Below are 72,089 nucleotides of genomic sequence, written 5' to 3'. Positions count from 1 at the left end.
TCTGTCGGCGGATGAATTGCATTGTGGGTAATGTAGGCAGCAGGTTTTGGCAAGTAAGAGAAACGTAAAAAGAAGTCGACATCGTTGCTCCTGCTGAATCAAATTTGATCCTTTCTTTACTCTACATCGTGAGTACGTTATACGAGTGGAAGTCGTTTAAACGTAATTTAACCACCTGGCCAAAGAAAGACAGCAATTTGGTAGTATTTCCTACTCCTGTAATGTATTTAGTTTTTTAGTATTTCTATGGTTTATTGAACTCCAGTTCCAGTCTAGAACATCATGAATTATGTGTGTTTTTCTGTTATTTCGTCACATATTTCTTTGATAGATTTGGAGATGCCTGGTTTTCATTTGACATATGGATACGAGTGTGAATGTTTTACCTGGAAGATAATTTGGTCCAATGTGAATCACACCAGGGGGTTATGTTTTGTGTTTTGTTCCTTTGTTCTTCCTCTGATTAATCTTAAAAATAAATAATAGATCTGCAGTTGCAGACTGGTGTTTGAATGCTCACAACAAAAGCGTAACCTCTGATAGCTGTCTCATGTAAATGGGTCAAACTCTCATTTAGCAGAGCTGCTGTTTCAAAAGGGTTCTCAGAGAGCCCGAGCACACGAAGTCCATCAAGACGCGGAAGACGATGTCGGGCTGTAAAACAATAAACCTGACTTGACAATGTTGTTCTCCTGAACACAAACTGGGTAATCAATTATTGAAATATCTAATCAATCAGACCGCATCGGCTCCAGATAAAGATGTCACCGAAAGGTCTGACTCGTATCAGCAAACCAATAACCCGCCTGACCTCCGCAGAGAGAGAGATGTTGTTTCTGACGTCGCTTGTTCCTGTCACGGAGATTGCCCACCTTAGTTTGGTATCAGCTCCCTGTGCAGTGGCTCAAGATGCCTTGAACCCTGAAGTTTCCATCTATTTTCTCTAGTTTCAATCTAGTTTGGCGTATTTGCTCGTCCGCCTGTTTGTCTCCGTCTGTTTGCATTGTGCCGTTCTTACTCTCTGTTTATTGACCTTTTTTGCTTTCCGTCTGTCTGCTCATCTGTCTTCCATGTTGTCCTCCTATCCCCCCCCCCCCCCCTGTCTGACTTTCTATATCCGTGCCATCCAATCACACACCTTCACGATCACACATGCCTTCCTTAAACCTACACCTATTCTCCGCTGGGGACGAACCCACACGCAGGTCAGTGGTGTGTCGGTGTGTGTGTGCGCGGGTGTGTATGTGTGCATCCACTGTTAATTAACCCCCGTCACCCCAGCCAACCCCCCAGGAGTGGCTGTGTGTTGAGCTCGCTCCCTGAGCCCCAGCCTGCTAATCCGCACCTGAGTCTTCCACATACACACACACACACACACACACATGTATATATACAATCACACACACACACACAGATCACATAGTAGGTGTGAAAGATATGTAGCTCGTATAAATCTGTCCTTCTGTGGGAACACAAATGCATATCAGCTCTGCAACACCTGTGAAACAGTGGTTGCTGTGTGTATCTGTGTGTGATATCACACAGATTGAGCTGGAACACATTATACACACCTGGGGTGGTTTCAGACTCATTATGCCACATTGCTACACACCCAGTCACATAAAAAAGTACACACACAACACAACTATGCAGGCACACACACACACACACACACACACACACACAGTTCTGGGCAGGCGCACCTCTCCAGGCCTGGGCGCTAGTTGTCTGGTTGTCTGTGTGTCCTGCCAGAGAACGATGCTGAAGCGTGCCGTTACGCAACCCGCTCAGGACGACAATGACGACGACTCTGTCTCTCCATGACACGCACTACTACATGCACACACACACACACACACCACGGGCTGGGTCTGGATTACAGCTCTCTGCCTCTTTGTATGGATACCAGACATGGGTGCCATGCTGCCAATGCAAATGCCAACCCAGATGCCAACCCGCAAGTTTGTGTGTGTGTGTGTGTGTACGTGTGTTTTGGGCAGGAGAAGAGTGACGGCTACAATGCACACACGAGTGGCGTGTTTGATTGGTGAGCAAACAAGTAGACTGGCATGCGTACATACAGCCGGCTGCAATGCACGCACGCTTTGGCACGTGCATGCACACTTGTACAAACAGTCACATAAACGTGCATGAGCGCACGCGCACGCACACACACACACATACTCCATTGTGACTTCATCTGCAAGAGCTAATTGTCTCTCTGGTGCTTTTTGTTTTGCCATTATGTGCCTTCTCCCTCTACTCCCCTGTTTAAATGGAGATACTGTACAGCACTGTGTGTGCATGTGTGCCTGTGTACATTAGTGTGTGTGTGTGTGTGTGTGCCATTTCAATCCCCTCACTTGGACGCCCACTAACAAACGCTTGTCCTGAAAGAGTCCTGCTGTTGATGTGATTGTTTTATGGCTGTTTCCATATTTGGGCAGATTCAATATTCTATTCCACTGTCTCACTTGCCAGCAGCTATTTGCCTTTCCCCGTCATTCAGGAATGCTCGGGCCCATTCGAACCTAAACACAGCTTGTGTTTATACCACCAGCCTCGTGAAACGCCGGGCCCGTTTAATACACTTGAGAATTATCCTAAAACAAATAACTTTCAACTGTCAAGGTCAGGGGACTATGAAAATATGTGGTCCCTGCGTTCCTCGGCCCTCCCGGCGGCGATGTTGAACGTTATGAGCTGAGCTGTCAGTGGAGCATTTTATGGAGCCCACATTGGGGTCGGAGGGTGATCAGGATGTTATTGAATGTGTGTCTGGCCGGCTGAGTCCGTCGACTGGGTGACGGAGCCAACGCACAGTCACAGGGAGATCTTGCTGAGCCATAGCTCTTTCTACACTCAATTTCCCTTCATATAGAGCTGCGCCAGCACAAGTGAAAAAAGTCATCGTCAAGTGGGAATGAAGGAGTATATTACTGTCGCCAATCACAGGCCAGGGAGGTGTCCAATACTGCTTGCTCCATGAGCACCGTCTCTGGGAAACTATCCTCTGTTGAACCTGCACTGACCAGGCACAGGTGCCCAGCATGTAATGAAGAGGCTTTGCAATCATAAACCAGAATAGAAGAGCTCCAGCATTTGTCAGTAAGCAAAGACGACTTAAAAACTCCCAGCATTCAACAGAAAACAGACCACCAGCTGCTCTCTACGGCGATTCTTCAATTGCTGTTTTTCCTTTTTAAGCAGCTTTCCTTTCCCCTCCTTTACGTAGATATGTCTTTCTGAAGAATCAACACACAGGATCAAGTGTATTAGGAAGCACTTAGCCACTTAGCAGTGATAGCTTGGCCGCTCTAGAGCTGGTCTTTTAACGTAGTTACAGAATATTGGACAATACATTACAGAGGAGGGCTCCTGTTGTACAAGCAGGATGTGTGCTGGACCTGAAATTGGGTTTGGCCCGAAAGACAGCAGCTTGCTCACCATGTCTGTTCCCATATGAAGGGGAATTCTGTGCATTTCTCTCATGTGATAAACACACATACACACACACACACACACACACACTTTTTAATTTATGATGAGGAGTGCATGCGTTTTCCTCTCATACTGTGTGCATGTACGTATTTTGCTGTAATGACCTCCTAGTCCGTCCACCTATAGAAGTGCTGTCAGCCCTATAGCGTGACCCCCATCACTACGTGTGTGTGTGTGTGTGTGGCCATGACTCTGACACGTGGGTTAACATAATAACTGCTATGATAATGAAGCAACAATTTCCCCCAAGACCCCATGCTGCTCTCAGGTAATTGGAGTGTTTACAGATACAAATGCTATGATGTGTGAGGGGATGCGGTTGCATCTGTTTAGTCCGTGCGTGTGTGCGTGTGTGTGCGTACGCAGGTTTTGAGGTGTGTATGTGTGCGTGGACAGGTGGGCGGCTATGTTTGGACAGTTGACAGTTGAGTGTGACAGATGACGTCTCTATCCTACTATTATAGAGAGATGAGAGCGAAGGACGAATGTGTGTTTGTCCATGTGATTTAGTGGAGGTGGGAGGGTGGCACACACACACACACACACACACACACACACACACACACACACATATATTTCATCCAGCGGGTGCACGCGCTGGCGTACACGTGCATTTTGGTGTTGTTGAGAAGCGAGGGGCGTAAGCTGACAACCATGACAGATGATGTCTTTATCCAGCTGTTTCAGAAGACGTTGTGCTCTTTGTGTGTGTGTGTGTGTGTCGGTGTTTGTGTGTGTGTGTGTGTGTGTGTGTGTGTGAGTGAGTAAGTTTCAGGGTCATATCTGCCCCCAAGCATTTTAGACCTGGTTCCACGCAGGATGAAAGGGAGGGGTTGTTCCCATTCACATCCCAGGAATGTCTGTACTCCTGTCTCCTCTGCTGGGAATTTCTTCATCCCTCACCCTCTTCTCTTCCCTCCCCCCCTGTCTCCCTCACTCACTCATTCCCTCATCCCCGAGGTGACGGGGCAGGTAGAGGGAGGAGGGTACACCAGATGCACACCTGGTTTATTTTTGTGAAGAGAGCGAGAGGGAAACAGAGAGAGAAAGAGAGAGAGACAAAAGAGAGAGAGATAGTCCTTGAGTTAGTCCTCTGCATCACTGGTTTATTCATTCAGAAGCTGCTGCATAAGTGTGTGTGTGTGTGTGTGTGTGTGTGTGTGTGTGTGTGTGTGTGTGTGTGTGTGTGTGTGTGTGTGTGTGTGTGTGTGTGTGTGCTACAGTGCCCTTGTTGGTTTGTGCATCACTGAACTTTCTTATGTGTCCTCTATCTTGCATGCATACACAATATATGCATAATACGCCGTAATGTGTTGGGCACTCGGAAGTGCTTTGCAGTAGTATGAGTGCACACATTTTCACAGCGATGTAAGTCGATACCGGACCTGTAAAGAATACACATTTACGTTTTGTTCAGGGATTATAGTTTAGATCCTGCTGATCGTTTACCTGATATCACTGTTTATTCCAAGGCACCGTGCCAGCTGTTTACCATTAATAATAAGCTGTTCTCCTTCTTTAAAATGTGTGGGTGGTGGTTGTGCTTTATTCTTCCTACTCCTCCTGTGCAGGGCAAAATAGGGCTCATACAGCCGACTAAGGAGTTAATAATGTGTTAATAGAGTTGTTAATGTTTGGCATGTATGCTCTGACCTCATCGCTCCCTGCAGACAATAATGAATTCCACCCTTCAGGGGAAACTACAACCTGAGCCAACAGGTGAGTGTGGGAGCGGAGGAGGGGCTGATCAAATGTTAATGGCATTGGAAGACATGCCATAACTCTCCGATTTATAGTTTGAACTTATCTGCAATACAATGAAGGAGCATCAATAAACCTTGTTACACTGAAACTAGCACGTATATGCAACATGGGAAAAACCTGCTAAAATGAGGTAATAGACTACTAGCTCATGTCTGCCAACAGACAGCAGAAGACAAGCAGCGTTTTTGTTGTTGTTTTTTTCTGGTGTGTCACGTTTAACGTCACGAATGTGCCGGGAAACAGGGTTAGTTGTTGGACCAGTGGGAAGATATTTAGTTTCTGTCAGGTTTGAATGTGTTTTCCAGTTCTCAGCAAGGTAGTATTACTGTTTCTGTCACATCTAACCTGCTGACTGAAGGGTTTGTTTCAAGTTATTGAACGTTGGAACAGTGGAACGATTGCTAGAGACGGGTGTGATGAGTTTCTTTACTTTGTGTCTCTCAGGTTTGAATGAAGTGTGTTTCGCTGACTGTTGTCTGACCGGAGTCTGGAGGCTTTGAGGAGAGCGTGTCCCCCCCCCGGGTGTCATCATAAAGCTACTCTCTCTTTTACCCTGAAGAGACTGCCATGTCGAAACGCTGGTCAATTATTGAGTGCACGACAATTTCTTCCTTTTACATTTATGATTCAATCCCTGCCAATCAGAGCTGGAGCCAATAAACACCCATGACTGCTGTAGAGTCATTTGTCCTGGGACTAACACAGGTTGCAACCCTTTCTCCTTTAGACAAAAGCCTGTTGTTAGTGGGTGTTAGTGGGTGTTAGTCTGGTGGGAAACGGGCTCAAAATGACCTTAAACTGAAGCTGTTTGTTCAGGTAAACTCAGCTTAAAGCTATAATAACAATGCAGGAGAGATGCCAAAGTAATAGAAAAAAGTATTTCTATGTGTAACATGTGAGTCTCTCCAGTGGAGGGATGCAATTAAAAAAAAAAAGAATTCTGTATGTTTGTTGTTTGTTTCAAGTTGTTAGGAGAAAGAGCTTTGTTATATATATAGATTATGAATACCAGCTTTAGCTCTTTCCTATGTCCATGTCGTGCCTCCCTGTGTCTGTTTCCTATTGGCAGTTAAACAGCCTAACTACTAAACAGATTGCTTGAATTTAAACAAGCAGAAGAAAAGACTTATCGGCCTCTACGCAGAGTTGTTGTGTGTTTGGGGAGAAACCTTGGTGACTGCGTACAACGCCGGTCTATTTCAGAGTGTCAAACCAAATGAGTCGACTTACAATTCGAGGTGGCAATCGATGCGTTGCTTCCTTTTAGTGTCTTGCAGAACATTTTCACTTCCACTTAACACATACCTGTCAGCATAACTGCATAGGAAACCGGGAGTAGGGTGATGTAAAACCTGTAGGAATCAGTGTAACCTGTGATCAGACTCTTCAGTCCTTTGGAGCACCACAGCGCTACTCGGCGCCGCTGCAGCCGCACGACGCCTGGAACACAGCGGACAATGGAAAGGAACCGGACCTCAACCGAGGCCGCAGTGCACCAGCTCTGTGTCGCCCGAGAATTCAACATGCGCCGCTTCTTTTTAACTTTGTTCGGTAAGTGTGACGATCCACGAGATTCTCCTCAAATGTGAGTTTTCACGGGTAAACCAAGAGAATTGGCAGGTATGGTAACAGATGGGGCGAGTGTCTGGCATGTGGGGCTGTTTTTCTTTTAGGATATTGGGTGAGCGACTTCACAGCCAGGCTGTGTTTGTATGTGGAGGGGAGCTTCTGCTTTTGGATTTGCATTCTGAAGAAATAGAGGAAGGGGGAGATTTGCATTTGGGGTAAAGGTGCAGATGTACCTTGGGCTATCCTGTCTGTTCTGTGGTCGCAGTCTGCGTCAGATATACAAAATCTCTAAAAGGTCAGTCCTCTCTCTTCCTACCAGTCGGCAATCATTTTTGCCAAAGTGGTAGCTTGTGATTCACTGGTGAGACATGGATGCAGAGCCACCAAACCTATCTGAAAAACCCACCATGTTCCATCAGCCCCAGCATGTTGTTCTGTGAATAGCGGACATATTCGTTGCCGAACTCGTTTGGCTGCATTGATGTGGAGTTCCTGTGTTGTCTTTGTGCTGATAAGTGGCCAGGCCTTGGGCACTTGTGTTTTAATTAGCATCAGGTTGTATGAACTCGAAAATTCATGAAACGGCAGCGCAAGATCCGTCCTCTTGCTGAATGCCTTATAAAGAGGCTTTGTCGGAGACGGCAAAATGGCCAGGGCAGCCGAGGGAGAAAGAGCTTTGAGCAAGAGAAAACAACCTGAAATGGCGGCGGCTGCTGGGTTCATGGCCGGAGTGTGTGTGTGTGTGTGTATGTGTGTGTGTGTGAGAGAAAGAAGAGGACAGGGGGAGGACTAAACACGAGGCAGCAGAAAAATACAGCCTGACAAACACAAGTATTGATTTGAATGTCCTCTTTCTGTCTCACTTTCTGTCTCCCTCTTCCCCCTTTCTCTCCTTTGCCCTCACAATCCCCTCCGCTTTTATTTCCTTGTCTCTCTCTTTGCCTCTCTTTCTGTTTTTTTTTCATCTAGAGAGCCGCTGGAGGACTTTATTTTCCATCCATCTTGAAGCACTGTAAGGATGGATGGAGGACAGGATGGAGGGGTGGGAAGGAGGACGAGGCTTAAAGAGGGAGGCAAAATTGGAGAAGAAAAGTGGAAATGGAGAGACAGAGAGAGAGAGAGAGAGAGAGAGAGAGTGAGAGAGAGTGAGAGAGAGAGTGGGGGAAAATAGGGCCGGTAGTTGTTGAAATGAGTGCAACCGGTGCAGCTGAAATGGAAAGAGATGCTTAAAGTGGAATGGATGGATAGAAAGAGAAGAAGAGTAAGACGTACAGGGAGGGAGGGAGGAGGAAAAAGGGGAAGGAGACGAGGTCTAAAGCAAAGGAGAAAGAGGAGCAGATAGAGGGAGTACTGGAGCAAAGGATGCTGGGAGAGGTAAAGGTCTTGTCTCCCTCTCTGCCCCCCCCCCCCCCCCTCCCCAGCACCCCCTCGTTATCCCTATTAGCACCTGCTGGGCTAACGAGGGCCCCGCTCCCCGTTGCCAAGGCAACTCCTCGCCAACCTTCGCTCATTCTTTCTTCCCTCTCTCCCCCCCCCCCACCACCACACACACACACACACCTCTAACTCCAGCAACCACTAACTACGTTCAATCTCAACCCCTCCCTCCCTCCCTCCCTCCCTCCCTCCCTCCCTCCCCTCCGCCGCTTCCTCTCCAGGTAATGAAAGGAAGATATGAAGCGGAGGGTGTGTGGGGAGGGAGAGGGGGGGGGGGGGGGAGTGCTGAGAGGGAAAAGAAAGAAGATTTGAAGTGAACATGCATTATACCCTGTTTCCCTTCCCTCTGCCATATTATCTGCTGCTCTACCCTATTGACTATTCAATGCATTCAGACGGCGTCCTCATTCATGTAATGGTTGGATGTGGAGTGGACAACGTTCCCGGTTTTAGTGCCGTAAAACCAGAGACGGAGCTGATGCAGCCTTTCAGTCCCTGGAGTGAGCCTTGTTCTTGCTCGTATTAGTTCACCTGTGGGGCCTTTTTTATTATACACCACATTCTATACATTTATTGTCCAGTTCCCTCCTTTGCTTGTACAAGTTCTCCAAAACGTTTTCTTTTTACTCCGGCAGTTGAATGGCTGCCACTAACAATCGGCCGTTTCCGTGGAATAAATCTTCACGGTTGGAGAAGCAGAGGTGTAAATAAAGACCAATAATAAAGATGGACTGCATTTCATTTCGCGGGTTCAGCTTCAGCCTCGTGCATGCCGGCTCACTGTCACTTTGCCGTGGATTACGGGGAGACTTGAAGAGAACGGATAGAACGCTTGTGCTTTTCCCACTATGACAAGTGAAATTGTCTGCTGCAGGAAGTCTGTTATTGTTGTTATTGATTTCTGTTGACTAGTGTCGTGTTACTCATTTAGTGTAAGAACCTGAGAGCACAAGTTGTCTTGAGAACACTTGATATGTCCAGTTAACGGTCTACAAAGTCTACGAAGAGATTCAACTTTAAATGGCTTAAAAAACTCATTCTGAATTAGTTGATTTATCAATTAATAAAAGTTCCATCAGTAAAATGTGAGAATTAAAGTATAAAAAGTACAATAGTTTGATTGGATCTACTAAAGCATTATTGTAAGCAGTATTTTGATGCTGTAGTTGTTTTATACAAGTAAAAACTGTGCTTTAAATGCTCATTAGAGGTTTTTAAAGGAAGCGTTCCACATCTCGGGCTGTTTCTGTACTTCTTGTTGAGGGTCACAGGAGAAGATCGATGTCTTTACTTTCAAGCCAAAGATAGTGAAGCATGCGTCAAGTTTAAGTCTTTTTGTACGGATTAAACAACCTGGTTTCAACCTTCATCTAATTCTCAATAATGTTGATTTATGCCTTTTTAAATAGATACGTTTTAATAGAACGTACGTAGAGCACTTGAGTAAATATACTTAGTTACTTTACACCAGTGGTTGTCACTCTCACAGAGCTAAAACAAGTACTTTTTCCTGTACTGACAGATATTGGCCTTCAAAACCTGTATTCATAATAGAATCCTTCAAAAAGCGCCGAGCAGAGGAAGGCCTTGCTGCTGTGGCTAACAAAAGAGCATTTTTTTTGTCTCCTCGTTGTTCCCTTCCTCCTTTCATCCTCTCACGGTCCTCCTCCATCGTTCAATACTTTCTCCGGCTCTCAGAGAGACGGCTCAACGGCGCGCTCGTTAATTCCTGAATGTGCTGCCGGTGAAGACGCTCACTGTGACTGCTGTGGAGGGCAGCGGGGATACAGCCACAGCGCACACAGGTACATGGGGATTTCACTGTAATGGGATTATAGTAATCTGATTACAATAACTTTCATTCAGCAGTAAAGTAAAATAAGTTGTGTCCTTTTTATAGAGTGGATTTTGGAGTCAAGCAAACCCCAAAATAACCGGATTGATACCATCAACTTGAGAGTCTCTACCAGACTACATCTGAAAAGTAATGTACTCGATGCCGCATGGACACACACACACACACACACACACACACACACACACACACACACACAGAAGGAAGTGGTTGTGAATTCACCGTGTGTCCAGTAAACAGCTGATAATGAAGCTGTCTGTGGTGATCAATAGAGATCAGCTCTCGTCACTTCCCGCCGCTCTGGCCCTCTCTGCTTCCCTTCGCCGTGTCTTATCTCCGCCCTCCCTCTCCGTTGCCCCTCTGCACCTCCCCACTCCTCCATCATCGCTCACTCTCCTCCTCCGTCTCCACCCGGCGCCGTCGGCCTAGAAATGTTTGGTCCAGCTCGACTGGAATGGAAAGCTCCCGTCTGAAGGACGTTTATTTTTTGCAATGCACAAATGTGGCTAAAATTGAATGAATTGAAATTCATGAAAATGAAAATGAATCTGAATGCCTCCGGAGACAGCTGTGGCCGCAGGCGATCTGTTGTCAGGTTGTCCTCCCATCTGTCCGTCCTTCTCTTGTGAACACGATATCTGAAATTTGGTACAAACTTAAGGACGAACCGATTACATTTCGGTGGTCAAAGGTCAACTTCACTGTGACATCTTTTCTGGTCATTATTGAACACCATAACATGGGAACAGGAGGGGAGATTGTGACCATATTGCACATTCGATCAGATCCTGAATTGGTGAGACTCCTCTTGGGTGTCCTCGAGGGATGTGAAGATATATTGTCATTGACGATAGGAGGATATATTCATGTCTTGTGAATAATAAATATGATATTGTGTAAATAAACCAGCGCTTCTTAAATGGTAACATACACTCTCTCCACCTCCCTGCACTACATTTGAGTGTAATTCATTTTATATCATAAAAAACGTACATAAATAAAGATTCATGTTCTCTGATGGCATTGTTATTATTATTTACATTTCTATAGATAGAGCGATAACATTATTATTGTGGATCATTTGGTCCATGGCCGTGGTGCAGTGAACATCTGATAACGTGACCGCCCTCGTGTCCACCTTGAAGCTAAATCTTGTACTTGACAGTTCATAGTGAGATTTAAAACACCAGTGAGTCAGAAGACAATATGGGGATTTTATGGGAAGCTAATAAGCATTTCAGAGGAACCAGGGAATGTATTTTTAAAGTTGCACCAGTCAATGTTTTCATATGAACAATGGATGGAATAACTTGAGTGTAATTTAACAGGGGCCATTCATAATGATGATCTCATCTAGAATAATCACCTACCTCTGCAGTTTCCCTTTAGTGTCTCTCAGCTCATTGATTTGGTTTCACAGAAACGGTTGACTAATGCAGCTTCAGGGATCAAGGTCTTAAACGGGCCCATTATCTCATTCACTTTTTCAGAAGTGAAAACAGACGTCATTTAAATTATTTCCCCAACTTTCCGGTTTTGATTTTAAAAAGTCTAGTTCCAGGATTTGTAAAGGACAATAATAACATTAGCTGTCCCCCTCTTGACTCCATCTCCTTGAACTATAGTGAATACCAAAACATTGTAATCGCAGCTGACACGAGTAAAAAGCATATTTTCTGCCATCAACTGCGTTCCTCGATGCTTTTATGTTCCAACTGCTGAGATCACATTTTGGTTTAATTAACACAATCTTGAGTTTGAAGTCACACCTCACCAGTCATTTTCATTTTTCCACCCAACAACAAACAGAGAGTCTTCCGTGAGCTGGGAACATTGCATATTATTACATTAACAGTGGCGTGACCCGCATGTGGGAGAGTAAGTCGAGTCATCGCCGGTGCATCATTACCCATGAAGTCCAGTCGGTTCTAGCCTGAAATGTCAAGCGGCTGCACTCCACCATCAGGGTCCTTGATATTCCTCCCTCTCACCTCCTCTTCATGCTCCCTGCACCCTCCCTCCCAGCTCTCGCCGAAGACCTCGCTTGATTGCTGTGCTTGATGTGCTGCGAGGAGAGAAGGAAAAGGGGGCGAGATGGAGAGGGGAAGATGAGCGGGGGGCGTGGCGGAGAAATGACGGGGTGCCGTTTGCCCCCCCCCCCCCCGCGCACAAAATTTCGGATTTAGGGTTTTCAGATGTTCATCGACCACCACGGCTGCGAAACGGATGGAGAGAGATGGAGAGATGTGGGAGAGAAATGGAGAAGTACAGTGGAAAAGTGAGGAAAAATAGAACTGCCATGAAACCCAGAGTGGTTGCAGGCATAATAATAGTTGTAGCAGACACTGCAATTGTTGGAGGTTGAGGATGTTTTTCTCGCTGTTGCTATGGTTGTAGTTTTAGCAGCTTACGCTATTTCTGTCGGTGTTTTGCTGCTGCTGGTGAGTAGGTGGTGGTTATAGCGGATGTCCGGGACGAAGAAGAAGTTTTCTTTGTTGTTCCACCAGCAGGTGTGATTCTTCTTCTTGTTGGATGCTTTTATTGTCGTGATTGCAACCTCCTCTTGTCTCATGCATTCGCCGTTGGTCTTGTTTTTTTTTTTTTGCAAAGAGCTTTCTTGTTTATATTTGTTGTCATAGTTGTCGCCGGCTGCGCTTGTTGTTGTGGCTGTGACTCTACTATTTTTCATCCGTGTTGATCCAGCCAGCTGGCTGCTCACTCCGTGGCCCTGTGTCAACAGATAGGCCTGAGATGGATGCCCACTGGTCTTTTGTTAGAGAGAAAGAACGAGAGACCCCCGCCCCTTTAACGTTTGCTGTCTCTCTTCTTCACCGCCTCCCTCTCTTCTCAGTGTGATTTGTGGCAGCGGGCGGTGATAGGGGAGGAGGTAACTGTAGGCTAGACTTGTATTAAAGGAGGGGAAGAAGAAAAAGAATGGATGGAGAGAGAGGCGTGGAGGGACTCGGGGCACAACGCTGGGTAAATAAAGGGATGAGAGTTGTCAGGCCATACACACTGTGCCAGCGTGTGTGTGTGTGTGTGTTTATGCCTGTGTCTCTGCGTATGGATGTGTGCACTAAGTCAGTAAATCTGCAAGATTTGTGTGTGTGTGTGTGTGTTTGTGTGCATGACACACACACATGCTCCTCTGTGAATCGTACAGATGGACTGCAGCAAACACACTGCAGAGCAGACCTCATTCATATTAATGAACCATATCTATACGCTGGAAATGTAATGCCAGAAATGTGCGACTTGGCACCCGGTGTGTATCAATGTGCACAATTAGTGAAGAGATTGCTTCGTATGAGTGCGTATATTCAGATGGCAAAATAACCGACATCAAGTGTCTTAGCAAGGTGCTGCCGTTCCACCACGACGCTCCAGCGCTCCTCCACTCGGCACGTTGAACACCGATCCTCCAAAAAGATAGAGACCTCTCACACGTAGGTGTTGACTTGAGATGTGGCGAATGTGAAGCTGGCATTTGAGTCACACTGCCGCGTGTTCGTGCTCCTGAAAGCATTCGTTAACACTTTGCTCCCTGCATGGAGGCATGTCCACTCGCGATGCTTAAATCAGCAACATGACGTGTGCACAACACCGTGATGACGGAGGCAATGGTTCAAACCAGATCAATAACGACTGCTGCCATTTGTTTCTGTCCACAAGAGTTCATTGTGCCAATTGGCCATTAGCGCTCGGAATCACCTTACAGTCATTTCACTAACAAGGACCACGCCAATAACGGTATGAGTTTCGAGAGGTTTATTGAATAACGGAATGATTGTTAGATTAGGAAGCGGAAGGGGTAAAGGGTAGAGGGATGAAGGGGAGTAGGGTAGAGGGATGATGGGATGTGGGGTAGGGGTCGAGGAAGAGGGATGAAGGGGTGTAGGGTAGAGGGATGAAGGGGAGTAGGGTAGAGGGATGATGGGATGTGGGGTAGGGATGAAGAGATGAAGGGATGTGGGGTAGGGGTCGAGGAAGAGGGATGAAGGGGTGTAGGGTAGAGGGATGAAGGGATGTAGGGTAGGGATGCAGAGATGAAGGGATGTAGGGTAGGGGTCGAGGTAGAGGGATGTAGGGTAGGGGTCGAGGTAGAGGGATGTAGGGTAGGGATGAAGAAATTGAGGGATGTATGGAAGGAGAAATGAGGAGGGTTTGTCGAAAGGAGGTTAGGCGATCGATGGGGGACCGTTGGTGTCCGGTGGCTGGCAAGAACAGGGGGAACGGAGACTGTTAGGATGGGGCCTATCTCTTCGGAAGCTCTGGCGGTGCAGAGTCCTCTGTCGTTCCTGTAATCCTGCAAGAGAGAGAGAAAATAGGAAAACAAAACGGGGTTGGGGGGGAGGGATGAGAGAACAGAGTCGAAGAGGAAGTGAACGGGTTCGTTGAGCTTAAATACTCGTGCGGGGGAAATGAGCCGTGTTCTGGGCGTTTTCCTGTTCCTGAACAAAGTTTATCAAACTACATTTAATGCATCTCCGTTGATTTACCATGACATATGTTACATTTATGTAACGGTTCCCTGTTGGGGAATTCAGAGCAACGCTTGTTTTACCTTTTTCAAGCTTTGTGAACTCATGTTAGTGGAATTTAAGCTGAGTGCAACTGTCGTCTCGCCAACAAGTGCCCACACGCAGTATATTCTGATAACATGTGTCTTATCTATCATTATCTGTATCATTCCATATTTTCTTTAAAAGACCCCTAACATTCCACATCCCTCTGACATTCTTCCTTTATTACATGTAAATCATTCATTACTTTTATTAGCTGACTCTTTAATGGTCTTCTTATGGGCCCCTCAGCCAATTGGTTGACAGTTATAGCATACATCACAATTTTTGGTGAAGCGATGGTCACGATTTTAAAATGCTGACGTCGAGCAGGTCGTGCATGTGTGTGTATGTAGAAAATGTGTGGGATTTTTGTATTATTTATTTTCCTCTTCTGTCCCATAAGGCCTTCGCTATGTGTCACCGAATCACCATCTTTCTACCCCTTTCCATGCGGCGATAACACCCAAAATAAACTGGCAGAGAGTTGCTCAGTTGAAGGAATATACTCACACACAAACACACGCGCACGCACACTATTGTCAGCTCATGCGTGTGTAAGCATCCCACCTGCGTTTGTTCTTGCCGACGTGTCACACCACGGTACGCTTATGCAGTTATTTGGCAGTGACGGCCGTTCCCATGTCAAAACACACGCGTGCCCACACACACACACACACACACACACGTACCTGCTACCGAGTCCAATATCAGTATAAATGAGACAGGAGGACCACTCTTACACCGGGTGCACACAGCAGTCAGTGTCACTGTCACTGCAGAGGAGAGAGAGAGGGCGAGGGAGCAGAGTCAACAAGATAGAAAAGGGGAAGGATGGAAGGATGGAAGGATGGAAGGAGGAGGCCAGAGGAGTGGTGGACACTGCTCATTGCCATTGTTATTGCCCCCTGCAGAAAATGGCTACCTCCATTAAGTCACTAATGATCCCTGCATTGTGCCATGGCAGTGTGGGAGAGAGGGGCCGAAATGCCTGAGTAAGAGAGAGAGAGAGAGAGAGAGAGAGAGAGAGAGAGAGAGCCGGGGAGTGATGCAGAGCAGAGGTGAAATTATGGAGTGAGTGATGGAGAGGGAAAGAAACGGAGAGAGACAGAGGGAGGGGTGGAGGGAGGGGTTGAGGGGGGGTAGTAGAAAGTAAGTAAGTGGAAAAAGAGTGCGGGGACGATAAATGAAAGAAGCGGTGCAGCCGAGTGAAGGACGGCGCTGCGGAGACCGAGTGAACATGGATGTGACGTGCACTTTCCACGCATAGTACGGCTTCCTAATGCGTCTCCTTTTCCCTGGGACACTAGCGTCTGATCCGTCATGTCTCTCACACACACACACACACACACACACCCCGCCGCTGGAGCGTGACATTGATGGACATGCACGGAACAATCACGAGAGCACATACGCAAGACGCATACCAAGGCTCTGTATGAAACAGACATGTAAAATCCATCTTTACTCTCCCTCATATGCTCAGGCACACAGCACACCCGCTGAGCATGAACGCATGCATCATGATGGAGCTATGTTCAGTCTCTTGCTTTGTCTGTGCTTCACCGCATTGTTGTAGCGTATAAAAAAGACCCGATTTTGTTATTGTGGTTCTATAAATGTCATTTATGGTTCTGTCTGATCACCGCCGTACAGAGTACACCGTTTTTGAGCGCAGTGAAAGTGTAGTTTTTGAAAAAATACCAACAAATACGAATTGAAGCAGGTTCATTTGTTGGATAAAAACATTGGAAAAATCTTCTTTTTGATACATTTTGCGTTTGAGAGAGGAAGGGAAGGTGGACGGCGGTGGACTATTGGACACAATGCTTCTGTAAGTTATTAATGATGATAATGTGAACTTCAATGCTGTGAATGAAGCTTTGAACTATTCGGTACAGCCCTAGTAATCCCCAACTCCAGAAAGAAAGATGGCCGCTCTCGTTAGCCAAAAGAATCAAAGTACACCTATTTGCCGATTCTTTGATTTGAACCTAAACGAAAAAGGAGAGTCAGGAAACGTAAACCGAGTGATTTGTATGCTGTGAAACAAGTCAGAACTGAAGATGGAAAAATGCCACAAATCTCCGCTTCCGTCTTGAAACTCACCATCCAACAGACAAAGTCTGCCACCGACTCCATCCACAAAGAGCAGCCGGACCAAAACTCCTCCCACGGCGAGATCAACCCTCAATCATCAAGGCAGCAAAATATAACGGTGGCTAGACTGGCGGTTACTACCATTGATTTATGTAAAATAGCTCTTACTCACATACATTGTGCCTATTCTTGTACAGTCCATAGGTATTTATTTCTACGTGCACTTCTCTCTTAAGCTGTTGGACAAGAATTTCGTATTTATAGTTGTTTTTCTTGGAGCAATGTCGTCAGCGGGGGAATTTCAACATACCGCAGACACAAATGTCAAGGTTGACTTGCTTGAACTTGGAAGTTTTGTGCACACACACACAAACTCACCTGTGTGCGCGCAACTCCCCAAAATATCCTCAAATTAATCTCCTCCCTCCACGCCTCAGTGAACACTGTACTCACACAGGCCCCGTCCTCCAGCCAATCACCGCAGAGATCTGCTTATTGAAGAGCGGGCGCACGCCGCGGCTAGTTGTTTGATTTGAATTTGAATTTTAAAACATCTGCCTCATTACATTTTCCATTATTTAATCAATTATTCATGAAATCCACAAACGAGCAAAGGGTGCTCTGATGCCGAGCAAACACTTGGACAGCCCTGAACTTGATTCACTGTTTTTCCTTCATAACCTCCAAGTGTCTGAGCCCCGGCCTCGTCTACAAGTGTCCCCCAAAGGACACTCAGAGAGACGGAGGAGGTAGAGAGGCATGTCTGACGGGAGAGAGGGCTGCCATGGACAGAGAGACGGAGTTAGAAGGGATGGTAGCAGAAGCAGAAGGGGATGCAGAGAGGGGCTGGCAGATGGAGGGGAGACGAGAAGTAGGGGAAGCTTGGGAAAAGCAGAAGGATGGTGGGGGAGAAGAAGCGGAGAGGAAAGGGAGACGCCGACACACGGTGGAAGGAAGGCAGACGGGATGACAGAGGGCAAAACTGAGTTAACGCCACCGAGGCAACCGGCAGCATCTGCGATCAATAATATGTGTCCAATGTGTGATCGGCAGAGCAGATGAGCCATAGACATGTTGCATGACTGCCACCCACAGCAAAAAGGCCTGTGCCTCCTGCGACAGGATATTGTGCTTAAATAATCAAATCAAACCGTCTCTTCCCGTCGCTGTCCGTCTCTTTGTCTCCTCGTCCTTCTGTCTGTGTCTCTGCGCGGGGCAAGACGAAACAAAAGAGACGTAATGAGAAATCTCCCAACGTCGTGAGAAGCGGCCATTGTGTTCTTATATTACAAGTCGTGAATTGTGAAAGGCCCTGGCTCTCTTGCTCAAGTCAAGACACAATTCAAGCAAAGACAAATAGGCACTTGGATAAAATAAAAGGTGTGACAGAGGGGGCTCGAGGATATTGAAAAAGCAACAAATGACCTTCTCCAAGTTTCATCTCTTCCCCACTGTCTTCCTCGCTCTGTGCGTTTCATTCTCTGCCCCGCCATGTCCCTCTTTCCCACTCACTCACCCACTAATGGTTATTTACCTTGTTGGAAAGGGCTTCGCTTTCTCACCGGAGGGATGGACAGCAGGACGTGAGCGAAAGCCGGAGCACAGAGAGGAGCGAAAGGAAGCAGGTCAAGAAGCGGGAGAAAAGAACGAAAAAAATCTATCATTCATGTCGGTCTCCCCGGTGACGCCGACTCTCCCTCCCACTCTCCCTCACAGCTGCAATGGAAGCGAAGGTTTGGCCACAGACAGAGAGGGGGGAGAGTGAGAGAGAAAAAAAGAATTGCATGTCAATATTTGTTCCCACTGGCGGCCTGGATAGAAACAGATACATTACATTCCCTTAGTCTGTTCCCCCCGAAAGCCAATTCAAGAGCTCTACCTTTTGTTTGGGATCAAGAAGACTTCAGGGGTCGCCCGGGAGAACGCAGACGTGGCAAGATGGTGAACGAGGCGACCCAGGAAAGGTATGAGTGCAAGGGAAAGAGGGCGAGAGGATGACTAACACCGACAAACAATGATTTTAAGGGCACAGAATGAGAAGAAGCCCTGAGAGTGGACATTTCCCATAGCAAGTCTTACAATACAAACAATGAGTCAAATCAGTGTCCAGGCCGGCTGCTTCTCCACCTCATTGACTACAGGCTGTATCATCAGTACGAGCGGTTATTGCTCCTCAGACACAGGCTGGCCCTTACTTGTAAATTGCATTGGCTATAGGAATAAATGTCTATTTCATTGTATTCAGCGAGCAGAGGACCAAGAACAGAAATGTTTGCTGCGCTAAATGTCGGATTTATTGCTCTCTGGAATAAACAGTCCGGGTAATATCACCCCTGCAGTTTGCTTCCTGCGGTCCAGACCACAGTAGGAAAGTTGGCTTCGCTATATTTGTTTTTTCGACGATACCTCATTTAAGGGACAGTCTGGGTATTCTGAAGTGGGGATGTATGAAGTACTAGATGCAGGAGTATGAAAAGGTCTTGGCAGAGGAGGTAGCAATGCTTCAGAGACTCTACGGTGGTGGAGACCCACCGTAGATGTCAGCCGGCCCCAACGGGCAAGAGTACCGACACAAGAGCGAAGCCAAACGTATCTCAGCCTCCTAAAAGACAGGCCCACTTAAAGAAAATCAATATCCGTTAACGTGTACGCTATATTTGGAATATTTCTCAGCGCCAGACAACCCTTTCAGACGGTGAACTGAGCGGAGTGGGAAACTCATCTATGCTCTCTTTAAAGTCACTAAAAACAGTTTAGATAATCTTCACTTTAACTTCAGTTCCACGTCGGAAAATACTCTAAATATAGAGTGTACACCGCTGCCTCATCTACAGCAGCACATTACCTTTCTCCATCAGCTATAGGTAGTGCACGGACTACGACCACGTCAGAGCTCCTGAACTCTCCCTTTAACGGTGAGCTGTTGCTTGAAAACAGACATGGTTTCAGTTGTTCCTTGCCTTGAACCGGTGCAGCGAAGTAAACCCACAGACTGTCTGTTCCGGCACGGTGAGAATCCTTCTCTCCTCCTGAAAACAAGGACGCTTTATTGGACAGCGTTTCGGTCATCAATCACCCCAATGAATCAGAGGTGTTGGCTTGTGTTGACGAACCTGTCTGTGCTTGTTCTTATTTGGCCGTGTGATACCGGTTATGGAAACATGGATAAACAGCTTGATCGGAGTGTCAGTCCTGACTGTGGTTTTAAGCTCGTCGTCTTTATGTTAAAACCAAATGAAGAGTCTACAGCCATAGCTGCACTGTGAGGTGGAGGCACAGCGCTGCTTTGAGCTTAATACTTAGCTTGCAACACTGGCAATGCTGATAATTAGCAGTTCATATTTACCATGTTCATCATTTTAGCTTAGTGTGAGTCTGCTAATATTGCTAATTATCAGTGAACACAAAATACAGCTGAGGCCGGTGGGAATACCAATAGTCTGGTAGGTATTAAATAGGACAAATTCCATTTTTGACCAGATGGATCCCCCAAGCTGTTATCCTGAGGGGGACATGGATTTATATTCCAAGTTTGATCACAATCCATCTAATAGTTGTTGAGACATTTGACTGGAAACAGAAAACAGAAAGGTCATAGTGATGCGGGGATCACGAATGCCTTTTTTAGATTTTGAGGGCAAAAACTATGAAACATTAGAGTCAAAGTCTGGGGTCAAAGCGTCGGTTCTGTGAATGCGTGCACCAAACTTAATCGCAATCCATCTCAACTGTGTTGCGATATTTCAGTCAGCATCAAAGCGGTGTTAGAATGCTCTCTTTGTGCTGCTTAGGAAGGTTCCTGCGTGAGTTCGGTGACACGGAAGTATCGAAGTGGAAATGATTGAGAGCCGGTTCGATTTCTGTTAATGCCAAGAAAAAGTGCTTCGATGCTTCCTCTCTTATCTCCTTTAGCGTAGGAAACACTGGAACATCCTGTACGAAAGGAAACAAGATAATATCCCCCCTCAGTTCCTTGCAGCAGCGACATTTAAAACGAGACTTTTCAGACCATTAGGCTGTCAGTACTGCCACCGTTTAATTCTGCACTGTGGATAAGTTGAAAACATCCTTATCAGGTGTGATTCTGTTTTGCACAGGAATCCTTTCTTGAAATAACGATATCAACTTTTGTTAAAACAAATTCTCTTCATGGCAGTATCGTTGTCCAAAGAATTGATAAATCGTATATTAATGAAACTTGTGATTTACAGCCCGACTATTCCACTGCAGCCTGTGATTACCATCCCTTGATCCTCACTGCTCGCACGGCTATAAAACCTCGGGGACACAATGAGGTGGCCCTCGGAGGCACCAAAGTCTGCCTGGAGGGGCCACTTGTACTCACAAGTCTGCCATCTTTGTAGTTATTTAGTACCACCAGAGTTTGAATGGCATCGTTACAACCAGAGCCAAAGCAATGAAGTTTCACTACTTTTTACGCTTGTTGAATCCCATCGCGCCTCCCGGCTCCGTTTACCACGAAAAGGACACGAGCATCAAAGGGTAAAACGGGCTAACTGCGTGCAACAGCTCGACAACCTCACCATGTCACTTTCAATATTTCAACATGCACTACATGAGACACCAGAGCTTGTAAATCGGCTTGCATGTCAGGATTGATGTCATGTGTGACACCAAGTAATTAACTGGCCAGAGGCGGCCAAGCCCTTCCATTTCTTAAATGCATTCTGTGTTTACATACAGCACTTACAAATCAATGCGGTGCTATCTAACAATGCTTACAGTCACCGGTGTATTGACTGTGACACACATTGTTTAGGTCAGCCGGAGCTGTACATTGGGAGCAGCCAATGCCTGCTTTAATTGCGCGTCCCTCTCGCACTGAGCAAACATTTAGTAAGGTAGTTAGAGTTATCTGAAGTGGGGGAGGGGGGGGGGGGGGGGGGGGGATGCAGGCAAAGTAATTAAACAGGAGGAAGACACTTTAGTGCTTTAGGTTTGCAGTAAAGGAAACTGGTGTCACATTTTGTTGTTTTTTTTATCACCCTCAAGTACCTCGACTAACTGCCTCAGAGTCGCCGTGTTTCGCTGCTTTTACTGAACAACTATCTCGAGCCGAAGTTTTCTCAAAGTCAATTCTTTTAAGATCCGAATCGGGCCACGTGAAGCGACGATGTTTGATTGTGACCGAGGCAACAATTTCCTTGCCTCACCGGCGGCGTTTGATTGTGAGATTGTGAGTTGCAGTCATTTCACACAACCTGACGAAAGGTTAATTATGGCTGTCGATAAAAAAAAAATTATCGTGGCATTCAAACCAGTCTGTTTGGAATGACTTGTCTGTTTCGCATCATAACAATTTGCTTCTTTTTTTTTTGCACTGAAGTTGCATCACCCCGGGCCACCCTGGGATTTCTAATTATTGCACCAGTTGTCTGTTCTTAATCCCGCACGGATCTGCCGTGTTTGTAATCTGGCACAATATGTTAATTTGCGATGGAATTTTTACAAAGTGATCGCTTGATAGATTATCCTGTTGTCATCCTCCATCTCATTAATTTGGGCCATTTTATTTTCCAGAAGCATTTCTTTTTTTCTTTCTACTTCGGTTTAGCGATACGTGGGGGCTGCTGTGGATATGTTCTCATGAAAGCTCAGGATACTCATCTCAGCCGCTCAGCATGAAGACCCGTTATGTCACCGTCGTCTGCAGAGACGATCCGTGGTGTTAAATTAGAGTGAACTTTGACTTTGTCTATCTGGTGGAAAGGCAGCACTTGACACACCAAACGTGGATTAGAACCCTAAACCGGACGAGGTCGGCAGGTCCGCCAGTGCCAATGAGGCAAAATCAAACATATGGGAATAAATCGGATTATGCTGCAGATGTTAACTACATTTTGAGTCAAAGCAGTCGTAATGTTACTGACATCAGAGAAATAGTCCTCTGGATCGCTGATTAGCATATTTGGCATGAAATCAGTGATCTGTGATGGGTCGTATTTGTGAACGCATCCCTGTAGTTCCGATTACATTCAGGTAGCATGTTACAGTCATCACGAGAGGAATATAAATCGAGGATGCTGTTGACTTCTAATGAGTCAAACGTGTGCTGAAATACATAACGGTATCAAAATGCAAAGGTCGTCACCGAAGTGTACCCGAGGAAGATCATGTTGTGAAGAGCGGCCTGAGATGACACCACTCGGTTCGAGGCAGAGCATGTTGCTCGTGGTCCTGAAAGCCCTTCATTCTGGGACAGGGTGCCCCTTTTTGAATACTGTGACCTTCAGAATGTGAGAGTTGACTGGTTGTGCTATTCACTGTACTCATTCTAAACGCTCACTTCAAAACATGGCCCCAGGGGCCTCATTTGAGTACGGGCAGCACTTCACAGTCTACATTTGACCTTTTTAAAGCCCCAAATGCTTTTTCCTCGGTTATTTCACTGTTGCGTGTGCACATTTTTCCCAAAGGATATTGATTGCAGATGGCAAATAGCTTCCTGGATTGTTTTCATTTAGATTTTGTTCACCACTGCTTTTAGTCCAGTTTAAAAATTATATATTTTCAAAATAAGACAAATGGAGAGCAGAACACTGAAACCTGTTTTCTTTGCGGACATCTTGTGAGAGATTTGTCAATCATTCTAAAAAGGGAAGCAATGGCTCCACATGTGTTGTTATCATCTGTGACATGCTTTTACTGCTTCCCACACAGTATGTGCCACATACATTTCCTCTTATCTTATCTGCTCCTGTTATTTTCTTCGTGTTTTCTGCCTGTAATATCACTGCGTCTGTCCAAGATAGCCATAAAACAAAAACCAGGAGCACAAACACTGTGCTGGATATCTCCACATGGAGGCTAATACACTAAAAAAATGTTACTTCTGTAATGGATGGAAACTGTAATCTCTTTCTCAAACGTCAGAGATTTTTTTTTTCTGTTATAGGGAAGGAGATTGACCCCTTCAACCCTCCCTGGCATTTTGGAGGAAATAACTTTTTGGGCTTATCACCTCTGCCCTAAAGAGATTTGCGCGCCACTGGGCTCATGCAACCATATTGTGATTTCAATCTCACCCGATACACTGATAGGGATCATCCCCCCCCCCCCCAAAGAATCCACACATTACACTTAATATTGCAGCATGCACAACAGTAAGACATTTCCGCACACTGGGGCGAAAAGCAATCATCACAGGGGGAAAGAAAATAGTTTTCATAACCAAAGAAGGTGTTTATTACAGATCTGCAAGGAGACAAATGGATTTACAACAGCCACGGCTGAATCTGTATGCTAATTTGTCCCAGAGCTTTAGCACGAGGCATTCCGTGAGACGAACATCCTTCTCCTGCTGATGGCCTCGATGTACACTTTACACTCCAGAAATAGCAGCGCCTCACATCCCGAGTTCATGAGACGCACACATGAAGACGCATGCATAACAAAAATGCAGGGATGAATTATCAAACGCAGACTGAGGTGCATTCACGTCTGTCTGTGTTTGGTAGAAGCTGGTGCCTTTAAATATAGCTCGCCGTGATGTGAGTCCGTAGAGGAAGGTGTTAGAGTTTTTACGTTTTTAAGGGTCAGTTCACAGAAATTAACATATATATATAATTTTAATATATCATATTTTCTTTCTCGCTTCTACTGGTACGTCATTTTGGACGAAAAGCGTAATGTTTTTGGGTTGTCCGTCCGTCCGCTCCCTTCTCGAGAATGCAGAACCTCAGGAAGGTCTGGAGGGAAAACTGTAAATTTAAATTTGGCACAAACGTCCACTTGGACTCGAGGATGAACTGATTCGAATTTGGAGGTCAAAGGTCACTGCGACCTCGCGTCCTACCCGTTCTCGTGAACACAATATCTCTGGAACGCCGAGAGCAAATGTCTTATAATTTGTCCCGAACTTCCGCCACAACTAAAGAATGAGTATGCAAGATTTCTAACTGCACCCCAGAGCAATAGTGGTGAATGAAGTTTCATTTGCATTGCTCACAGAAATGAAAAGAAATTCAAAAGCAACCATCTCTTTTCAAAAGTAGTGTCCCAGTTGGATAATCTACAGACGCCACTACTTTCCACTGAAGAAATAATCCCTATGAAAACGGCACGGTCTGTGGATTGTCCTTGAGTGAAGACACTGCTTCTGCAGAGATATGTTGCCGTGGTCCCCTGTGGTGTTGCAGAAATTTCAGAGACGGATTTCTCAAAACCTGGGAAAATATCACCCAAACAATCGGTGTGGCTCGTTAATGCCACTGGTACGTGAGAAAACGTTGTTTTGTCTTTTGGTTGAATCGACCCTGTAACTACAGGTCAGCTGCTTTCTAAAGCCTAATGCGTTGATTGTCCGCATTATTACAAAGCTCAGGTGCCACATGACAAATGAGTGATTACACGCCTCTGATAAATATGCGAGTTATTGAAACCTATCGCCGGCAGGATAACCCTGATTGGCAGACTTATTAAGAAGCTCAGGTGCGTGGTAGTGTTCTTAATAAATGAGTCCGAGTGGTGTCAGATGCCCATCAGGGTACAATAGAGGGGGGGGGGGGTGGGTGACAGGGCTGGGCTGTCCCATCAGTCACAGTGCGGCGGGGGGGTCAGAGGTGACCCTGGCACCCCATCTGGTTCGGAATACACAGACAGGGGAGAGGAGGGGGGAGAGTGAGTGTTGAAAGGAGTGGTGGTGGTGGTGATGGTGGTTGGCGGGGGGGGGGGGTCAGGCAGTCCTATTGCTTATAAAGACGGATACAGAGACAATGTGTACATGTTCAGAGGCATGTGAACGCACTCTACATCTGTGGTGTGTAACTATAGAGCGAGACACACACACACACACAGCCTCTCTCCCCCCGGAGGGGTGAGGTCAGGGGTGATCTGTCACACGACGCACCTCCATCGTAACAGATGGATGCACACACACACACTTTCACACACAGTCTTGTGTCCCAGTGAGGCTGGCAGGGTCCCGACCTGTGTGACCAGGCATATGGGCCAGGACCCTGGGGGCAGCGAGATAGACAAAGAGCTGATTGGCACCGTTGGAGGATAAACACACATGGTTTACCGGAAATGAAGTCCACGCGGCGGTTGTTGTACAGCAAATTCTTTTTTTTTTAATATAGATTTTTTTATTTTCAGATGCGTTCTTTGCAATTGCTATCAGCCTCGTGTTTGCTACACGGCATCATCGTTCTCTTTAAAAGAAAAAGTCAAGCATATCCCGCCGCTGATGGGAAAGTGTTTGTGTTTGTTCAGGCAGCAGCCGGGAGGAAGCAGGTGCCGGTGGCGGTTGGCATCGTCAGCCTGGACGAGGAAGGACATACATGGGTAGGCATGGGCGGGTCCAAATTAACATTGGTCGGCTCACCTGCTGCAAACTGTGTAATTTATATCCCACATCAGTGAGTCTAATTCCTTTGTACTTATTGTTATATGTAGTCATTTTGTGTTTTGCCGGGGGGGCGGCAAAATTGGCAGATGGCGGAAAAACACAATCCGTGCCTGTTTCCCTCTTTTCTCACTTAAAGACGCATATGTTCACAACAACAGGAGCACATGTGAATGCCTGTTTTGTCTTGTTGGATAAGTCACCTTGTTGTCACCTTTTAAACCTTCAAGAAACGACATCGTTGTTTTAACCGGTCCTCTGCTGCAATAACACAAGAATGACATCGCTCTGAGCGGTCCTGCTGGTGTGCTAGAGCTTTGTAAACCCTAAAAGGATGGACCCAGACTGAAAAAGACCTGCGATTGTCTTGAAAAGACACAGATGAGCCTCGTCAAAGTACTCAAACACCGACCGACGCCTTAAAAGTATGATTATAGTTGGATGATAATAGTTTGAAAGTTTGCGATATCTGCGTATTTGCTTGCTTGGGTTGAGTTAGAGGAGTTAGAGGAGAAGGATACACGTCTGTATGCCTCAATATGAGGAAACAGACAGCAATAGATTAGCTTAGCATAAATACTGCAAGCAGGGTGAAACAGCACGCTATTGAACACACAGTATCTTGTTTGTTTTGAGTTGTCTTTGGATGGGACGAGACTCTCGGTACTGAGCTTTGTCGTCCTGTAAAGAACAGCTGGATTGGGTATCGACGTCAAATTGGACTGTTTATTGTATGATTTTAAATCATAGAATAGAATTTTGATTCCTGTTTGTTGCTGTATTAAAAAGGTTTACACTTGAGTAAATAGAATTTTCAGTAAATTGAATTCTCTGTATTCATTTGTTAACATTTCGTTTTTATATAGTTAAGAAATCAATGTTGAAGTCCGGCCTGATGTTGCCTTCCATATAAAAGAAGGACCCCAGTTACAGTGAGGTACACATCTTATTAATCAACAAATGGTATCGGATCAGTTCTCGGTATATATTCTATTGTGTTGCATTGTGGGAGGTGTAGGATCCAGTGTTTTTGGAGCTTGTCTCAGGACCTAAAAGTGGGGATGTGTTTGGATACGGTTGAGTTTGGTTCACTTGTAAGTTGCATTCCCAGGTTAGACGTCTCGAGCCCTGATTGTTTTTCGAGGAGCAACCAGGTCTGCATTCTACTGATCGTCAGCAACCTTCTCCTGTGATCTTTCCTCTCTCATCAATAGAGATTAGCCTTCTCCTCGCATTAACCAGCTATCGCTCCATCTATCCTAAGTCTCTCTCTCTCTCACACACACACACACACACACACACCTATAGCTACATGGGATATGCACACAGTCCATCAGCTTGAGTTGTGTTCACTCCCCATTTACTCCTGACTCCGTGTGTACGCATGCATACAGACCCACACGCAGACCCTGTGAGATGTGCACGGGAACAAATCACCAGCTGCCAGCGGTAAATGAAGATATAACCACTCCTGGCCGCCGTGTACCTTCAGCAGTGCCACTTAATCCACCCATAGGATCTAATGTGGATGGACACTCAGTGATGGAGAAAGACATGCACTAACAAACACATCCACTCCAGCTAACAGTGATTGACACCAGCTCGCACAAAGCTCACTCTGTCTTTTACACAATGTCACCCGCAAAAAACAGGCCAAGATGCAGAAACATGCAAGCATGAGAACACACATGAACACATGCAGCAGCAGCCGCGACGGTAATCACGCCTTCTGTGTCTTAAATGGTGTCGTTTCAAACTTGCTGGCTGTATCGCTGAATTACAAGACGGGACTTTATGGTTCCTGTTGACACGCTCACATTCCCTGGTTTTCTATGTTTATTTAAGCTACATAAACTTTAGCATAGCTTCATTTGAGAGATGTCACATAGTGAATGAGCTGTGAATAAGGTGAATGAATGACTAGCATTATACAACATATGTCTAAACATATGGCTTACACATACTTTACCTTGAGCAACTTCCTGTAAATGTCCCTAAATAGTGGATCAAATCACTAATATCTTTTCATTTTAATTTGATATAAATGACATAAAGATTCCGTTTCTGCGGAGTGTAATTTGTTTTACGATAATGTTTTTAGATGAGCAAGAGTCCACGGCCATGCTAGTGGGCGCTTTGACGCTGCACAGTGGGGCTTTAGAGCTCAATGCTAACACTAGCATGGCAACACGGTCACCATTACAATGCTAACATGATGTTTAGTGGATATAATGTTCCACTAAACATCCTAGTTTAGTGTGTTAGCATTTATTTATGGAGGAGAAGATACTCAAACAGATTCCTGCTCGGCCTGAGTTGGACATCACATTCTATCTCAATCTGTCTGAAAGCTGTTGAGACATTTCACTTAAATCCACAAATGTCATTCTCATTGTGGCACCACAGGAAATGTCAGGGGTTTACAGAAGTCATTAGGGTACATCATGAGGGAACCATGAATGTCCGCACAAAATAGTGTGCCAATCTGTCTCTTAGATGTAGATATTTCACTGGATTAGTGAACTAGCTTGGACCAACAGACAGACAAATAGACAGTCATGGCCATCCCTTGAGCCTGGCTAGAAAAACATCTCAATGATCCTCCTACAATGTCCTCTCTCTCCCCCTCTCTCTCCCTCCCCCTCTCTCTCTCTGTCTCTTTTGTTCCCTGTCCTCCCTCTGTTGGGGTCTGTCACCGTTGCAGAGAGCAGTGATCAACGTTAATGACAGGCAGGCTTTAATTAGCTCGCAGTAAACAATTAACACAACAGCAAAAAATGAATTCAATGCAAATTACATCCGGCAATGATAAAGTGCTGCAACAATATCAATGAATACCTTTGCCTGTAATTAGGAATACCTTCCAGGTTATTTCTGTGTGTGTGTGTGTGTGTGTGTGTGTGTGTGTGTGTTGTCTTATTCCATTCCTTTTAAAATTGTTTCCTTTTCTGCTGGCCTTTTATGCGACTCACTCATTAATGCTCATAGAATTGCTATTTCAGCCATAGAAAGCCATAGAAACCACGATCAAATGGAGCTGAATGTGCAGCAGATGAATGGGGACGCGGGCTCCCCTGAAGTAGCTTCCTCTGTGTCTTTGCTTGACATAAACATCTCGTTTATTGTTTTCGATGTAAAGGAGATATCGGTATCTGTGCTGAATGAGCAAGACTTGACAGTTCACGACAGAGAAGGTGGATAATAAATGTGGCAGAGTGCCAAGAATAGCATACGCACAGGGACACCAGTTGCATTGTTCGAAAAGGCGGGAAATACGTCCGGCCTCGAATTGCAATTAAATTGTTTAGAATCAGCGGAAAGAATTACAGCCCGGGGGAATGAAGTGGTATTAGTCCATCTGTCAGCTTTGAGTTGTCAGACGCTGAGGAGCATCTTTCTGTCTGTTGGTGATTTTGTATGGTGAGCCCCTCCATATGCATGGCACTCCCCAGATCCCTCAGTCACGCGTGACATACCGGACTCCAGCATCCCAACAGTGTTCTATGATGTCTCTGGTTAGCAAATGAAAGACAGACAAATGGCATCGATCCTTGAATGCACTGGATTTGTGTTAATTGCCACTGAGAAAGTAATTGGTCTTGGCTAAATCTCTGCTGAAGGCCATTTTGCACGAGGAAGATAAAAGTTCCCACATGGAAAAGAAACGAGGGTCTACAGCGGTGTTTTCCACTTTCAAGGGGCTTTAGTGAATGGCTTGGAGTGGAAATGGTGCTGTTGACACAATAACTAATGTCTTCTTCTGGAGGTTTAGTCTGCCTCCTCCACACACACACACACACACACACACACACACTGATAGACCTGTTACAAACCAGACAGCAGAAGAAATTCCATTTCTGTACTTATCTGGGTCAATCACTAACAAATATGTCACCTTGTTTTGACCTGTAATTGTAGAGCCTCCCTTTGGGCCTGTCACTGTGATATAAAAAAAATAACAGGGGCCAGATGTATTACAACGAAAAAAAAGAAACATACGTCTCTGCACAGAATGTGGTATTTATTGTTAGTAGTGTGCATACCTTCACGCGGTCTCTACGCCATGTGTGCCACGTCATTTGAAGTGTCTTCTTCATGACATCACAGCGTTCAACAACAGCCCCCGACTCAGTTTTGATAACATCGATAGCCGTGTGAATAAATATCTGTTTTTACAAGCTTGATTTGATTCCAGCGTCGTTTCATATCGTCGATCCTAAATGATGCAGCATTGTGGGAATAAGAGCAGCCATAAATCCGACCCACTTATGTGTCATTATTGTTATTAGTGGGCTGTTCTGGATCACAATACGCAGCGTACTGACGCATATGGCCGCGTGTAACACCATCTACATCGCCAGGTGCCAGATCAAGAATGGAATGAGTCTGGGTTATGTCCAAACAAGATTAAACGCGGGGTGGGGGGGGGTGTTGACATAAATTCATAAATAATTTGGGGGAATGGGCGTTTGCCTTGCGCACATGCAAACACTCTCACAATGACTGAGGTTTATATATCTGCCGTGAAAGATTTTTTTTTGCGCATATGCAGATGTTTAGTCGACTTAGTGTTTAAACACCTGGGCCCAAAGAAAACAGTGGGTGAGTGTCATTTTACGAGGCTAAAACAGTCTCCAGTTGAGCCTCCAAATGGATTTGCCATTGTTAAAATGACCACTTTGATTCCAGCCCATATTGACTCCAGGGCTAAAATCACTCTCTCGTTCTCTGCCGCGTGTCTTTTTTATTCTATGTTTCTCATGGCATCTCCATTTTGGCCCTGTTCTCCCATTTTATTTCCCCCCTCTATCTCCTCTCCGTTTCTCTCTTTCTCCATTCTCTGGAGTAATTGCATTGATAGTGAACAGTGCTGCTAATTAATTATGCAACAGACGAAAATTGAGGTGAGAGCGAGGGATGAGAGGAGGAGAGATGAGGTTTGTGCCAAATGGTCTACGGTAGAGAGAGAGAGAGAGAGAGAGAGAGAGAGAGAGAGAGAGAGCGACGGGGAGAGTGTGTGAAGTACGTTGAGGGAAAGAAAGAAAAAAAAGAAAGCCAGATGGGAAGCAGAACAAAGGAAAAGCACAAGAAGATGAGGAAAGGAGGAAGATGAGAGGCGAAGAACGCCGCAACTGAGAGGTTGTGTTTGTAACAAGGATCTGTCAAAACGTGAAGATCAACAGCGCGCAGACAAATCAGGGCTCAGCAGAGGAAGATCAGAAGGATGGATGGTGGAAGAGTCAAAGGGAAATATCAGCATTCCCTGCTTTTCTTTCGTGAAAGATAACTTAAGTGTGTTCCTCATACTTAGCGTGTACGTCCCTGTGCTCCACAGAGGAAATCCAGCGGGATTACAACATCTGATGGACCTGGGAGGGTCAGTTTTAAAAGTACCGATACTGAATACAATACCTGAGTAAATATATTCCAAGTTGAAGTAATCAGGGATAAGATTGTCTTTTTAGAAAACATCTTTCTTTTCCCCGTGCAGGGGGATTAGCAGCGTAGCTCGTAGCATGTGGTGGTTTAACTATTGAAGCTACTCATTAATTGACACAGCCCCAGCAGCATAAATAGGCTTTTATATTAATTAACTGTTTATCTTACTACCGCTCCCACAAAAAAAATATGCATTTATAATACAACACCAAAAGATTAACATTAGAAATGTCGTCATTATTGTATTGTATAAGAAATGGCTTAAGACATGAAAGAAAAGACGTTTTCCAATACGTCTTATTCCCAGTGATCCAAATGTTCTTCTGGAATAACATGTTCTTGCAGTCATTGTTTTTTCATAATGTTACGTCAGTATAGTTAATAATACAATATTAACTTGGATGGATAGAGAGAGAGTTGACTTTATTGTCCCCCGAGGGGAAGTTTGTCTTCAGCGCTAGGGTGTCAGAAAAACCTCAGAAAAAAAACGGAAACATCCTAAAACATCGAGACATTTGACAGCTTCAAAAACAGCCCGTACAAGTTAAAGTGCAAAAGTGCTAAGTGTTAAAGTGCTTGTGTATTAATTGCACATTGCTCTATTGCACTAAGATTCAGCATTAGCTTAACCGGGCCGACACTTAAGCCAAACAGCACTAATTCTGCCACCTGTTGGCTACGTGGTTTGCGTTTTTGAAAAACGTCATTTTTTGAGAAAGTGACTAATAAGAACTGAGCAAACTTCCATCAGCTGATGAAGATGGGTTACAGTTGAAAGCTCAGAAAGTAAACCCAGAGTCCAGATTGTTTTTGTCAACCGCTGATTTCTAGGTGAAGAATGTTCAGCTTCAATGTACAGTTAAATATTTTTGAAAAAAAAGAATACATCGTTTTTTGCGTTTCCCGTGGCTGCTTTAACAGTTCAATAAGAACTCAGTGGTTCGCAAACTTTTTCCGTTACGCCCCCCTTTAATCTAATAAATCTTCCTAAACTTGTAAAACTCCATCCTCCATCCTTCCATTCTCTACCGCTGTCTATACGTGACAGACTGAAAAGAATCCATGTCATATAGGCCTTCACAACAGAGTTCTATATTGTCCTTATTTCAGATAGTTGTCCCATCTTTTATCAAGCAGGAGCCAGCTGCTTGCGTCAGCCAACGCAACAGTTGTGCTTTTTCAGATTTTCAAAATGGACTCAATCTGAATATATATCAAGCAGCACTGATGGCTCATAAAATGGAGCGCAGGCCATCAACGATGTGGCCACACACTCTGAGAACTTCTGCTATTGATCTGCACTGTAGCTCAGTACAGCTCCCACCGTTCCACTGTCGCGAACCCACCACGTCTGACAGGAAATAGCCGTACCATTATATCGTATTATTCAATTCATTTGGGCTGACGTTGAACTGAGCCACCTCGCGCACACACCCGTTTAGTAATTGCTTGCTGAGTATTATTGAGAAGATTTCTATCAGTACCTCTCATAAGTCAATGTCAACTGTTTTAAAGTAAAGCAGGAGCTCACAGAGAACTCTGACCTGCGGAATCACTTTTTGACTGAAAACCTGTTCCGTGTATGTCACACCATTCTGCCCCGTGTGCCTATTCTCCGCTTTTCAATATCATATCATATAATATTTAACGTTGCCAATATTAAATTAATATTCCGTCTCTCTCTCTCCTTTGCTCTCTTTTACGCCTCACCTCAGTCCCCCTCCACAGGCTCCTCTGATTTCATTCAAATCCCCCCCCCTCCTCCCCTCCTCCCCTCCCTCCTCCCCCCTTTCTCTCCCACTGTCTTCTCCATCTCTGCCGCCCTCTCCAGCTGAAGTGCTGGCTCGACTAATTAAAAGCCTTAATCAGGATTCATAATTAGGTCTAATCAGTGCCTTGTACATCATTCCCTTGCATTCTCCCGTCGCTGGTGGTGAAGGCCGAGATGCTCGTGAAATAATTTAGGCAACTTAATGCTTCCAAATGCGGAGCTGGGAGCAGGGCTTCAGTGAAAAGGGAAAGAGAGAGGAACATGATTAGGACCAGGCGGTTGATTGCTTCCCTTTCCTCCCTCCCCTCCCTCCCCTACCTCCATTCCCACTCTGGTTCTCTACTTCACACATTCACATTTGTTCCCTCTCTTTCTGCCCTTTACTATCTGTCTTCCTTTTTTCTCATATCTGTCTGTGTGTGTGTGTGTGTGTGTGCGTGCGATGGCCTCGTGACAAGACAGTGGGGGTAATAAAGCCGACAGCTCCCCTCCCCTAACTCCGCCGCATCCACCTGCTTCATTACAGCTGAGGCCACCGCGCGCTAAACCCTGCAACAGCCTCTCCGCTCTTTACTGCCTTCTGTCCACCTGAGCTCTCATCTGTTAGGATTAACAGCCAACACAATACAGCGCGGGAACAGGAAATAATTACACTGTTCATTATGCACAAGGCCTCCGCGTAGCTAAGACTACAGCCCCCCCCCTGGTTTATTACCATGTCTCTGTGCTGCTCTCATCACTTCTACAAAGTCTGAATATGATCCCGCTTGCAAAGGAGCTGCTCCTTTTTTTTTTTGTGGAATTTCGCTGGTGTGCATCACTGTAGCTCACAGAGTCCCGGCCGCGCGGAACATTTCTCTTTTTGCCTCTTGTGTCAAGCTCCTGCTGCCTGAATAAGAAATTGTTCAGGAAAGGAATTCAAATCGCCTTCGAAAAAGAAAAACGGCAAAACAGTGGGAGTCTGTGGAAAAGCTGCATTGAGGGGGGTTTCTGTGTGGCGCTGGCTCTGCCCCCCTTTTGTCTGTGCTGTCAGAACCCGACCGCTTGAATATATAGAGCAGGTGCTACAGGTACGTGCTCATGCTGCGGGTACACACGTGTACTCGCAATTATGATCACAATGACTTTCCAGCGAGCCATACAGAAATGTGTCAAAATCATGACATGCATTGTTCTGCGCACAGCTATTAGGCTTATAAATGGAGTGGTTACCTTGACGACCGGATCAGGGTTATTGAGGGTAAAGAAAAACTCAAATTGGTGTTATTTTCTAAAAAAAAAAGAAAAAAGGTCGCTGTGTTACCACCAGAGATGTGCTGCAAGGTGTAGTCTCTAGATGTGCAAGTATACTGTGCAGGGAGAAAACATTTTAACATAATTATGAGTCTCTATTGTGGAACACCCAGCAAAGAGTCTCCCAGTGAAGCTCGTTCACCTTGAGCCATCTCTGCTGGTACACTCTAAAGAAGGTCATGGATGGAGGAAAACACCGCATTGGGGAAACAGCGAGGACCCTGAAGAGTATAAAGCCATGCAGCACCATCTTCAGCTGTCTGTTGGAAACACCAGTCAATAACTGGTCGGGTCATGACAGGACAGGAGTCCAGATCACCGACCAGCAGACCCTGGATGGCCGTAGAAAGATCTAAGACTCTTGAGACCATCTTTGAACCAATATACGGGTGATCAGCACCCCTCTCTGTATCACGTGACCGCATGAAAGGATACGTGCTTGCTTTAATCATTCGTCTGCCCGTACCGGCCATTGAAAGATATATTTCTAATGTGACTCTAATGCAAGAGACAGCAGGCTAAAGTTAATACGAGGCTTTGGCTGTCTGAGTTCTCTTTTTATCTTCAGACAAACGATGGAATCGACACGTTCTCACTCCCAACTCGTCAAATACAGCAGCTTGGTCAGTGGAGCTACGCTTCAAACTATGACGCTCTATTTACCAAACTAGTGTCAGTTTGATGTGTTTTCTGAACATTAAAGCGTGTAAACATGTTCTAGTAGAAACCCAAACTGCTCTTCTAAATGCAGGACTTTAACTTATGATCACAGTACTTTTATTTGCTCTGGGTGAACTATTAAAACAGAAAAGCAGCACTTCTGAAATGAGAGCTGGATGGAGTACAATGCAAAGTCACCCAAAAAACAAAAAACCGTCGACTCTCCTAAATTACTGCATTCATGCAAAAATCTAAACGCCGCTGCGACTAGAATTCTCAATCATTACGAGTTATCGAGTTATGTATACAGTACCTTAGTATAAATGCTGTAATCACTTGAGACAATAGAGGAGATGATTGCTGGATGAGTATTTTTAGCACGTGTCGACATTTCCCCATGATTGCTGTTACTTTTTGGTGCAAAGACGCTGTATTATGGAGCGCAGAGGCCTGTAAATGCTGCCATTCTCCTCCGCTGTGGATGTTTTTGGTTTATGGTAATTGGTTTTATGTCTCGAAATGAATGTGACACTGAATTATTGATGTTTAAATGTTCCACATGGCACCAGTCATTTTAAGCAATATTAGTCTCATCAGTCCCAAAAAGAAAAGAACATCTAGTTTAGACCTATACTGCCTATGAGGTCTGTGGGAATCTTCAAAAACACAGATCTCCCCCACAGATCCCCCACAGATCCCCCCCCCCCCCCCACCCTTAGAATCCTGTCTGTGAGACTTTTATTGCTCTCTGCAGCAGGAGGGAGGCACTGGAACTAAATGTGCACGTTGGCATCCAAATACAATACGATCCAACAGTTTAAAAATTCAAATGTGCTCTTAATAAATGCATGAGAGCTGCACCTGTGGCCACTTTGGAATTACAGCAAAGTAATAATTACAAGCCTCTCTGTGTGCATCTTTTGACTTCACACTGGGTATGGCTGGAACTAATATACACTTGATGAATGCAAACGGAATCAACGCATTTCCCCCCCAACACACTTCAACTAAACGCCATTAAAGTCATTTATTTTTGAAAAAGTTTCTGTGTTTATAGTGCGTTTAGAGAAAGTAAAGAGCCAAAGTGGAACAATAAACCAAAGGTTAAAACTTTACAGAAGCTAACTAAAGTGCAACTGAATGGCCAAAAGTGTTTGTTTGTGTGTGTGTGTGTGTGTGCGTGTGTGTGTGTATTGGATGTGGATGAGTCCACAAAAAGATATTTCTTTGAGTTTGAATCCCTCTTGGGATTTGAAAGAGCATTAGTCATGTGACTCACTGCAAGGTGGTCTCACGCCCTCTTGATGTGACACACACACACACACGCACGCACACACACACACTCTCTGCAGCTGTCTGAGCAGTCATTTCCGAGGATATTAGAGGCCCTGTAACACGGTGGGGCCATTAACAGCAGAATAATATCACAAGTTGACCCTTGACATTCATAGCAGCTTATATCTCCTTGCTGATAGATGCAGGCTCTGCATATAGCACCCCGTGCTGGAAATGAACTGACATGGAGGGAGAAGAGGGCAAAATCCCTCCATCTTAAGCCTCGCCGGAGCGAATAGCAGAGCGGCTTAGGGGAGGTGGGGGGGTGAGGGGGGAGAGAGAGAGAGACAGAGAGGCTTTGATTCAAACTGAGGAGAGAGAGGGAGAGAGAGGGAGAGAGAGGGAGAGAGAGGGAGAGATGATGGGATAATGAGAATGTAGAGAGCAGATTTCTTTCGGTCTCTTACGAGGTTGCAGTTCCCCCCCCTTTTTCCATCTCAACCCAAACGCAGCGGGACTCCGTTGCATTCAACCAGATCACCTGTTGATTTGGTAGCAGTGACGTATTACACCTCTCCGCTGTAATTGTATGCCTTTTTTTTTGGTATTCTGCCTGTGCCCACCACTCGCCTCGTCTTTCCTTCCTGTGCCATTACTCATCTACCCTCCCTCGCTTCCTGTTGCCGACCAGAAGTCCCCTATCTTTATCTTTTCTGTGTTCCTGTGATTCCCTCGCGTCTAGCGCACCTTCCACCTTTCCAAGGCAGAGTGATTAATAAAGCAGCGACGCCGTTCATTTGCATCTCTCAGGTACTCTAATCCCCCAATGTGCCCCGCGGTGTGACCTTTCGCCCTTTCTCCTCCTGCCTCGCTTCCCGTTTCCCACACTATTTCGCTTTCCTCCCTCCCGTCTCTGTGCCCTCAAGCGGGCGGTGTAACCAGTTTCCCATGAGGCCGAGCGACAGCCTGACCGACAGGCTACCTTACCTCATCTCTTCTGCCTCTCCCTGCCCCCCCCAAGTTTTCCACCCGTTTCCCCCTCCATCCATCCACCTCCCAACACCCGCAAGATGACTCAACGCCCACCTTCCCCTTTAGCCATCATCTACCAGTCAATCTGAATCACACACAATAGATCTCTGTGCGTGCTCCATGGGACACAGCGCAGGGCGTACAGTAACACTGTGAAGGACTAAAATGACAGCCTCAGCCCTCAGGGCCAGGCTGAACTTCTCTGTGTGTGTGTGTGTGTGTGCACACATGTACATGTAAATGTAGTTATCTCTTATAAATATGTATGGTAATGCACGGGGAGAGGTTGTGAATAAAACATGCGGACAGGTGACGGTAGCTCTACTATACTCTTCACGGATGTTAATCTCTGAGGCTGCGATTGTGAGGACTTCACAATATCCTGTTCAAATGTCACCGCATTCTGCGGTTATGCTAAAGTGACAGCGCGCTGTGCAACTCTTCTTTATGTTAGGAATGACATTACTATAACAATGACTTTTGAATATATGAATATTCTTCCTGTACAAGGGGGGGGACTGTAAAAGTTCCACAATATAATTGAACCATCAACCATAACAAGTTTTACAATAAACTATAATAGGGCAGCCATACGTGCTCTTTTAATGCTAAAACCTTCACACTTTCATTTTGATTCAGGATATATCACTCATTTTGATAGACTTGTGCTTTTTGGTTGCTGCATGTAAACATCATAACCTGCTTTATAATGACCCAGATAAACTTTTCTCCCAGTTCTGAAAAACCGGATGAACATATCTGGGATACGTCAGTATTACATAGAAGGGTGTGGTAAATATGCATGGGCTGTTTTGTGGTAACAGTTGGACATTTTTAGTTTATTTACAGATGTGTCCATCCAAATGAAAAGAAAAAAGGTTTGCCCCAAATAAGACCTGAAGATGAGAGTGAAAGTGAATCTTTTAAATATCTTGACAGAAGGTTCTAGCGTGCTCACTTTCTTACTTGACCTGAATTGTTGACCTATTATTCAGACTTGTGTGTGAGTGAAAAGTAACCAAGGAATTCACTTTCACTTTATATCATAAGGTCAAATAAAAACAGCTATAATAATATAAGATTGTGATTGCTTTAAGTGTGTAGACAAAAACAATAAGAGGATAAAGATTCCTATAATAACGGTAACACTCGTAAAACAACATGAAATAAAAACTAGATTAATACAATAGAATACAATGATAAAACTTAAACAACGTGAATAAAATAATAATAAAAAAATGTAAGGAACCATTCTTAATCAAAGGCCTGGCGGAATATGTGGGCTTTAAGTTTAAAGGTTGCAACACTTCCTGCAGCTCTCAGATCCTCAGACTGTTCCAGCAGCTCGGGGGGGAAAGTAGCTAAAAACTGCCTCAAAGGGTTTTAGTCCTGCACTTTATTCCCCGAATAAACCTAATGCCCCAGAGATAATGTTCACCAATCACGCAAGCACATTGTCTGCTACTGCAATGGATAACTTGCTGTTTGCCACTTATCGTCTCCACTGGAGCAGGGTCAAGTGTTTGCTCACCAGCACTTCAACAGTTTCGAGTGCTTCTGAAGAGGAACAGGATCTCTGCGTCGCTAGCCACGGCAGCGTCATGGTTCTAGGGGTGGCAATGTCGGGCTGTCTGCTGTTCATAAGTTTGGTCCTAAAATATCCACAGCTATCGGACGGATTACCATGAGCATTGAGTACAGGCATTCATGTTCCCCAGAGGATAAATCCAATGACTTTTCCTCTTGTGCCACAAGAAGGTCAAAGTTTTCACTGTTGAAACATTTCCTTACATTTTCTACAGACTTTCATGGTTCCCAGATAAACGTTCTGGCTGTGGTGATCTCTGACTTGTCCTGTAGCGCCAACATTTGGTTGATATCTGTGGTTTTAAATGAAACGTCTCAACATTTACTGGATGGCCTTTGTATAGACATTCATGTTCCCCTCGGGATGAATTATCTCTGTGGCGATCGCCACACTTTCCGTCCAATGTTATCATCTAGTCAACATTTCAGTATGATCCATTTCTTTCATTTGTGACCAAACACCTGCAAAACTGACATTTCCATCCCATAATGACATGCTAACACGCTAAACTAAGATGGTGACCACGGTAAACATTACACTGCCGGAGTGGCTGTAGTCCTTCCAAAAAAAAAAAAAAAACTGTTCATCTTTCTTGACTAAATGAATATATATGTTTTTAATTGTACCCAATAGCATTCAAGAGAAGCAGTTCCATTGGGGACACAACATAATTCCCTGTGACAACTGACTCAATGACTCAATGGATGTGCGAGGCACAACGGTATTAACTTGTTCACGTCTCTAAAGACAGTGCCGCGGACCTAATGTCCCATAGAGGGTCATTAGGTCTCATCGAAATGTAAAGAAAAACATCAACAGAGAAGATTGAAATGAGGGAATGACACTAGACGCTGGATTTCAAAGATCATTTGTCTTCAATGGGCCGTTGGTTTGACATTAAGAAATCATCTGACCTTTATCAGCTTCTATCTGTGTGGCCATTAATTCTCACAACCAACGGTTTCACATTACCAAGTCAGGGTTGTCTCGTCTGGAGGCAAATTCAGACATTACAAAGTCCCGGAATAATAATACTGCTTTGTCTTGAGCTTTTTTTTTTTGGTCTCTTCACAATGTGGAATAATTGCTGCGTGATTTGTCTTGATCAACATTTTAATCACGGTTGTTTTGTCTTGCAAAGGCAGGACAAAACAGCTGACACAGACACACATTATCTCTCTCTTCTGCCAAGTGTCAATGTGCAATCCATCCCCGTCATGATTATATTTAGTTTACTTAATAATTATCAAGTGAAGAATATGAAAAACTCAAACGGGAGGTCTCTCAAGAAAAGGAAGACGGCAGACAAAGAATAATGTCCTCGCGTTTAGAGCATTGGGATGAAGGACGCGGGTGGGAAACTCCCTGTGGACCCAAATGAGACAGTGTAATGAGTTGCCAGGGTTTGATACAGTTTTCCCAATCTTATTAATGCATTCTGCTGTCGACATTTTCCCAGCTTGCCCTCCCTCCTTCCTTCTTTCCTCTCCCGGCCTCGTCTCCGTCTCTCTCTCTCTCTCTGTTCCAGCCTATCAGACATGACAGTACCAGCTGGCTGCTGGCAAACTCACAGCCAGAGGATATAAACTGTGTGTGTGAGTGTGTGTGTGTGTGGGGGGGGGGGGGTGGCAACATATCGGTCTTTGATATTTCTGACAGTCGTGGGTATGCGAATGTGGTTGCGTGTGAGGCACGTTATATACATACAGAGTCTGTGCGTGACGCGTCAGAAGGCGAACGTGTTGATTTAATGGCGTGCAATCGGAGCCCGAGTGATGTGAGTCACAGGTGTGCGGCGGTTGCTCTGGGCGGGCTTAAGAGCAATATTTAATTCCTATAAAGATAGTTGTCAACACTTGCTTGAAGCAGCTGTGTACTTTTGTGGGTGCTTGGCATTTGCTTTTCTGCCTGACTCACTGAGCACATTTTAAAAAGGCACTTTATTTGCCTTCCCAAGCCGTGTGGATGTGTGCTTGTGGAGATGTGCATTTCACTCAGGCTTTTGGTAATTTGTAGATGATGTGAATCTCAAAATGAAAGAAAGGGTGAAAGACCACCTTCAGCACGCAAGGAAAATCAAACGCCGACCCCCTTCTGTCTTGGCAGCGCGGGGCTCTTTCGCAGAGCTTCAGGAAACATTTAAAGCTTATTGGAAACATCGGAGATGAACAGCAGATGTGTCTGTGATTTTGGCACTGTTCAGCATGTTCACCCCGACCCCAACCGCCACTGCCCCTCCTCACCTTTCTGCCGCAGCCCCCCCCTCTCTCTCTCTCTCTCTTCCCCCCATCGATTAAAAACACATATTCCCTTCCTTCCATCTGTCGAGCCATACCTCCTGTTGCCTTATAGAGTTTTGCCCTAGATTCAAAGAGGGGGGAAAAACATCCCAGCTGAGGGACACACACATCTCCCACTCCCCCAAATTCGTCGAAAATGTGTATTTTTAGATGGTGAGATAAGCAGACCTAAACATCCTTTCAGCTCTGCACGGTTCAGAAATGGTTGCTTCGTAGTTGTTCTGTGCTCCGTGATCTTTCTCTTCCTTTCGTTGAATTTTTTACACATTACAGTGAATACAATTTAAATCCTAAATCCCCAAAATTAGACGCTGCTAATAACAAAGGCTGCAGAGGTCGAGGTCCCTGGTGACCTTTGGATAATCATGTTCAGCAGATTTCATTTCCACAATCAAACTTGGTCAAGGAAACATGGCCGCTGATCAATAAGACGTCAGAACTCTTCTCAGAAAGAAAGAGCATATTTTGCAAGATGTTGACCTATTAAACTTATAAAGTGTATCTTATTTTAATTTTGTTATTGATCACACTTTTAAATATTCTTTTTAGATTCTGAAAAAAAAGTTGTATAAATATAGTTAGAAGATATTGATATTCGGATCTGGTAAGATGTGTATGTTATGTATAATGTCAAACACAAGTTGTACACTACAATTTGTCCAAAAAAAAAACACACTTTATTGGGAGCCCACTCAAATGACCACCTGTGGGTCCCGGGGACTGGCTACATTAAAAAGCTATCAACATCACTGTATATGTTTCCCTCTTATTTACGGTCAAGGCTTGGCACAGGATCTGCAGCGGGGGTGAAGCTGGGGTTAAGGTAATGCTTCAATAAAAATCATGGCTGCAGCTTAGCAGCTCGGCCAGACATTGAGTAAGAGCCCTAATTTGAAAGGACCACAATGGAACTTGACGTAAACCAACAGGGCCCTGCGGGCCTGTCCAGACGGGGCCTGAAACCAGCTCTGTACTAGTTGAAACGGGGCACGAGCTGATGACAGACAGGCAGACCATGAACCGACCAGAACAGGGGGCTCACATGTTACATGCTGTTTGTTCTGTACGGACTCCAGAATGTGTGAGACACGGAGGGACGGGGAGAGATTTACACGGCGCTGGAGAGGGAGAATCAGAGATGGGGAAAGAGTAGGAGTTAGGGGAGAAGCAGAGAGGAAAAGGGGTCAACAGCGGAGGTGTGAGAAGGTGAAGGAAAGGGTGGGAGACGAAAGAGCGCTGTGGGAGGACACTTTAATATATTCATAAGGAAAGTTATTTTTTGTTTTAAATGGGTTTTACGTTGAAGGGGTTCTGTCTGCTTTATGTCCCGTCTTAGAAATGTCACTTCTCTTCCAGGAAAGGAAGGAGAAGGTAATATATATGTGTGTGTGTGTGTGTGTGTGTGTGTGTGTGTGTGGAGCCCCAGAGGAAGGAGTATACAGGGAACTACTTAAACCTCAGGCACAGTGACATGGAGGGATGGATGAAAAAGGGAAAGGAAGGGAAAGAGGAAGTTATGGAATCAAAAAGGAGTCGCAGGAAGCTGAGCTTGAGTAGTCCAAAGTGAAATAAGTCATTCTGGAAAGAGCGAAGGGGAAAGAGAGGGGTGAAATAAAATAAAGGATACAATATGTGTGAAACAGTGGATGTGTGTTGGAAGAGAGAGACAGAGAGAGAGAGAGAGAGAGAGAGAGAGAGAGAGAGAGAGAGAGAGAGAGAGAAAATGAGTGCAAGATTCGGGCATGTGGCGAGTGGATATAGCTCAAAGCCAGTCAGTGACCATAACAGCATTCATTGATTCTCCCTTTGGCCACAAGCGTTTAACCTCGACAACAGCCAAGAACAACGGCCGCATTAAACGGATAACGTGGGAGGTGAAACGCAACATTTACCACCTAAGACAATGACATCTGGAGCAGGAAAACTGAATCAGGGCTCGAGGCTAGGACACGGTGTGGAGGGCTGAGGGACGAACGGGGCAGGGTGCAGGTGAGCCCTTGAGGGGTGGGGGGTGGGGGGAGGGGTAAAAGGTAAGATGCTTGGCGGTGCATTGTGGTTAAAGTGCATCCCTTTATAAATCCCGAGATGCACAATCTGCTGACTGAGGGGGGGGGGCCTCTCAGGTTCCCAACCAGTTCCCTGGGGACTCGTTTAACTGCTGCGCAAGTGTAGTGTAATACGTGTCGCTGCTCGTTACTGACGAGATTGACTGTGATGTGCTGCTGGGGGGGGGTCCCAGGAGGGGGGCAGTGACTCCCGTGGCGAGGGCTAGGACCTCTGACGTTGATCACATCGACTCATCACAACACTAACATGCACGCACACACAGCACCGTCGGCCTCAACGTCGCCAACGAGTGTGTGTGTGTGTGCGTGTGTGTGAGAGTTTCTTTTAATAAGTGTGATGCTATTTCACGTTCGCCGTAGGCACGGTTTGACATACGCCGTTTCTCTTCTCAGTGTAGATGTCCAATAATTAGCCTCAATGATTTGCGCCTTATGTCCAAGGACGTCTGATAACAAAGTGTCTGCGAGGGAAGTGTGTGTGTGTGTGTGTGTGTGTGTGTGTGTGTGTGTGTCTGCAAAAGAGACGGAGAGCGAGAGTGGCAGCGAGCAGAGTGCTCAGTGTGTGTTTGTGAGTTCTGCTGTGAATGCGTTCCAGATAGTGCAGCTGATGGTTATCTTTCGGAGAGAGCTCTATTGATTTGGCTGGGGTAAATAATTGGTTGGGTCTACAAGCTGTCATGTTCGGCCTGATTGCTGAGCATTGGTGGTCTCGAGCAGTTATCTTCCTCCATATCCCTCTCTGATCCTTCTCCAGCCTCCTTAGTCTATCTCCACTTTTATTGATTAAGACCCTATATGACGATTCTCCATCCTTCAATTTGGGCAATAATCCTTGTCCCGAAGCCGTGTGTTACAAGTTATCTGGCCCCGCGCTCCTTGTCCTGCTGCAGGGGGGAGTGCAGGTACATTTTAGGAAGGTGGAAGACAGGGGAACGAGGAGAATAAAGAATGAGGACATTTGGAGGGGTCGGACATATTCCAGGCCTGCATGGTCTGCCCTACTTTTCCTTGACAGTAGACTACATTAGTAAGGCTACTGCAAAGTGAGGTGGTGCGGGTGTTAGGGCGCACTGGGAGTAATGTGTGTGTGGGGGGGGGGGGGGGGTCACCCGCAAGTTTCAGTTCATTAACTCAAAATAAAAAAAATAATTTGATGATTTTAAACATTATATTGTTTGCTGCCCATTCCAAAATATCGGACAGATGAAACTGAATCGAAGCTAAACCCCTCCAGGTGGATTTGCCTACTGCCTCTGTGCTCTGTGTCCTCTCCGCTGGGGGGGTCAGGTTCGCGAGGCCCTGGCCCACATGCTGCAGCCTCTCACAGGGTCACTGAGCCGAGGCGATGAGAAGACCATTAGCGACCCCGCTTGAGTGGCTTTGGGAACTACAACCACCGGCTGAGCCAAGAACAAGAGGCTTTATTATCCAGGCAAAGCCACAAAGCCCGCTGTTGAATGTATGGAGGAACGCCTCATTTACTGCAACTGGTGAATTTCTTTTGTTCGTTTTCAAAACTATACCAGGCCCATAATAACATGCACATAAACCCTTCGAACTCGCAGGGAACAGCTGTAACATATATCCCTATAGAGACGTTGCCATATTTAATTGTGGTTTTGTACAGCATAAAGTCTAATGCTTGCATAACCCAGTAGGATACAGATACAACTGACTTCAGGGCGACATAAGCTAGATTTTCTCCAGTGGTTAGCCTCTATAATGGATTCTACATTCATACCTTTTTTTATACACACAGCTGCATATTTAGCTGTGATATATATATATATTATAACTGCAGTAAAAGGGGGTCTCAATGCTGTAACCACGCGCAGTGATATTCAGCTGTGAAAACGGAACGAGACTTTTATGGTGCTTTTTCACAGCGTGACACTTTTAAAGCGTACAACTCCATCTCACTGCGGTTACAGGGGTATTTCAGGAGATATTTGTTTCATGTCAACTTTTCCTTTTTAACGTCTCCGTTTGTCTCAAACAGCGCGCGGTAGCTGCTAGGACGGAACACCCTGGAAGTTTCTGGAAAAAACCCGTGAAGCTGTTCCCCGGTACAGAAGTTGAAGGGAAGACGGTAAACTTCCTCCGTGAGCTGCCACGTCTGAACCCCGGCACCACTTCCTGTGGAGGACGTAGCTAAAAGAAAGAAGGACGGCAGCGGAGGAGGAGAGGGACACACGTGAAATAATTAACGGTACATTTGAACTCATTTCTTTTCTTTTCGCCTCGAGGTCTCGGGGAATCATGACGGAGTGGGTCGAACCACACGGCGGCTGTTTCCCGGCTCTCCTCTTGTCACCGGCTACAAAGTCAGTCCACATGTTTGTTTTTTTAGTAGGGCAAGATGGAGAAACACGTTCACTAAACCCCCCCCCAAAAGCTACTTTTGAAACATCAGAGTTAATTGTCCCACAGTGGTTCTCCCGCAGCGGGTGAGATAGTGGGGAGGGATTTACTGCTGTGGCGCTGGAGGAGCGGGGCTGCTGTTTGCGCAAGTAGTTGTAGTTTTACAGCAAGGAGGGAACGTTTCTGTTGCTGTATCTCAAATATGTACTGTGCAATAACAGCATGAGCTATTCCGCTGTTTAAAATCAGTCTGGTGTGAATAGAGCTGTGTTTGTGTTATAAACGAGAGGAATGCATGCGTCATTCTTCTCATTGTCAGACACAGTTTATTTGACTGACTTCCCGTCCCTCTGCTTTCCTCCAGATCTACCATGCTGCCCAGGCTTCCTGTCTACATCCTAATTTCAGTGCTAGTCCTTCTGGTGCAGGGCAGCACTGCTGAGTCATCCAAGAAGAGCCCTCCACCCCGCCCGCCCCCTCCTCCTCCTCCGGGTGACCCCAGCTGGGCCCTCGGCCTGCACCTGTACCGGGCCCTCCGCTCCGACCCGAGCTCCGTGAACACCCTCTTCTCCCCTCTGCTTCTGGCCTCCTCACTCGGAGCTCTGGGCGCCGGCTCCGCGGGCACCACCTCCAGCCAGCTCCAAGGCCTCCTCGGGACCCCGGCCTCGGCCGAGGGCGGAGCAGGTGCCGCCAAGCTCCTGTCCGGGGCGTTGAAGAGCTTCACCGCGGCCAACGGTACCAGCTTTCGCCTGCACGCGTCCTCGGCCCTGTTCTCCAAGCAAGCTCCTCCGGTCAGCCAGAAGTTTGTGAAGGAGAGCCAGGCCACGTTCAGGCTGCAGCACCGGCCGCTGGGAAAAGGAGACTCCAAGGCTGACCTGAAGCAGCTCCATGGCTGGGTGAAGGCTGCGCTCGGTGGGCTGGAGGGAGCTCCTTTAGCGGCTGGAGTAAAGCCCAAGGCTGGAGCTCTGATACTGGCCAATGCCCTGCGCTTTAAAGGTACGGAGTAACACAATCATTTACAATTCACTTCACTTTCTAACGTTGGTCTGTGGGCACAAAATCTTGGAAAATATGACATCGGCTGTGAAATGCTAATCCTAAAACAGCATGCAAGCATGTCATCATTTCTCAGAGAGTCCACGACGGTCCCGACCGTGACCCCTAGATGATGCAACTTCATAGCCAGCTCAGTATCTCCTCATGGACTCGGATGTAGACGCATAACATAACAGCCGGGCTGGACCGAGTGTCGCTGAGTAAGTCTGGTGGGCTTTTGTAATTGTGGAGTCATTTGTAATCAAGCAACGTCTCTGCATCGATGTTGTTCGCTGCATTGGGCTGAGAAGTCATAGAATATTAATACGGCATAAAACACGTGCAGTTTGCAGTGTTTGCAGACAGCGCCGAGAGCCCCCACGCCCAGTTTGCCCACTGCATTGTGTGTGCCAGCATGCCCACCTGTGTGCAGTGTGCATGTCTGCGTGCGTGCGTGCGTGTGTGTGTGTGTGTGTGTGTGTGTGTGTGTGCGTGCATGCGGTGAACTCCAGCTGGTGGACACAGCAGATAAAGGATGATTCTGGGGTCGATCACTGAGAGCTTATTCATCTTCCATCGGGGGGTGATGTGTCATCTTAAATAATTGAGTAACAAGTGTCCAGACTCTCTCCCTCAGTGTCGTGCCTAACATCTGTGCTCGGAGCGCTCCAAGTCTGCGGCGGCACAGCTTGGCTCAGATCAGTTCTTTGTGACGGGCTGCAGGAGGGAAACCAGTCCATGTTTTTGGTACAGATGCAGGCAGAAGCTCCCGTCGGTGATTTGAAAGTTTGCACCATGAAAACATATCTGAAGTTCAGCATTTAGCCATTTCAAGAGTTAGAATATTGGAACTTTTTGCTGCTGTTAAAGGGTGTCAGTACTACAGTACAGTACAACTAGATTTGAGTTCATAATGAGTCAAAGAAATATAGCTTATTTCCCCACAGTCAACATCCGCATGCCCGCTGATCTCATTTCTGTGTTTGTCTCCACAAAAGATGATGATGTGTTAAATATATCGTCCTCTTTGTGGCATTTGTCTCTGTTTTTGGTGCTTTTTGTCTTATCGTTTTGTTATCACGTGTCTGATCTACCCCCTCCCCGTCCCGTCCCCCGTCTCTTCTTCCCACATGTCTCTCGTTCACGTCCTTATCTGCCTCCATCTGCCTCGAGTCCCTCTGTTTCCTCCTGCAGGTATTCTTTTTATTAGATGCAGAGAAAAGCGCAGCGGCTGAAGTGAAAGCAGGTTGCCAACAGATAGACGGCCTTTTGAAAGTAACATTCCCTGACAGACTTTATATACATTGATAAGCAATTTAATTAATTTTCTGTGTTTGATGTTTTGACTTCATTACGAAATTAGTTTTTTTTCTTTTTTATGTGAACCGACCCTCGTTGGTCGGTTCATTAATTTTGTGGAGGAAATACACAAAATTAGATTACACAGCAGATTGCGGCGCACAAATTACATTACGTAGAATTGGATTCCTTCAGTTTTGATTCATAATTCACCAGTGGTCGATAGTTTGCTTCTTGCTCGTACTAGCTGCCCCTGGACGGTTGTAAGTTTTTTTTATTTGTCTTTTGATTTCACGGTCCTCAGGCAATTCGCCGAGTGCGTTTATTGCTGTGGTTTCAGAGAAGGTCCCGGAAATTCTGAAGTCGCTGAACAGGCATCTGCTTCCGTGCCCCTGTGTTTGTTTGTTTTCCCTTTGCTTCCCTTTAGTTAATTATTGAAGGGGAGAATTAAAAAAAAAGCTCTTTGCTGTGCCTCCTTCCCTGGGCTGTGCACAGCATTTAAAGAAAGGGAAGGTCAGGGGCAATTAGTAGCGGAACATGTTTATAGCGGAGAGATGCTAAAAGCAGAGAGAACGGCAAGAGGAGTGCAGCGAAAGCGGTGTGAGGAGCCACTTCTGGGTGGGAAGGGAGACAAAAGAGACGCAGGGAGGAAAGCAAAAGAGTGAAAAGTGAGGAAAAAGTAAAGAGAGGGTGGCCTGCTGAGAGAGCGGAAGAGATTGACAGACATAGTGGAGGGATGTAAAAGGCCTACCTTGGGAGTTCCAGTCCACGCTAGTTAATTAATTCTGGCTTTGTTCCTGTTTTAGACAAACAAACACTGGAGACGGAAGAAGAAAAAAAATAAGATTGTGAGGGGGGAAAAAAAACACAATAGAGAGAAACTTATACACAAGATAAACGCAGCAACACGAGGAACTAGAAGAGGAAAGGAAAAGGGGCGAGAGAACAACAAGTGCCCACATATTTTACCTCTTATAATAGCTTCTGAAACACCACGACTACGCCTAATCAAAAGGTGATGAGGGCGGGAGAGGGAGCCGGGCGCTCTCATTGATCCTCCTCTGGTTTTCGCCTCAAGTTTACAGTATGAATTGGTCGAGTCTGTGAGTGATTGGATTTCTTAGCTGTGCAATTGTCTCACTGTTTATTGCTGATGGATATTAATGGAATCAGGTTGCAAGCGATCTCCTCTGCACCGCTGTCCTACGAAAGGACGAAAAAAACCCCAAAGCAGGGCCCCGCTCGGGAGGCCGCCAAAGCCCCTCGCTCGATACAACTTGAACACACCGTGTGCACGCGTGCGTTTCTACAACACGGCTGCCACTTCAGGTAATCGTCAGCCCGGTTGTTTTTGAATTCCAGCGCGATCGTATTTCACCCTCCCCATGTTACAGGAAGCGGAGCGAATGTCGGTGACTGGCGCTAGCATGCCCGCAAGGCAGAATCACACGTCGCTCTGCTGTGAGCTGTTGTTGGCCGAGGACCGCCGGAGGCCGGCTGGCTTTTGGGAAATCCTCATTCTGAAACAAGTAGTCGATTAATTGATCAACAGAAAATGAATCGACATCGAGATTGTTCACTATTTTCTGACATTTTAAAGTGCAGGTCCATTCTTCTTTTGTTTCATAGTTTTTATATTGTTCTGTAGCTTTCCAGTGGTGTTCCTCATGCATTCAAATCACAGCATTCGCATTTGCGGTTGGAGTAACGACACGGAAGCCATAAGCGATGCACTGCTGTGTGGACGCTGCGTTAGTTTGGATCGCAAACAAACTAACCGATCGATGAAGCGGTAAACCTCTTGTGTACCTCGCCGTCAGACAGTCCACTCTGTCGGGGAACTAAAACCGTGATATCGCTCTCTTCAAAGCCACCAGACTCCGTTGACAGAAACAGTCACCTTCCCCAGCAGAATACGGCAGTATATATACAGCCCCACTTCCCCAAAAAATCCAAACTAACCCCCCAGATGTTTTTCAAACTAAAGCGAACTGATTTTTCATAACCTTATTGATTAGCCTCCTTTGCCAACCGATGACACGGCTGTTTTGCTAAAAGGCTGAGTGGGCATTTCCATTTGAAAACTCCAGAAAAATACAAAACAGAGAGTCAGTCGACCTTTAACGACTCATCGATTATGGATGGAGAAAAGAAGGCCGCGCACACTTAGTCCAATGCAAGTACTCGATGATAGAGTCGAGCAATTGGTCTCTAGACTTTCACCGGGGCAAATGAGCCATTTCATCTTTTTTGCCCGTCTTCCACCTTTTAGCATTGTGTGCGTTGCGAGTGTGGGGATCGATATGAAATGAAAGTCCCTGCTCGTTCCAGCCCTAGCTCGTCACTCACAAAGAGGGACACGAGTACAAGTCATAATGTGTCGACCTCCTCGCTCCATCCAGTGCCCCCCCCCCCCTTGCACAACTGAATGGGGCCGGCGGCTTTTTTCGCAGTGCGTCGCAAGGTTATTACAAGAGTAATTCCACGACTCTCAGGCCCTCCTAAATTGACAGCTGTCAAGGGGTTAGCGGGGCCAAGTGGGATGTGGTGAACAGTGAACGGGACAATGTGGCCTTAAGGACCTCATAACTGCCCACTCTCAGCCCGGCGGCTTTGAGAGGAGCTGATACGTTTTTTACGGGCAGTGGATATTGAGGATTCACGAGCTGTGTCGGTCGGTGTGTGTGTGTATGTGTTTCGTGAACATGGCCATTGTTTAACCCGTCGTTTGTAACCCATGTTTGCTCAGGGCTGTGGGAGAGAGAGTTCACCGAGGGGACCACAGATCGCCGCACCTTCTTGGGGAAGAAATACACCAAAGTGACGATGATGCACAGAGCAGGTAAAACTAAAACGCAGTCTGTCGCTGCTCTCCTCCTCCTGCCAGCAAACAAATGCAGCGAAAAAGCAATTTGAGTTCTAAAACGGTCTGAACATCTGTAAGGTCCAATCTGCTTCTCTCCTATCACCGCGTGCCTTATGATTTATTTAAAACCATTTTCATATTTGATGTATTGTCTTAAAACCACAACAAGGCGGAGGGAATTTCTGCTATGACGGCAGTAAAGAAATGTTGGAGGGACACTTTGTGTTCTATCTAACGTTCATAATGTCCTTTTCAATTCGTAAAAGATTATTGCAGTGATTGTTTGTCATGCTGTCTAATGTCTGTTGGCTTTGCTCCTGTAGTTCAGTTCATTTAGGTGAGAACTCCGGCAGTGACACAGCAGAGAATGCAAGTCTGAACCGACCTCCAAGAGAACTACCGCTCTGCTGAAAGCAAAACATGTTACATTACCACCAAATCCCTCTCTGACTCCCTGATCTTTCCTTCACCTCTGTTCATGCCTCCGCCTGTCATCTTCCCACCAGGTCTGTTCCGTCACCACGAAGACGTGGGAAACATGGTGCAGGTTCTGGAGGCGCCTCTGTGTGAGGGCAAGGCCAGCGTGGTGTTCCTGATGCCCTTCCACGTGGAGGATCTGGCCCGGCTGGAGAAGCTTCTGACCCTCGAGCTGCTCTCCAAGTGGCTGGAGAAGACCAGTGTCACCAGTTTGTCCATCTCGCTGCCCATGGTGAACATCAGCAGCACACTCAGTCTGCAGGTCAGTACAACAAATCTCATTTTAGTCATATAACGTTTTTCTGTAATTCAGAAGTCGGGCTTTTTCAAACTTAAGGTACATTTAAACTTTGGGCAAGTGGTTGTGATTTTAGTTGAGCAAATAGGCATAAAGGTATCCTCCATTCAGGTGGAATAAAGTTGACCTCTTTGGTTCTTAATAAATCACGGTGTAATCTCGTTGTTTCCCAGCTTTTGCGTCCCATAGAGTTCAGCCCAATCCATCACGCCTGTCTTCTGCAGGCAGGCAGAGTGATGTGCCGACTGCTCTGAAACGTTTGGATAAAAGATTCCTGCTGACGTCTTATTCCTCACCTGATAGGAAACCCCTGAGTGCGATCAGAGGAGCTTCTTTATGTCGCCGACTTTTCAATGTAGCCGATTTATGCGACACCCTGTTCCTTTTGTTTTACGGCCACGTCTGAAAGCGAGGTACATCCTCTGGGTTTGCGGTTGCATTTTCCCCTTTACACCGCCCCCCCTCCCTCCCTCCCTCCCTCCCTCCCTGTGGTGTGTGCACTGCCGCATGAGCTGCCGCCGACAGAATGTTCCCCCGAGGGCCTTGCCCAGCTCCGGCAAATACTTGGAAGTGAGTGTGAACAACCAGGTGCGCCGTCCTCACCAGACGCTGTTCATCTTGAATTAGCCTCATTTCCAGACTCACCTCACATGCCCCTAGCAACGGGTTTTGTTTCTCTTTATAGGGAGCGATACTGGTTGACTCTTTTGTCTTCTGCATTTCGTATTTGACACATGCTTATACGGCACGCGGCTTCTCTGCTTTCTGATGCCGGAGTGGAGTTTGACAGCCTCGTTTGTAGTTTTCTTTATTTCCCGTGTCCACACAATGCTTCATTTTTCACTTCACCTGATACGGTTGTTCATATCTCCCAAGAATTCCCGTCATCGTTCTCATTGTTTCTTCGCCATCTTCATCCTCGTCTTCCTCCTCTCTATCTGTCCTTGTGCCTCCATGTGGTGCAGTGTTTCTCATATGTCTTCCTCTTTCTCATCCCCCTCCATCCATCCTTCACCTGTGACCTCCGTGTCTTGCCTACTTTTCTGTCTTCCTCTCTACTGCTCTAAGTAACTGAAGCAGTGGCCTGGTTTGCCCTTTCCAGTTCATTACAGACTCTGGCGAGTTCGATGTTCCTTCCCATACTCCTCCTCCTCTCCCTTGAGGTGATGGGCATCCAGCTGTACACACAACATTGGGCTGTAACAGCCCTCAGCAGGGAACCAAACCCTAGCTGCACGGAGGCCCGTAGCCCCTTGGTGGGCTTCCGAGGCCTCCTACAGACTCCCTTTTGCAGGAGCGCAAAGGTCACGCCGCAGCCCAGCTGGTAGTCTAGCTGTATCTGTGCTGCTCTCAGATCCAGAGCCAGCAGGTCGCAGGTCTAAGGAGGAGCCCCAGTCAGACAGGCAGCAGCTTAGTGGCGCTGATGCTAATGTGAGTGCATGGGGCTTGTTAAAGGTCCACCCAGGCCAAACCAGAGGCTGTGTCTGGCCGCTGACTGAGAGGTCGGAGAGTTGTCGAGCTGGTGTAAGAGCACGTATTTGACCGGTCCACAGGGTCCACAGCGTGGGGCGAGGGCACAGACCAGTGGCTGGAATCACACACCTTTGAGGATATCCTGCTGCTGCAGCTTATTGTACTGACTTTAGTTGCAGTCTTAGTTCTACAGGTTCACTTATTTCATTTGCCAAATGCTTTTTAGGGATGTGTCAATCAAAGTGTCTTTGCATGCGACACCTGATTTATCACAAGCAACACGATCCAACTCCTGATGGTGCTGACTCAAACACATCACTCAGTTGGAACTACAGAAACACTTGCGGTTGTACGGTGTCGTTACAGAGTGGAGGTTCTTCCCCTTCGCAAATGATCTTTGGCTTGCAGAGTGCACAAACCTGACAAAAGCCAAGTTAAACTTCGGTCCACCGTCACGTTTCTAAATGCAAATGAATGACGGCAGGCCTGACCTTCCAAGGGCAACGTTTGCCATTTAGACTGGTAAAGGTCTTCCAAATGAGAAGCTGCTGCATGGACGTTTTGTACCCCGTTCTTCGCTAATAAGAAAGAGAGTGGAGAGAAAGATCCTGCAACAGATTTGTTCGCTCGTTCACTGACATATGCAAGCTTAAGGAGACTGGCGAGACTGTCTGTCGTGAAGTCAAAGCAGGGGAGAGAGAGGGAGGGAGAGAGGGAGAAGGAGAGAGAGAGATTAGTTGAACCTGACGGCTACAGAGGGCATGTCAGTAGAACCCATTTCCTCTGCGCAGGCTGCACTGACTGCAGCCTATTACCATGTCCTCTGTAGATGTACATTGTAACCTCATCATGGACTGATGCAATCCACTTTGGCCTCTCTCTAGTTTAACAAACATCTCCGTAGAGTTGTGCTGCCATGTTATTCCGCTAGCCGTGCCCTGAAGAACAAGCTTTCGACATTAACATTGTCGGGCCTCTCTGGGGAGGAGGCTGTAATCCAGAACTAAAGCTGGAAACAACTCCTTTTGACACGCCAATGGCTTTGCCAGGAAAGAGCACAACTCCCCTTTTGTCTCTGTGCGCCAGACAGGAGAAAAAGAAAGAAAGTGGTATTCTTGCAAACAAACTAAAAGTAGCTTTGCTCCCATTATGTAACCTAATTATGGACGAGCACTTGAATGTTTTGGCCTCGTCAAGAGTCGTCTGCCTCCGTTTGCTCTCTCTCGAGAAAGGAAGAGGTGCATTTGAGGAATCCTTATGAACGGGCTAAAGCGCCGCGCAAACCCTCAACCCACTCCAATCCCCCTTCATCTGTCTGTCCAGCGGCCGGCGACAGGCCGTCGTGTCTTCTCTGGCAATAATTTTTCCAATTGGGTCGGGCAAATAATTGCTCGTCGCCGCGCGCTAATTCTGTTTACCACTCTGTCCGTCGGTGCTCGGGAAAGCCATGGACTTTTGAGATTAGAGGGCAGCGTGGAGACATCATAGCAGTGTGTGTGTGTGTGTGTGTGTGTGTAATGTCAACCCTAACACTAGTCTCCTCTGTGCGAGGCAAATGAGAACAAACCAAATCACGCACCTCTGGGTCACGTTACAAGGATTTGCCACTTCCAGACGCACCCTCACCTCTGTCCTCTCTGTCATATCAGTCCCAGGGATCTAATTCCTTTTTCTAGGTCTCACATGTGACTGTAATACGCCATCAGTCAGCGGCCGCACATTGGCCCCCGCTGACCTAAATAGGAGTGACATTCGGCAGGCAAGTGAGCAGAAGGGGTGGAAGGGGGCCGGGTTGGGGGGGGGGTCAATGATTGCTCTGGGACGAGGTGGAAAACGTTGCAGAGAACTATAAATAGCGGCAGGATTCTGCCTTTTTTTTTTTCCCGTTCTATCCGGCTCCCTATTTGCGGCGCTCTCCTCTGGTGAAGGGCAGACTGTGTCGGAGTCTGCAGTGTTGAGACGGAGAAGCCTCTTAACAAGCCTGGCCCGGAGGTCACCGGGTAAACCGCCCTCATCGCTCTCGCTCCCTCCGTCTCTGATCCGGTGCTGACCAGGCCACACACACACACACACACACGTACACACTAATGGCTCCATTCGGGCTGCATCTCCAGTCGGTGACTAAGACATACGAGCGTGCACCGGGGAGCTCACTCAATCACGGCTAATGAGGTCAAAAGGCCATCAAATATTTACAAGAGCACACTCCGCAGTATACAGAGTCGAGGGACGGCCCTGCACCGTATTTATTAATCCGATGTGTTTCATGGACGTTAGTTAAATATCTCACTGAGGCTTCTTTTATCCTTTTTTCTCTCGTGGTAAAATAGCCTTGTGAAGCACAAAGAGGTTCCACATGTTTGGAGTGAATGGGACACAGAGCGTATTGACGGTACAAAAGTGGTAAAAGGCCATGTAAACAAGATGCCAATGGCAGTAATGCTGATGAGACTCAATAAAGAGATGGAGAGGCTCAAGAGAGCCGACAGAGTTTTTTGTTGTTGTTGTTAAAAGCCTGCATCAAATGTGTCCGTGAAACGCAGCCGTGATGATGCCGGTGCCACATACTGCATACTTTAAACCGCCCACGCAGAGCGTCTGGAGTTGTTTTGAGGTGACGACCGTTTGGCGGAGGTGATCGGTAAGACGGAGGGATGAGGAGGTGTGAACTGTGCAGGAGCAGTGGAGGTTTTCCCCGTCGCGTGTTGTCCTCGTGCCACTGACCAGAGGCACGATGTGGGCATCGCCATTGATTGGACCCGGAGATCAAATCTTTTGCTGTTTACTGGACATTTTTGGAGATTTGGATTTTACTTGGCAAAACATGCAAACCTCAAGATGACATATTGGGCTTTTTGAAATCATGATGGGTATTTAGTTTTTACTATTCACTTACATTTAATAGACCAGACGACCGCTCTGTCTTTTAACATCCGCTGCAGTGACTCGTCACATATAGAGCTGTCCCCTTTAAAAAAACCCACAGGTGCACCCAACAAGCTACTTAGCAGGGCTCAACCATCGAGCTGAAATAATGTGATGCGGAGTGCTGCACGCCTCGGGGGTCGATGCCGTGCTACCTCTTTGCCCGGTTAGACTGCACCGCTGCAGGCCGCGTAAGCCCCGTGCTGCACACACTCGGAGGGGAAACCACCAGCTGACAATGCCTGTGGCTCTCACTTGCAGACAAATAGCTCATTGATGCTGTGTGCGAGGCATCAGCAGTCCGCCCAGCGCTGTTCCATCTAAGATTCATGCGAGGCCTCAGAGAGAAAGGGCAGCCATAGAGCACCTCCCAGAGGTTTTCTCCCCCCCCCCCCCAGTATAATGCAGTGCCACACCTCTGTTGTGCACGAGGCCTCCGCAGGCTCCTCTGACACCTCTGTTCTGTTTCCCGGCGTGCTGCCGCGGGGTCCCTTCATTTTTAAACACGTTATAGCTTCAAAAAAGTGCTTTTTGCCTTGACAAGCAGAGCAAGAGAGTCCGAGAGGAAGGCTGGGTCATGTGGGGTTGGTAGGTACTATTTATATGCTTGATAGTGGAAACCCGAAATACCGTCGGCCAAGGGAGCAAGAGAATCGGGGAAGGATGGATGTGGGTGACACGGAAACAAGCTGCTTTTCCTCTCGCACACACACCAAATTGTCTTCAACATTCTGAGGAATCCACCACTGCAAGTCTACTTCTGTTTCCTCGTTAGATAAGGAGCGAGAAAGCCTTGAGATGATTGCAGATGGAGATGGAGAAGTCCAGAGAGAGCGATGTATAGCGGGCCGGCCTGTCAAAAGAAGGAGAAGGATGAGACGGGGAGGAAAAAAAGACTGAGTTAGGAGCAGAGAGAGAGAGAGAGAGAGAGAGAGGGATGAAATAGAGGCAGGCGGGGCAGATGAGGGATGGGGACACCGGGCAAGTGGCAGAGCAGCAGAGGAAGACAGTGATGTAGTGGTAGCGTGTGGAAGAAGAGTGGAGGAATAATGGATGAGGACAATAGAAGTGCATTAGAGCAGGAGGAGTGTGTCTGTGCGGAGGGGGAGCTGTGCGTGAAGCCACCAGAACGGGATTGACAGATGCCTAAAACTGTACACACATCTGCTTATTTCATGTTTAGGCGTAAGCCGACATGATCCGGTCTGACTTCCTCTCGCGTGGACACCTCAACTTTTTGAGGAGGAAAGCAGACATTCTACATGGATTGTTATCGTCTTATAAGCATGTGGTTTACAGAGCCGAGCGGCATCGTGCTGCGGTTTTTTGAAAAGAAAGCCAAAGGCGGCACCCACAGGGCATTCACATTTACCCAGACAACCCGTCCAAATGATTTACTGCTCTTGCCTGCCGCTATAAAAGATATTTCCAATAAAGTTTAATCAGCGAAAGTTGAAACAATGCTCGAAAAACCAAGATCTTCACCCACTCGCCTCGCCCTGCAACCTTCCCTCCGGCCTTTGGCCTCCCCGCACAATCCGCAAACAAGTCCACACCAGTCGCGCGCTCACACCCACACACACACACACGCGCTCATCTGGCCCCTGGAGAAGCCTGTCACTGTGAGTGGCCCTCTGCCACGGGAGGATAAACTACCTGTCACGCCGACGACTTTCTGTGGAATTCATATCAGAGCCAAAACAAAGGAGGTGCCGAGGTCACGGGGCATCTCTCTTAAATTATTCATCCTCTGCTTCCTCCTTCCGTCTCCTCTCTGCCTGTCGCCCACTTTGTTTCTACCAGCTCACAACAAGGGCAGCCGTCAGCCTGCTGCCCGTCTCCTCATCTCATGGAATGTAGATAAACATTATGGTGGATAACTTCTTTTTCAGAGGAGGAGGAGTTGCTCATTGACTGTTTTGAAGGGTGTGTCTATGTTTTACGTTGACCATGTGGCGAGGTTTCAGGAAGGGCACTGTAGTTCCTTCCGCTTCTGAGGGTCACAGCGTCATGTCATTTTAAAATATGCATTCCTCCGCACTCGTTTGGTCTCCCTGCGTGCATAATTCATCGGTGTCCTGGCAACTGCTCGGTCGCATACACTTGCAGGACCTTCCCCGTATAGGATGGCCTGAAAAGGTTTGTGTTTTCTCTCCATTCCAGGAACAGTTGTCCGCTCTGGGCTTGACCGACGCCTGGGACCAGAAGGCGGCCGATTTCTCCGGGGTGTCGGACAAGAGCAAGGGGAAACTCCACCTGGGCGGAGTCCTCCATTGGGCTTCCCTGGAGCTGGCCGCTCAGGCCGGGAAAGGAGGCGCAGATGCGGAGGAGGAGATCATAGGAAAGCCCAAGCTGTTCTACGCCGATCACCCCTTCATCCTCTTTGTCAGGGACAACGCCACCGGAGCCCTGCTGCTGATAGGAGCTCTGGACCACGCGGAGGGAGAGGCCCTCCATGATGAGCTGTAATACCCCAAAAAACTCTATCCCTTCTTCTGTCTTTTTTTTTTTTTTTTTTTGTGTTTCCTTCAAACTCTGGTTTCCATGTCGAGACATTGTCATTCACCGTGGCAGACTATCAGCATCAGACTACGGCTGGCTGTCACACATTGACACCGAATAGTCTGGCGCTGACTGACACTGACACCGCCATACCTGACACTTGTGCACAGACACACACATAGCGACACCTACAATGGCACACATGAGAAAAAAGTACAGGATACGGATACAGCCAAAAACACCCAACGGAGCGACTCCCTGCGTTTCGTTTCTCCCACGCAAGTGCGCCCACACACACACACACGCAGTCAAGGCCTCGCTGATCAAGTCGACACGAAACAAAATGACAAGAAAGCAGCGACGAACGCCAACATGCTGACGGCAGAAGTGGTTACAGTCACTCGACACTTACAGCAGCATCTACAGAAGGTTAACTAACAGAGGCTCGCTGTGACACTTGAATCCTCCCCGCCAGGCCAGGTGTGTATATATATATATATATATATATATATGTGTGTGTGTGTGTGTGTGTACGTACACGCGTGTTGACCGACAGATCAAGGGTGGCCACGTGGCGGCTCCCGGCGCTGGCGGGGACCTGCGTCGGGGTCCCCTGGGCTACATCAGAGAGGAAGACTGATGGATCAGCCAAGTGCTTATTGATGAGCCAGCGTAATGCTAATGGCCGTAATGAGTCAGAACGCTTGTCAACAACACGGAGAGGACGGGGAACCTTTTAATCTCTTAATACCATCAGGGATCAATGACGCTGGAAACGAACACACGGCTGACATCGCTTGACTTAAATGTAAACATCTGAATGTTTAGGATGATTACGGCCATTCAAAGAGGTATTGATCTTCATTTGTGGATCTTTTTCTTTTTAAAGCTCCTGGGGGGGGTTGTGGTATGTGAATGAACTGCTCAAGCGTGTGATTGATATTTGACAAGGTGCATTTAAAAAAAATTAAAATAAATATTTCTCTTTGATACAGACCGATCAATCATCAAAACATGTACTTCTGCCCTGAGCCGATTTGGTGGACGTTGTGTCTGAAGGGTGTATAGAAGCAGATGTAAAGCCCCGAACCAGCATCCGCTATTGAATTTTGAGAGGCAACACATGGTAGGCTCGCAGTGCAGCGACAACTTCAACACTCTCACCTAATGCTTCCCAACAAACAACCGTCAAATGTGTATCCTGCATCTTGTGTGTATTGACGTTTTATTGAAAATAGTGCTGCTACATGGCTGCTTTTGTGTCGTTGCTTGCGCACACAAAACAATTGCTGTATTCAGCAAGATGTGTGTGTGTGTGTCAGTGGCGGGCCGTCAGGGCCTGCAAAGCCTTCTCTGCTGGCCTAAACAGAATCACAAAGTTAACTCCGAAAATTGCTCCCGTAGCTGTGCCTACGGTATGATAGCATCTGAGATGTAAGTCGCTTTGGATAGAAGCGTCAGCTAAATGACTGTAATGTAATTTTTTTTGCCACCGTCCCGAAAATCATTTCAACCTCTCTGATATCTGTAAACCACAAAACATTCTAAATGTTATCATTTTACTTTGTTATAGTCTTCTAATGAATATATTTTTTCCCTCATAAAAACACAAAATTCAAATGATAAGGAAATAAAAGATTGTATTTTTATGGATGAAACCAAATCTTGTCATTAGTAGTTTTAATGATGTATTATAAGCTGCTTAGAGCTAGTGTAAACAGCTCATAATTAATCTCTAATATTTTATTTTGCTCTGAAAACATCTTCAAACAACTGGATTTATGAGATCACTTGAACGCATCATGGAACACATGAACGCATCATAGGAACACATGAACGCATCATGTGATCACATGAACGCATCATGGAACACATGAACGCATCATAGGAACACATGAACGCATCATGTGATCACATGAACGCATCATGGAACACATGAACGCATCATGTGATCACATGAACGCATCACGGGAACCAGTTTTTTCCCTCATAAAAACACAAAATTCAAATAAGGAAATAAAAGATTGTATTTTTATGGATTAAACCAAATCTTGTCATTAGTAGTTTTAATGATGTATTATAAGCTGCTTAGAGCTAGTGTAAACAGCTCATAATTCATCTCTAATATGTATTTTATTTTGCTCTGAAAACATCTTCAAAAAACTAGATTCATGAGATCACATGAACGCATCATGTGAACACATGAACGCATCATGGGAACACATGAACGCATCATGGAACACATGAACGCATCATAGGAACACATGAACGCATCATGGAACACATGAACGCATCATGAACACATGAACGCATCATGTGATCACATGAACGCATCATGAACGCATCATGGGAACGCATGAACGCATCTTGGAACACATGAACGCATCTTGGAACACATGAACGCATCATGGAACACATGAACGCATCATAGGAACACATGAACGCATCATGGAACACATGAACGCATCATGGAACACATGAACGCATCATATGAACACATGAACGCATCATATGAACACATGAACGCATCATGGAACACATGAACGCATCATAGGAACACATGAACGCATCATGGAACACATGAACGCATCATATGAACACATGAATGCATCATGGAACGCATCATAGGAACACATGAACGCATCATAGGAACACATGAACGCATCATGGAACACATGAACGCATCATGGAACGCATCATGGAACGCATCATGGAACACATGAACGCATCATGTGATCACATGAACGCATCATGTGATCACATGAACGCATCATGGAACACATGAACACATCATGGAACACATGAACGCATCATGTGATCACATGAACGCATCATGGGATCACATGAACGCATCATGGAAACCAGTGGCGGGCCGTCAGGGCCTGCAAAGCCTTCTCTGCTGTCCTAAACAGAATCACAAAGTTATAGCTATTTTATTTTATTTTTTCTTAAATACATTACACTTTTTCTTATATGTATTATAATTTATAAAAAGATTTTTCCCATTATCTTATTTTCTCATTGCACAGCTACTGTGCTCCTCAGTTGCTCTGCTTCCAGTGCAGCTTGTTTTAAGTAGAGCTTTTATCCAATCAGATTTCACCTCTGTGTTTCTAGGTAAGAAGAGAGGCCCAGGCCTGCAGACTCACCCAGTGCTTCCATGTGCAGTTTAAGTTGAATGGGGACGATATTGTTGATTGACATAGTCTTCAACCAATCAGATCTTTAGTTTGAGATTCATGGACGCACCAGAGCGGTTTGCAGGCCTAGTGTTACGTCAGCATTACTGCAGCTCAGAGTCCAGATGCCTCTCTGCCGCGAGGTGCAGAGTGTGCTGTGATTGGTCAGTGGGCGGGCACGTGACTATGTGCCCGCGAAACATAATGCTTGCTAGCAGAGCTTTGGTTGTAGCAGACAGAGTTCAAGTGGAAATATTTGAAAGACATTTTACCTAGCTTTGTTTTTTTAATATGAAATGGCGGAAGGAGGATTGATTTGTTGCTTTGTTGTCATACGAATATATGCGACTGCTCTTGTGAGTTTGTCATTGCGTTACATTGATTTGGACTATATTGTCCGTTAATGACGCAGAGTCCCGTCATGCTCGTATTCATGTATCTGCACTCTGCATTTCGTGTTTTGTATGCTAGGTGTTGAGCTTCATGCAACATTTTATTTCATTTGTCAAATGTTGCAGTGTTATGTGAATATGCGGCTTTTACACGAAACAAATAATAACCCGTAGCTGTGACGTCATAATGAGGTTATTCGAAGTGTAGAACAGCACTGAAGGCCCAGGTATAAAATCCACGGCCCGCCACTGATGTGTGTGTGTGTGTGTGTGTGTGTGTGTGTGTGTGTGTGTGTGTGTGTGTGTTTATAGATGCTCTCAAAGTCTTTTAACAGAAGAAGAAGTGTATTTTCTGAAAAGTATCAGCGTCTAGACACACAGCTGGCCCGTCTGGTGCTCAGCATTGGACGAATCTGTTCCGGTAACGAATCCACTGTTTACAGCTTTGTTCCTAATTTAGCCCTCTGCACAGGTCTGCTCAGCAACAGTAGGTGTCGTGCTCATGTGTCGGTGTGTGCATTCATGTCCGGATAAAGCCACCACAATGACCTCTGCAGTGGCCTCCTGTGCGGCGGAGACTTGTAAAGGGCACCGGACTGCAGGTACACTCCACGCTGAATGAGCCCGGGAGTTCAGACGAGCCGATGATGGATCCGAGGACGTCTGCTGTGAGCACATCAATCCTGCTCGTTCCAACACCGCCTCCCCGCTGACTCACCTTCACCTTTTTAGTCCAGTTCAGAACGCTGACAGACGTGCATGTGATCATTTAGTGGGTTGTAAGGCGACATCACATTTGGATTGGCTTTTTCTTTTCTTGTCTTTTGGTGTAAATGTTTGTTTGGCCAATTTTTGGGTCACGAAAGATGTGATTTAATATTTTTTAAGGGCTTCTCAATGTATTGCTGTATGACGTGCACCGCATGAGGGCTGTCTTTTCGGGGGCCTATAATCCCCACTAAAGTGCTTTGGGTGAGCTTTAAAATGCGCACACAGGCTCATTGATTTGATTTCTTAATTGGCCACTTAACATATACTTTTCATATGCTTTATATCCATTTAAACGATGTCACTGAGCCATACTTTGCACAATAACACATTTTTTTTTATCTCTGGATTACAGCATTTAATAGAAATGGGCCATCTAATTAGCACAAACTGAAGGGATTTGTGCAAAACTCTATAGGTTTAAGATCAGCCACAATGTTTTTAAAGGGAGCCACTGTGAAAGCTGTCATCATGCCACAGTTGTGTGCATGGTGCCTTTTGAGATGGCCTCTTCCTGTTGACTCCTCGTGTGTTTGTCTCTCTTCAGCACTCTGTGTGTCCGGGAGCGCTCTGCAGCATTTCGGACGGGTAATCGAGGTGAACTGCGTTACGAGCTCTTCTGTAATGACTCGGCGCTATCGCCGCCGGAAGAGCTTCACTCTCTGTCATGAAAGAAAGGGGTTTGAAAATAATTTAATGATTAATCTCCGTTTTAAATAAAACATGTGAACTCCCCAGTCTTTCCCACTGCCTTGCGCGGCGTGTTTGGACAGTCAAAGTGGCAGAAAAGAGGGCGAGACCGCGAAAGAGCACTCAGAGCAGAGCCGTCCCAGCAGCCTGCAGTACTTTAGAGGATGTCATCGGCTCAACCGGGGGTCAACTAGCTGATAGGAATGCTACAGGGGCCCCTCCATTTTCGCCTTGCTCGTGTTAAAAGCTCGAGACAGTTGGAAAAATAAGAGGCGGGCAAGTGATACATGGGAAAACAGCGATATTTCATCCTCTGGTTCGACCGTAGGGACGCACAGCAAGCCGCCTCTGATGACTTTGCAGATGTTTGATTTAAACCTACAAGGTGGATAAGTTTAACATGCACCGTCTCTGCTATTTAGATAACAAAATGGCCTCAGACATTAATGAGCCTTACAAGTATTTACATATAGCTTTAGCAGGAGTTCACATTAGGCTCACTAATAAGTGGGACATGCCTCCCTGGTACTGCTGCCGCCTCAAAAAACACAGTTAATCAAAACAAACCTAGTTAGTTTTGTATAAATTGGTGTAATTTTAGAAAATATTTATGAATTTATAAGAGATGCAAATGTGAAAAAAACGATATTGTCCTAAAAACAAAAGAGAACAAATGAGAGTGAGACAGAAAAGGCTAAAGTAGTGATTTGTGACAGAATGTACAGGATGCAGGGTGCTGCAGGCTGATGCCTAAATGAAATATAAATCCATTTGTTGCAAGGTGTAAAAATGATGGGGGCCTCAGTCCAGATCATATTTGCAATTTTTAGGAGAATATGCATGTAGTGAATGGACAAGGCACCAGTCTGCCCATCAGAAGCCACGTGGGCTTCAGTGTGTTGCTCACATATGGAGCCGGGAATAAAACCACCCACCTCCATGCTGCACTTGGAAGCCGCTCCATCCACTTGAATTTGAGGTTTAAGGCAGATCACACATATCTTATTCTTGAGCATTTGATTTGATTAAAGCATCCATCAAAACATGTTGAAGGCATACATTTGACATACAATTAACTGAAGTTATGGCACTCACCACAGCAGAGTGAGAAATGTTTAGATCACTTCATAACCGCCTGACATTTGTTTTCCTCATTGTTTGTCTTATAGCAACACGCGCAGCATTTACAAAACATGGTCACAGTGGGAGGGTTTGGATTGGGCCAATGATTAGAGGAGGCATGGCACTTAGAAAAAGGGCCACCAACTGCCACCACAAGCCACCACGGTAACGCAGTGAATACCACCAACTTCGTCAGCCAGTTCAGAACAGAGAAAAAGAAACACTACATTCACATATACACATAGTTAACTGTGTTTGACTCATAAACCGGTTGCAGTTGAGCTGTCAAAGGTGAGAATACATGTTTTCTGCTGAGTCGAGCCTCTGAAGTACGTTAGCTAACGCTACCTAAGCTAAGTGTTCACTAATGTTGGCTAACCTTAACTGTTTTAAGCTAGTATGTGAGATACCTTTTATATGTTATACATAAATACATTAGAATGAATGATTCAATTGATAATTATCCAGAAACGTTAAAAGCTACATGCAGAAAAGAATAGTGCAGGCTACTGTAGTGTACAAGCTCACTGTGACACTAAATGGGACTGGGCCATCGTTATCATCAATTAGCTTCACCTGTGGGCTTCCTGTCACCACTGCAGGTAATGGACGATACATTTTCACTCAATATCTGATGAAACTACTTTCATTAAACCTACAGCTAATGTCATATGATTTGTATTGAACAATGTGAACGTTGTTCTCGCGGTTACCTTTTGTACCGTGTTGCTTGCTAATTCGGTGGGTTATGACAGTACCGCCATCGATATAAAGACACGGGAGTGTCTTCAATCTCTGGCTTCTCATTAGTTTTTGCAATATCAATGATATGCAGTCAACACACCTTTTCAAAGCTTTCCATGAGGCATTTACACCTAGGATCAAGGTTTTTCCATATGAACTATTTGGACTGTATGGTTTTGTATAAATGCAGTGTGGGATCAACCACAGGCTCCCAAAAACCGCTTTGAAGGCTAAATATCACACCATAGCTTTTCTCCGTCGTTATTGTCTTCTTCAGCAGCAGATAGTTAATCAGCCTGAAGCAGACTGTCAGCAGCAGCCCATATTAATGTTATTGATCATTGTCAACTTTCACGCTTCCTCCCAACCTCGGATCACACCGTCGCTGTGTGAGACTTTTTTGGCTTCTTTTTTTTTTCTTCCCAGGAAAGGTTTCTTTTTTCATTAGTCCCTTTCTCTGTTCTGCTCCCCAATAACCTGTCTCCTTTATTGCACACAGTCCTTAGAAAGTGACAACTTGGGGAACTGAATCAAAGTTTCAATAAAAGCTGGACTGCTGTGGGCTTTGACAAGTGAGCCGGCTGGAGTGGAACGGTACAGAAAGAGACTGAAGGAGGACATATCGGCCCCGGAAAGATAAATAGTTCATGAAGCTGTTGACTGCACCATTTTATTACTTTTGTCTCCGAATTTTCCGGCTGCCTGCAGCTCTTTTCTGCCCACAAATTATTCATCTTGCTCCCCACAGGCCCCAGCTGTCAATCCCAGGATTAGGAGTTTGGGAAGATGGGAGTTGTACGTTTTGTCGTGAGCTCAGGTGCCTACATACTTGCCAGGATCTTGATAAAACTATACAAGTTATTATGACACCATATAATCATCTCGGCTTTACTTAGAAAAAGACAAAGCCGGCAGGGAAGGCTCTGGAGGTTGACGGGTAGACTTTCTCTAATGTCTTAGTCTCTTGACATTTTGTCTCCGCTCTGTTTTGAAGCGGACTGGGTTGGAGGAGATGCTCTGCTTCCCGACGGTCCAAAGTCTCATGTTGACGACATGAAGTCCAACCTGAAGGTAAATAATGACTCCACACACAGGAACCATGCAAACATTCTGTCGATGGGATTTATTTGTGCTTAAACATGACTCTCTCTCACGTTCTCATTTCTTTTTGATGTGTCTGTAAAATGACAAAGGGTCACGTAGTTATCCTGCACCGTTCTCCTCCACTACGCCTCAGTTTGTAATTATGCGATTACCTCTGGGAGGAAGACATTGTGTGATTCTGAATTTCATTCATACAATAGTAAGTCTCATCACAGTCCCATCAAGTCCAGACGACTATCAAAAGTAATGACAGTGTTTGAAATAACAAAAAGGGAGAATCGCCTGGATTATTCTGACATAGCGTACCGGACGTAATTCTGAAAATTGGTGTTCATAAAAATGTTTAGTGTGCATATAGTGCTATATGTCTGTGGATCCGTGCTGACATGCTGCTAAAGGGATAGTTTGGGGGTTGCATGACGTGCTTAGTTTGGAGAAACAGTGCACCAGTTATTGATAAGCACCTCATGCAACCCCAGAAACACCCACACTATCTCTTCAACCCACAGACAAAGCTGAACGCATTGAGAAGGCTTTGCTGAAGGAAAGAACATGCCGGTAACCTGGTAAAGCATTCAAACTGATTAATGGAAGCCTTGTCAGCTATGAAGAATTGATGGTTTTTTGTCTCCCAATCCAACGGCAGCGGGACCCTGCAGGGTTAGAACGACATTATCTACATTGCAGACGAACATCGGACTGGAATATCACTCAACTCAAGACATGTCGTTCCTGTGTTCTACTGCAGTCCGATCAATGTGTGTGAGCATGAACACAGACTTCCAGGGCTCTGCTGCAGAAGTGCTTCACAAACAGTAAGTGCAGGTTGGGATTCTGTGAGCCGCCAGATGTTTATTGAGGCTTAAAGAACCGAATGAGTTTGTTTCTATGAGAAGATATCAGTGTTGAACCAGAACATTATGCTCTTGTTCCTTAAAAATACTTTCCTGCTCCCTAAGCCAATTCTTTCCGTGCTTTTTTTCCTAAATGATCCTCAAATATACATGACATGACTTGAGGGATTACATTTCCTCTTGTCAGCCTGTTGCCGAACCTCTTTGTCAGACCAACTCAACTTTTGTGATTCATAGGAACATGCGTCGAATCTCGACTCTCGGTGGAAATCCCCGCGTTGGAGATTCAGGTCAAGGCAAGGAGTTGGATAAAACATTTAAACAGCTCTCAAAGTCGTCTTTATTTAGTGGTGATGCTTCATACTTCATGCAAGGAAGATTAACACAGTTGCATTCAGTTTCAGTGGGATTTTACATGAAATCATGAAGCACATAACAATGCCAGTTTTAGTGTAGTAGGGTTGACTTATTGACGTATATCAATAACTTTGCAATATTGCTGCATGTCTATGATATTAGTTTGTAACTATAGTGCTGCAGTGTGTTCGGAGTAACATCTGGGCAACAGTTGGTTTGTCTCTTCTTTCCTTTAACTTCTACAGAATTAGGATTTGTTTGCTGACATTTAGGTTGTGTGTGTGTGCAAGTACGTGCACCTTCCCCAAGGAAATAACAGCAACAGAGTGGTCTCACACACACTACGATCACACCTGCACATTTTGCTGTAGCTGCCTATTAGCGTTATTGGACAAGGCAGCTCCATGTATAATCTGCATAGTGATATCGTTTAGGTGATACTGGAGGCAGCTCCGGCACCACCTGCTTGTGTGTTTCTGGTGAGGAACGGGGCCAGGTGGGTTGTGGGGCTTCATGGAGTTGGATCCCGGCTCTCTCCAATTAGGATACGCGTCATACTAATTGGGGGATACAGGTCATTGCGTGTAATTGCACAAACTCTTCCTGCCCTTCCTCTGGGGTGGGCACAGTTGCATGATGGCATTATCTCACTTATTAAACCACGTTTCTCTCCACCATCCAGCAGAAGTTGTCATTAGTTCGTTCCTGATGCGACCCAGGACTTTGCGGATGGAGGGCAGAGAGAGGAAGCTGTATAACTCCACCGCCTACATCCCAACCGTGGCTGTCGGGCGGAGTCCTCCGTGCCCACGCAGGTGCGGCTGACGCCCCCCCTCCCTCACCAAATGTAGCTGCAGTGGAGGGCTGCACCGGCGGAGAACGGCTGAACCCCAGTGAGACATGTGTTATGGAGCCCTTAATGAAATAGTTGTGCCCCATTGAGCCCTATAATGAATGTTCTGACATTGAAAATCCCGGGGGGGCCGGCTGCTTAATTCCTATGAGCAAGTTTAAGCAGCTAAAGCATTTTCATAGAGAAAATAGTGTCTGAAAGGAGTGACGGACGAAACGATGTTTAGCTGTGTTTCTTAATTGACGACGTGTGTGTGGTTTGCACGTGTCCCTCAGAGAGAGGTGTTCGGATGCCTTTGTTCGGGCTCTTTATGCAGCCTCGTCCCGTTTGACTGGTACCTGTTCAGCTTTCATCCTGACTAATGGAAACGTCAGAAACACTGTAGAAAGACTGGACTGCCCATTCCCCTCAGAAGCCAATAGATGTGAAGCAGAGATTGCTGCCGAGGCTCGTCCAAGACACACACCCCGACACATGCGGGCGCAGTGCTGTGCTGTATTATAACTGATAAGAGCTTTTGTAGATTTTTTTTGGTAACGACGTCCCTGAATACCAATTGAGCTGCTACTAAAGAGACCCGCGGGAATTAATAAAAATGTCTCCCGTTTCACGGCCACAGTGGTTTCCTGCTTACGAGAGATCACAAAAGAGAATCACTGGATGCCATCATTTCATTTAGTATTTCAGGGTGTGTTTGCGTGCGTCGTGCCTTTTTTTTTGTTTTTTGTGGAGATTTTGCATCCCCGTTATGATCTTGCTCTTTGTCGTTCCCTCGTCTCCTTTCCTCCTTCCCTCTCTAGTTGCTCTCGTTCGTCCTCTTTCTCCCAACACTCATTTCCATTTCTCTCTCTGCCCTCGCTGTCCTGCCTTTTAATTCTTTCACCTTCCTCCTTTTATCCCCGTGTTCCCTTTTATATCGCTGCCTCTCTTCACCATTCTGATTCATTTCTCCTCTGCTTCACTTCTCTTCCATTGGCAGGTGGCAGAGCAGCTGGCCTACTATGTCCATGTGTCAGAGGCGGTAATCACAGAGGACACGTTTGATGCAGCCGTACAGTTTGGCACAGCGCAGGGCGACCCCACCCGGAGCTGAGAGCAGGATGACCTGTTTGCGTGCCCCCCCCCACCCCCCCACCCCCCATGGTTGATCTCAGCACCGACTGAGAAAAGAGCATTAAACTACAACCGCACCACCAACGCGTAGTGTCGCCTCACAGGTGGGTACCTCAGTGGAAAGGGAAAGAGACGGTTCAACATCAAACAACACTAAAGTCGGTAGCAGTTCTAAAGAAATTCCTATAAAGAGGACTTTAATGGGACTCCTCTGTGCGACATCAACTAGGCACAGATATTCATCACCTCTACTAACATTTGCTCACCTCCTCCTGAAGCGCTGCGCTGTCCTGGAGTCTGGGAGCTGTTTTGTTCTGGCTGCCATATTCAGAGACGCCTCATGATCAATGTGGTTCAAAATGAATTAAAAAAAACATAATGTAGACCTCTATTTCACCAGCCAACGCAAATCTTGTTGTTGCTGAACCTTTGACATGCTTCCAATTCTTCCTTCCAGTCCTTTAGAAGAGTCCATGTCTTAGCCATAACCTTCCTCAACAGCAGCACTTTCTTATTGAAGCTACTAAAGAATTGCCCTGTCATGTGCGCAGAACCTTTCCTATTAAAGTAATAGTGCCTCACAATAAAGGTTGACAATGTCAGTTTGACAGCCAGCCATTGATGTGCTTCGCGTGGAACGACGAGCTCTTTTACAATTTGGACTTGTTCTTTCATGTAGAAGCCAAAGAGATGCTCTCTGTTGTTTGCAAAGCCAGAAAGGTAAATGCTGACGGACTAGTTGAAAGGAGAGACACGCGGGGGTAATCACACGGCGTACTGGTGCGTCGTGATGGTTCAATTCTCATGCTAATTATCTCAATCAGTGTACAAAACGCCACTGCTTTTCAAAGAAGCAAGCACGCACTCGTACACGGGCACAGAAACGCATGTGTGCACACCGGCACTGGTAGTAAATATAAACTGCACACCCACAATTACAACCCCCACTACCTGCCACAGCGCCATGTTTCCCGGATAATCAGACAAAGATTGGATAATCCTGACAGAAATCCTTTTCATTCCCTCAGCCCCCTGCACATTCTCATTTTGCTATATCATTTTCAGTCAATACAGCAACAATCAAAGGCATTTCAAAGATTTAAAATCCCTAGACTCTTAAATCTGGCCTGTGGGGTAAACAGTTTTAATTTTTTTTTGCTGTCTAGAAACTTTATTCTCAACTTTCCAGAAACGATAACAATGAAGTCCCAGTGATTTGCCCCCCCATGACTGCAGATGGGTGGTTTACAGCATACACATGTATGTAAAAGGAGAACACAGGTAATGGTATAGCTCTTGGCTATACAGATTTCACTCCCATGTCAGACTGAGTGGTGGTAATCATGCAAAGCACTTATTTGGCTCTGAGCAAGGCAGCACCCCAATCACTTTGTCTGCATCCATTCACTGCAGGCTCAAGAAGGTTAAATGACCCTAGAACGCATGCACATAGATATTCACACACAATAAAACATGTTCACATACAGCACAAACGGGTGTGCACCCAGAGATGGGCAGTATTTCTATTACTTGTATTTGAAATACGTATTTCAATTAGTTTTGAGTATTTTGTAATTTGTATTTGATAGGACCGATTAAAAATCGAACGTAATCTGTAACAAAAGACTTTAGAGTGGAGTTATTTTGTATTTTAAAATACTCAAAATACTTTCTCCACGAATCAAAAAAACAGTTCACGAGTTCAGTCTTCAGATCTTCAAGTTCAACGGATTGTCTGTCAAGTTAAATATTTTATCTGAGTGTGACAGATGTCAACTAGCTTGATGTATAATGTATGTCTGGGTCTGGCTACATAGCCTATTGTATATACATGGTGATGGTTATCAAGCTAGCGATCGATGCTAACATGCTAATGACGCTAGCATGCTGTCTAGGCTAGCGCATAGCCAGTGTTTAGCAAGTTAGCTTATCAGTCGAGTAGCTAGCTATAGGAAGAGGGAGATTGGGAGCTTGTATGTCATATGTGATGAATATTTTCTTGTTGATACAAAGCCAAAGTTTATGGGCTGTTAAGTCCCATTAATACAAATATATATATATATATATATACATAATCAATCAAGTTGTTGTCTTTCAA

At 45.9% G+C, this 72,089-nt stretch overlaps 1 protein-coding gene across 1 annotated transcript; it reads left to right on the top strand.

The window, feature by feature from the left end:
- Positions 1–45,649: 45,649 nt before the first annotated feature.
- serpinh2 (serine (or cysteine) peptidase inhibitor, clade H, member 2) lies at positions 45,650–60,436 on the top strand. Its single transcript, XM_079184524.1, has 5 exons — positions 45,650–45,788; positions 46,305–46,936; positions 51,024–51,116; positions 51,647–51,879; positions 58,477–60,436. Exons 2-5 carry the CDS (start codon positions 46,312–46,314, stop codon positions 58,780–58,782), a joined length of 1,257 nt encoding a protein of 418 aa, XP_079040650.1. The 5' UTR covers positions 45,650–45,788; positions 46,305–46,311; the 3' UTR covers positions 58,783–60,436.
- Positions 60,437–72,089: the final 11,653 nt, after the last annotated feature.

This window comes from Pholis gunnellus (assembly GCF_910591455.1).
Source record: "Pholis gunnellus genome assembly, chromosome: 23".
NCBI classification, from domain to species: domain Eukaryota; kingdom Metazoa; phylum Chordata; class Actinopteri; order Perciformes; family Pholidae; genus Pholis; species Pholis gunnellus.
The sequence above is the reverse complement of the archived record's forward strand: the minus strand, read 5'-3'. Positions and strand labels throughout refer to the sequence as shown.

Bases quoted from the DNA above. Each gene is read 5' to 3' on its own strand.
- serpinh2 (XM_079184524.1), top strand. From the start codon at position 46,312: ATGCTGCCCAGGCTTCCTGTCTACATCCTAATTTCAGTGCTAGTCCTT. The intron at 46,937-51,023 runs GTACGGAGTAAC...ATGTTTGCTCAG, and splicing joins CAATGCCCTGCGCTTTAAAG to GGCTGTGGGAGAGAGAGTTC. The intron at 51,880-58,476 runs GTCAGTACAACA...TCTCCATTCCAG, and splicing joins GCAGCACACTCAGTCTGCAG to GAACAGTTGTCCGCTCTGGG.